The 71,124-nt window shown below is 45.2% G+C and overlaps 2 protein-coding genes and 1 pseudogene across 3 annotated transcripts; 2 read left to right on the forward strand and 1 right to left on the reverse strand.

The window, feature by feature from the left end:
• Nucleotides 1-9,741: 9,741 nt before the first annotated feature.
• FBXO28 (F-box protein 28) lies at nt 9,742-35,740 on the forward strand. The gene is made up of 5 exons (XM_080823798.1): nt 9,742-10,032; nt 20,121-20,230; nt 23,674-23,812; nt 31,585-31,780; nt 33,538-35,740. The coding sequence occupies exons 1-5, from the start codon at nt 9,766-9,768 to the stop codon at nt 33,930-33,932; spliced, it is 1,107 nt and encodes a 368-aa protein (XP_080679924.1). The 5' UTR covers nt 9,742-9,765; the 3' UTR covers nt 33,933-35,740.
• A 17,672-nt stretch (nt 35,741-53,412) lies between these two features.
• Nucleotides 53,413-55,328, reverse strand: LOC308356088 (F-box only protein 27-like; annotated as a pseudogene). Its single transcript has one exon. The product of its transcript is annotated as an F-box only protein 27-like (transcript).
• A 241-nt stretch (nt 55,329-55,569) lies between these two features.
• On the forward strand, nt 55,570-64,708 carry DEGS1 (delta 4-desaturase, sphingolipid 1). Its single transcript, XM_080824034.1, has 3 exons — nt 55,570-55,741; nt 60,323-61,065; nt 64,203-64,708. Exons 1-3 carry the CDS (start codon nt 55,660-55,662, stop codon nt 64,347-64,349), a joined length of 972 nt encoding a protein of 323 aa, XP_080680160.1. The 5' UTR covers nt 55,570-55,659; the 3' UTR covers nt 64,350-64,708.
• Nucleotides 64,709-71,124: the final 6,416 nt, after the last annotated feature.

The following is a 71,124-nucleotide window of genomic DNA, read 5'->3' on the forward strand; positions in this document are numbered from 1 at the left end:
GTGACCTTCCTCTGGGAACTCAACTACCTTGACTAATACTTGGCAAAGGCCAAGAAGTAATCTTAGCCCAACTCCCCATCCCACCCCACCCCCACCCAGGATCCTGTAAGTCTACTTTAACGTATAAAAATTCCTTTGGAAACGTCCTTTATCTCGACCCCCCCAAGATACATGTTGGCAATCATCCTCCAAGCATATGGCCCACCCTATGTGTCTCATGAGTAGGGTTTTAACAGGCAGTAATAAATGACCTTTTCCTAACAACAGCTAGCCCCACAAGATCCTGGAAACCTTGCTTTCAAATTCCTTAGAGACGTGCAGTCTCCCTAACCCTCTCCCAGCTTGAAAATATAGAATCACCCACAAGGTAGAACCATAGACCAGCTCTTTCTGCCCACCAGTCCCATCCTATGCTTTAATTTAATAAAAAGACCTTTTTGCACCAAAAACATCTCAAGAATTATTTCTTGGCTGATGGCTCTGGACTCCAACATTTTCCTACAACAATCCTATTGCTGAATTTGTAGGACAGTGTTTTCTTTAACTTCTCCAGCACCATATTTCTAGCACCCGGTCATTAAGTACTGTTACAAACCTATCAATTTTAACAATTTTTAACTCTACGTGCATTTCTTTTCCACTCTTAAAGTCACTGCTCTGATTCAAATCCAAAGTCTTCTTTGTCCTTGACCATCCTCCTAACTGGCTTCCCTCCACACCAACTTTCCGCCCTCCAGTCCAGTCTCCTTATCACCAGAATTACTCCCCCAAACACACAACCGACCCCATCACTCCTCTATCTCCACACGGCTTCCAACTGCTCACAGCAAAGGCTGTTAAATGTTTGCAGACTGTTTTAGAGAAGCTGCCTCAGGGAACAAGAGGGAGATCAAACAGGCGAGTCTCTACCGTCCCCCTGGCTTTACCAGAAAAGGTCCGTATTAGGGTTCTTAAAAGATTTTCCATGGTAAAAACAGACTTCACTGCTATTATCAGCCAGAGTCCAATAAAGAGAGAATCCAGACAGTAATTAAACAGGGAGAATTTAATATCATTTGGTGGAAGGGAGTGTACGTGGGAAACGACCTCCAGCGGCCAAAGGAGCTATAAGACAGAAACCAAAGGCCGACAAGTCCAGCTTGACCAGAAATGGCTTATTAAGGGGCCTTAGGGAAGAAGTGAGTCTTGGGCAGCCACCAGTAAAGGTCTCCAAACCCCAGCTCCCTCAGGACCTGCTTTCACAGCCCTAGAAGCTGGGACACCCAGGACAGACCCTTAACAATCAGTGTGTGTCACAGTCAGACCTCCCAGCAGGTCAGGGATTGTGCCTCAAGGGCACAGGGACGGGTGCGGTTAAACAAAGGGGAAGAGTGCGTGGGGGCTGCCCTTTGTAAGGTTTCTGGTCAGAGGGGCCACTATGGGGGATTTCTTCAAGATGGCGGCAGTTCGGTTCACACCCAAGCTTTCATAACTCTAGCAGGGGATGAGAACGAGACACTGGCTAGTAAGCTGGAAGGAGGACTCCAATGCAGGCACGGCAAACAGGGGAGCAGCCACAGCCTCTTTGGAGGTGAGACACAGCCTCCACGGTAGAGGCTCCCTCAGCGTGAGACCCAGCCTTGTTTGGAGAGCACCGCAGGCGCTCGAAGGAGGAGGGCGGAGCATCGCTGTGGGGCGGTGCTGATAGGACAGGCTGGGAATCTGCCCTCGGGAACTCCCCCGAACAAAGCCTGGTCTCCAGGATGCCAGGGGAGGTGTCCCACAAGAGGCACTGAATTATAGCCACCAAAGGGAGCAGCAGGTGCGGGGGAAGAGGGGGCGCCGGTGGCCACTGGGTGCCGCTGACCACCGAGCACCACGGGAGTTGGTGCCCCGAGGAACCCGCGAGCAACTCCTTACTGTTGCAGGGTCCACACTACTTGCTATTACTGTTCCTTTTCTTTGAGATGCCCTCTCATCCTCCTCGTCTTGTTCATGAAGAAAGCCTCCGGAAGGACCCTAACATGACCATCCTTCTAGGCCAGGCTGACCTGTAACCTCTCCTGTGACGTGTTCCCTGACACTTCCACTTGGAAGTAATGACTCCTACTTAGATGTTCGCTTCAGTTTGGTTTGCAGACTTTGCAAACGATGGGAGGGCACAGCTTGCTGAATCACTTGGTCTGAAGATCAGTCCAGGAAATTCAGTTTACCTTCCCGAATGCGCACCTCTAGGAAGTGTGTGTACAGGAAATCCGGAGGCACCCGGCCAGCCTGCCGGGTCAGTGGGGTCAGATCAGCGGGTCCCTGGGACGACCAATACTGTGGCCAGATCCCCATCCTCTTGAGAGTGGGAAACACTGTTATCTTGGTGTCTTCCCAGCACCCTATCTGGTTAGCAACCAATCAACGTTTGCTGAGTTAAAGGTTAGTGGGCTATCTTTCCATAGAGTCAAAGCTTTAAACTAAAAAGAACACATCTAATGATAGCATTTCAAGCATTGGCCATGACAGGGAATGTCTCATCTGGTCACAGGGATGGGTCTTTAAAAAGATACTTAAAGAAGAATGAAGTTGGAGGCCTCATGCCTCTCGATTTCAAAATGTATTACAAAACTATACTAATCAAAACATTGTGGACTGTGGTCCTAGTGCAAGAACAGACCATACAGGTGCCTGGGTGGCTCAGTCGGTTAAGTCTCTGCCTTTGGCTCAGGTCATGATATCTGGGTCCTGGAATGGAGTCCCTCGTTGGGCTCCCCGCTCAGCAGGAAGTAAGTCTGCTTCTCTCTCTCCTTCTGCCCCTTGCCCTGCTCACATGCTCTCTAGTAAAAATTTTTTTTAATTTTAATCTTAAAAAAAAAAAAAAAAAAGGACAGACAGACAGACCAAAGAAATGGAGTAGAGTGCCCAGAAATTAACTCTCAACTACATGGTCAAATGATTTCTGCCAAGGTCACCAAGACCAATCAATAGGGAAAGGTGCCTGCCCTCCAACAAACGGCGCTGGGAAAACTGGGCAAACGCATGTGGACAACTAAAGTAGGACCCCCATCTCACTTCATATACAAAAATTAACTCACAATGGATCAAAAACCTAAATGAAAGACCTAAAACTGTAACTTTCCTTAGAAAAAAAAAAATCATACAGAAAAGCTTTCATGACACTGGATTTGGCAACAATTTCTTGCATATGAGACCAGAGTACAGGAGACAAAATAGACAAATGGGACATCTGTGATGAAAACTTTAAAACTTCTATTTTCAAGATCTTCTGTGCATCTAAGGACACAATCAGTAGAACGCAAAGGCAACCTATAGAATGGGAGAAACTACTTGCAAATCATGTATCTGATAAGGGGTTAACATCCAGAATATATAAAGAAGTCAGACGACTCAGCAACAACAAAACAAATACCCCAGTTAAAAACTGGGCAGGGGCGCCTGGGTGGCTCAGTCGATTAAACGTCAGACTCTTGGTTTCGGCTCAGGCTGTGACATGGTTATTGAAGGATCGAGTCCCACCTTGGGCTCTGTGCTCAGCAGGAAGTCTGCTTGAGATTCTCTCTCCCTCTCAAATAAATGAATAAAATTATTTTTAAAAGCTGGGCAAAGGACTTGAACAGATGTTTTTAAAGAGAAGACAGAGATGAACAACAAACACATGAGAAAATGCTCAACATCACTAACAATCTGGAAAATGCAAATCAAAACTGATGTGGAGAACAAAGGTAAAAGTAATATAGGAAAAAAATTAAATCTTGCAACTTACAAGCCACTGACAAATCCTTGAGACGGGCAGAGTGACCTTCCTCTGGGAGCTCAGCAGCCTCGATGTTGATACTTGGCTAAGGGCAAGAGGCAATCTTAGCCTGACCCCCAGGATCCTAGGAGTCTACTTTAACGTATAAAAATTCATTTGGAGACTCCATTTATCTCTGCCCCACAAAGTACATGTTAGTATTCATCCCCAAGCATATGATCCACCGATACATATCTGTGAAGGGTCTCATGACTGAGGTTTTACTAAACAGTAATAAATGACTTTTTTCCTAACACCTAGCCCGTCAAGGTCCTGGAAACCTTGCTTCCAGATTCTTTAGAGACTTTCCCTATCTCTAACCCTCTCCCAACCTGAAAGTATATAATCAGTCACTCTTCATAACCACAGAGCAGCTCTTTCTACCCATGGGTCCTGTCTCTGTGCTTTTTTTTTTTTTTAAAGATTTTATTTATTTGACAGAGAGATCACAAGTAGGCGGAGAGGCAAAGAGAGAGAGGGGGGAAAGCAGGCTCCCCGGTGAGCAGAGAACCCGATGCGGGGCTCGATCCAAGGACCCTGGGACCACGACCCGAGCCGAAGGCAGAGGCTTAACCCACTGAGCCACCCAGGCGCCCCCTGTCTCTGTGCTTTAATAAAACCACCTTTCTGCACCAAAGATGTCTTGAGAATTTTTTTTTAAGATTTTATTTATTTATTTGACAGACAGAGATCACAAGTAGGCAGAGAGGCAGGCAGAGAGGGGGAAGCAGGCTCCCCCGCTGAGCAGAGAGCCCGATGTGGGGCTTGATCCCAGGACCCTACGACCATGACCTGAGCCGAAGGCAGAGGCTTTAACACAGAGCCACCCAGACACCACTTGAGAATTCTTTCTTGACCATTTGCTCTGAACCCCAACATTTTCACATTAACAACCACAGGCTACTATCCAAAAACCAGAAAATTACAAGCATCGTCAAGGATGGACAGAAATTGGAACTCCCACGCAGTTGGTGGGAGTATAAAACTAGTGTAGCTGCTCTGGGAAACAGTATGGCAGTTCCTCAAAAAATTAAAAATAGTACTACCATATGATCCAGGAATCCCACTGCTGTATATGGCTCCAGCGGAATATTATACAGCCCTTAAAAGGAAGGAGAGGCTGACACACACTACAACACAGATGAATGTGGAGGACATTATGCTCAGTGTAAGCCAGTCACCAAACCCCCCCCCAAATATAGTAAGATTTAGTTGAGGTATCTAGAGTAGTCGAATTTGTAGCAACAGAAAGTAGAAACGTGGCTGCCAAGGGTGGAGGGGGCAGCAGACAATGGGGGGGGTGGGTTTAATGGGTGTAGAGTTTCAGTTTTGCAAGAAGAAAGGCTTCTGAACTGGTTGCACAACAGTGTGAATATACTTAATACTACCGAGCTGAATGCTTAGAAATGGTTAAGATGGTAATTTTTTTTCTAAGATGGTAAATTTTGTTGTTTATTTTACTATCATTAAAAAGAAAAACATAGCTAATTACAATCTGTAGAAACACTCTAATTTTTTTTTAAGATTTTATTTATTTGAGAGAGAGAATAAGCAGGGAGGAGGGGCAGGGAAAGCTGACTCCCCACTGAGCAGGGAGCCTCATTCAGGGTTTGATCCCAGGACCCAGAGATCATGACCTGAGCAGAAGGCAGACGCTTAACCATTGAGCCACCCAGGTGCCCCCAAACTTCTTTTTAGTATATGAGCTCATCCTTCTTTCTCTGTATGTTATAAGCCTGCTAACAAATAGGAAAACCAATGTCTGGTTTGGGTTTCCTCTTTTTCATATACAAAGCCCTTCTTCCTGTAGAGGTGCCATAGCTCAGATCACCCTTCCCCACACCTGACTGCACCCAAGCCAACATACCCTGACCGGGAAGGTTGATGGATAAGGCAGACCAAAATAACATACATGAGATACAGTGTCTGCATGGTAGTAAATTAATCAGAGGAATTCAAAACTCCACTCATTTGCTCAATCAGCTCATCCTCATATTTGGGAGATTTAAGAAGGAAGGTAATGTTTTTCTCTCATGTAAATATGAAACTAGAAATACAGAGTTCCTGAGATGCATACTTCCATCCTATATTAGAGATCACTGTCTTGCAAAGGTCTTACAGTACTTGACTGGCATGCAGCCTCATTTAGAACCCAAAACTCCTGAAAGTTCAAATATTCGTTTTGGTTACAACTATTTGTTTTGATGGAAAGCATCTTCAAAGCAAGCATTGATTTCAGTAATTGAAACAAATATGTGCTTTGAAATTTTCTCTATTAAAAAAATGTATAGGGAACATAAGGACACCAGGTCCAATATTCATAAACAGAGGATTGTCTGAATGAGCTTACTGGCAGGAAATGGCTTAAGTCATTTCCAAAGTTGTATTCTGTTGTGCAGATCTGTGGTCAGTCTGCCCTAGGTTAACTAGTTGAACACGGAGAGAGAACGGAGTAGGAAGGCTTTTCACACACCCATTTCAAGAAAGACAAAACTGGATGTAATTAGTGGATTTATAGAACAGACAAATTAAGTTAGGGAGTGATGATTCACTTTTTCAAAGATTTTCATTGGCTTTCCTTTATAATGAGTGTTGCCGGGATGCCTGGGAGGCTCAGTCAGTTAAGTGACAGCCTTCAGCTCAGATCATGATCCTGGAGTCCCAGGATCGAGTCCCACTTCGGGCTCCTTGCTCAGTGGGGAGTCTGCTTCTCCCTCTGACCCTCCTTCCTCTCATGCTCTCTCTCCCCTTCTCATTCTGTGTCTCAAATAAATAAATCTTAAAAAAAAAAAAAGAGTTGCCATAATGTATTAAAACATAATTCCTTTTATAGACGTCCGATTTCAATTTTGACTATTAAGAAAGTATCAAACTTGGGGGCACCTGGGTGGTTCAGTCGGTTGAGCGTTGGACTCTCGGTTTTGGCCCAGGTCATGATCTCAGGGTGGTGGGATCAACCCCTATTATGGGCTCCATGTTCAGTGGGGAGTCTGCTTGAAGATTCTTTCCCTCTGCCCCACTCCCCCCAGCTTGCATGCAAGCACACGGTCTCTCAAATAAACAAATAAATCTTTAAAAAAAAAAAAGCATCAAATGAATAAAATGAAGTTTCACTTCAGATCAAACTGTAATTGGTTTTATAGAGAGCAGTATCTTAAGTAAAAAAGTGAACTTACAATCTACTAGTATCAATGAAACATACATTTCATAAATTTGCAAGTGTATCAGAAACATTTAGACATAAAGCATTTATGGAATGCTAGACATGGGAGGGGGGAACTAAAGAAGAAACTTCAAAGGGTTTCACAGGTGCAACAAGGTAGATGAAATGACCAGTTGTTTAAGAGCCTGTGAATTGGTAAAGTGTGACAATCCTTTTTAAAAAATTTTTTATTTAAACTCAGTTAGTTAAGGTATAGTGTACTATTCTTTTCAAGGTCAGAATTTAGTGATTCAGCAGTTGCATGTAACACCCAGTGCTCATTACACCCCATGCCCTCCTTAATGCCCATCACCAGAAAATGTGCCCATTCTGGCCAGTGCACCACTACCCCCAGTTAATCTCCTGTTCGTTGCCCCCTTGACCATAGCCCTTACGCATAGCTTTTCCTGTGGTTTCTGCATCTACATTGCAACCCTCAGATTCCAAACCAGAGCTGCAAAAGAAGGGACACACTGGAGACTGAGATTAAGACTCAGGACTAAGAAGAAAAAGCGTCAAAATTTAGTCACCTAAATTTTGGTGCATCCTCACCTTTGTTATAGGAGATTATGAGAATACAAAAATATGGAAATATTAACTATTAACCTTAAAAATAAAAGTTGTTACTTTCCCCATGGAAGTGGATTCGGGAATAGCAGAGAATTGCAGTTTGGGACACGTAAGCTATGGCAAGACCACAGGCAAGTCCAACACACGATGGAGAGGAACGTGGTTTTGTGGACAAGGAGAAAGGTGGGAGGGTTGTTCTGAAGCAAAATCCACTGGAGAAACACAGGAGTTCAGGGTGACGGTGGTTTGTCCCCGGCCGCACTGCCAGGGAACTCACTTCCTGTAGGAGATGCGATGTCCACCTTTCCCTGTGGGGGCCTGCAATTTGGGATCCTTCCCTGGGGAGGGTTCTTCTGTTGGGTCTGTGATTGACCTTGAGCAGCGCGGCTCCCCCTCCTCTTCTGCACCCAGAATCCACTCTGGTGGGGTTTCCCTTTACTGATTTTAACAAGCACGACCTTTAAAAAATTTTTATTTTGAAATAATTGCAAGACAGTACAAGGAACTCTTGTATACTCTTCATCCAGATTCACAATTTGTTAACATTTATATTTGCTTTATTAATCTCATTCTCCAATGAACCATTTGAGATCAAATTGAGATCTGCCCCTTGACCTCTAAATACTTCAATGTCTATTTCCTAAGAATAAGGACATTCTCTTCCAAGAGCACAATAAAATTAACCAAATCAAAAAAATGTAATGATTACAATACTAATATATAACCCATATTCAAATTTTGCCTATTGTCACAATGTTCTTTTTAGCTATTTTTCCTAATCCAGGATCCAATTCAAGATCACCTACGAATATAGTTGTCTTACCCCCTTAGTCTCTTTTAATTTGACACAAATCTTTAGTCTTTGTTTTTCATGACAGTAATGTTTTTGACGAGCATGGAACAATTAATCAGATTTGCCTGCCTCAAATAAAGGTTATGCTTGCTTTTTTCTTTTTTTCAGGAGTACTATCTTGTGTCACGTTCTTTTCAGGATATCCTATCAGAAGGTACATGATGTTCATTCCTCTCAAAACGCCTGATACTAGTGTCAATGACTTGATCATGGCAGTTGTCCACCAAACTTCTCTACTGCAAACTTATTTACCTTTGTAATTAACATGTAATTTGTGGGGAGTTATTTTGAGACTACCTAAATTTTACGTTCCACGTGATACCTTTATTTTCTCCTTATAGCATTTTTTTATGACTCTTGCCTAAATCAACGTTTACATTGAGATACAATTTACGTGGTGTAACAACCACTTTAACATACTGGTTTAAGTGTACTCACAAGGTTGTGCACCCACGCTATCTAACCCCAAAGCATCTTCACCCCAGCAGGATGCCTCTCCCTCCACTCTGCAGGTGCCTCCGCCCCAACCACTCCTCCCGCCCTCCGCTTCACCACCCCAGGAGGACCCCAGCCCCAGAACAGGACACCACTCCCTCTTTCCACCCCGCAGCAGGACTCCTCTCCCTCCCCTCCATCCCCAGCGGGACTCCTCTCCTTGCCCCACCTCCCTCCCCCAGCAGGACCCGGGCCGCCCAGCAGGGCTCCCCTCCCTCCTCTCCATCCCCAGCAGGACCCCGGCCCCCCGGCAGGATGCCTCTCCCTCCTTCCGTCCCTCAGCAGGACCCCGGGGCCGCAGCAGGACGCCCCTCCCTCCCTCCAACCCCGGAGTCCGAAAACCGCCCCTCCGCCCTCCGCTCACTTGGCGGCTGGCAACGTTCCCAGACCAATGTTGTCCTCTGGGTCTGGCTTCTTTCTTTTAACATGAAGTTTTCAAGGTCCCTGCACGCGGTGGCTTTAGTCAGTACTTCACTCCTCGTCATTCGCCTAAAGGGACCATTACCTCATTCTCCACAAACGACGACGCGTCCACAACCGCGAGGCAACACTACTCTCCCCGCCCCGTGTCAGGAGGCGCGCCAAGAAAATCGCGCCGGTGGACTGCACTCTAACCGACAGGGCTCCCTCGCCCTCCGGTCCCTGCCGGCCTCGGGTCAGAGGGCCTCCAAAGGTCGCCTTCCCGGGAAAGACACCCCCGGTCTGCACCGCCACGGCAACCAACCACACCTCCAGCGGATCCCGCCGCGGGCCACCGCGCAGATTCCACCCCTCCGGGGCCCCGCCCCGCGGCCCGAGGCGGAAGTGACGTACCGGAAGCGCCCTAGTCCCCTTGCAGCGGGGGGAAGGAATCAAACCCCCAAGATGGCGGCGGCGTCGGAGGAGCGGATGGCTGAGGAAGGAGGCGGCGGCCACGGCGACGGCGGCCCCTCTTCGGCCATCGGCTCTACCCAGCGACTGCCCCCCCCGCCCCCGCCCCCGGCCCCGCAGCCGGGCTCCCAGGCGCCCCCAGCCCAGGCGCTGGCTCCCGACCAGCTGCCTCAAAACAACACGCTGGTGGCGCTGCCCATCGTAGCCATCGAGAACATCCTCAGCTTTATGTCCTACGACGAAATTAGCCAGCTCCGCCTGGTGAGGCCCCCGCGGGACCCCCGCCGCCCCCTCCGCCGGCCGAGGTCTGGGGAGGGGCGGTGAGGGGAGCGCGTCCCCCGGGGAGGGAGCCGCAGCCGGCTCCAGGACGCGGAGTCCCGGCGCCGGGCGGCGGGGTCATCCCCTCCTCCCCTTCCTGCCGCGGAGCTAGGGGGCTCGCTGCCCCGGCCCGGAAGCGGGGCGGCGGCGGGAGTTGGGCGTCCCAGCGCCGCCCGGCCTGAGCGCCGGCCCCGCGGCTCGGGTCGCCGCCTTTTGTGCACCGGCGTCCAGCCCCCGGCCGGGCCCAGCCAGGTTTGGTGGGTCCGCAGGAATCACGCACTGTGTCCCCCACCCCTCTTCCGTTTCCCCCCCAACCCCGACCCAGGTTTCCCGGTTGGAGAAGATGAAGTAGGGTCGGGGAGGCCTCCCCAAACCCGGTGGGGGCTCCGAGGGGCGTGAACGCCATTTGGTGGCCCCAGCTCCCCAGGTGACCAGTAAAGTAGAGCCCACCGAGAGCGCGTCCGGCTCGGCCTCGCCCCGACACTTCCCACCCTCGGGGAGCACCTCGCCCCTGGACAGGGTTGGTTTCTCTTGCAGTTCATTTTCTAACTAGTGACTTACGCCCACCCGCCAGCTTCAAATCACAGTAGTTCAGTGATTTATAGAAAGGAATTTACCTCTCTCCACAGCGTGGACTGAAGGTTTGATGAATGTCTTAGTTCAGTAAGATCTTTGGCTTCCTGTCGGGGAATTTATCTTTAAGTGGGAAGGAAATTGAAGGAGGTGGACATTTTGAAGGGACTCTGTGCCGACTCTGTGTAGGAGCTCAATCTGTGCTTGGGATTGTTTTTAAGAGGACAAAGACGTATTTCTGAATGTAGTGTGTACAGCATTTTCTCGTTCGTGTGCCACATTTTAGGTTTACACCTCCACTTTAAATTTGATTCTCATTGCGTTTTGGAAAGGAAATCATACTTTTTAAAGAAAGTTTATTAATTTTGATTCAAACTGATGACCAGGTTTTTCTTTTCTAGTCAGCCCAGCAGTTCTACCACGCCAGTCTGCAGAATGGAAGATTCTTCAGTAGAAAAATCATTTATCAAAATGGATTGTCCCTGGATTCCCCAAACATGTCATCCTAGAATTCCGTATAGAATCTTAAATAATCCTTCCGATTTTTATGAAGGGTGGTGTTTGCTCAAGATTCATGCTGTTTGTTCACAGTGTCTGGAAATTGGGCATAACATTTGATTGAATTGAGCCTCTCAGCCAGACAATGGCTTTGTAAAGCTTGGAATATTCACAGTTCTGTTTTGTAAGTGTTGGGGAACACTGGTTTTTTGTTCGTTTGTCAGTCGTTTACCTTTTTAAAAATTAAAAGCATTTTTTGGGGGGGGGGACCAGAAGCTAGAACATCCCACTGTTTATTAATGAATGACATCTCTTTCAAGTGAAATAGTTGCATTCTTAATTTTAAAGCAGTCATCTCTTCTAGCCTTTTAGGGTACAGATTTGTGGTTTCAAACAGATTTTTCATAAGGAGCCCCTTACCATCCCCTGTGCCACCCCCCCCCAAAAGATTCTGCAGTCAATTTTATGTCTCAGAGAGGGTCTTTCCCCTCAGGTTTGGTAATGAGGAACTATTTTCTTATCCTTTTATTTGCTTAAGGTTAATAGATAATTTGTAGATTAAGTGGATAATCTTTTGTGGGTGTTTGGAAATGTCTTTGGTTTCAGATTGATCGGTTTGGGGTCATAAGGTACAATTCAGGTAGCATTGTAAAAGAAAGATTTTTTTCTTGCCACTAGATGTCAGCATTAATTTAATTGTGGTCTCTTAATGACATTGTCAGGGTAGAAACAGTGCCTGGTTCGTGCTTTCCTTGTATCTAAAAGGCTATTTGCCAGAAAAAATCAAGGAACATTAGTACGTATGCTGCTATCTGGAGTACACATTACTCCAGCTCCTTTCATTTTAAGTATTTTTTTTTTTTTAGTGGGATTAGGCTGGATATGCTTGGAAGAGAGTGATATTAATTAAGAATAGAATTAGCTTCCATAAAGCTAAATGTCAGCAGCTCAGTGGTTGATGAACTAGTGTATGTATTGTTCGGATGTTTGGGTTTTTTTTTTTTTTCTCTCCAGTTTACTTGACTTATTATGATCTCAGTTGTAACTGTGGTTAGCACCTAAATTAGAAGACAGACACATAAGCCATGTACTCATTACTCTGTATTTTCTTTAAAAGATGTGCTCTTGGTTGAGATTGCTAAAATAACATTTTTCAGTTCTTTGTGCAGTTAGTTGATGATAGTCTTTGCTTCCTGTTGCCATGAATAATTGAAATTTGACTCTCCAGTTCTTTCCAAGGGATTATCCAAATGCCTTATTGAATAGGTTTGTTTGTTCATTTTTCCTGCCATTGATGCTCCAAAAATGTATCCAGAGCCTAGAAATCTTGATTACACAGCAATAGTGCTTTATATACTTAACTCTTCCAGTGTATTTAAAATTATTTGATGGAACACAGCTTTTGAAGTGACAAACTTGTACTTTGAGTTGTTTTTTCAGTAAATCAGACAAATTTGTGCTGATACAGCGTTAGACTGTCACCTGGGCCCTCTTGATGGGGTGAGAGTTTTTGAAACAAGTGGCAAAGGTTAAGAAGTGAGGTCCTACCCCCAGTTCAGTAGTGTATCTAAGCCAGGTTTGAGCGTTTGACTTTGATTTGTGAGCATAGTGTTCTCACTCACTGAAAAATGAATATGGAAGGCTTTTTAAAAGCTGTTTTAGAGAGATCCTATGAAATTTTTTCCTGTATGGTTTGAGCTCCTATAAATTTAATGGAATCCTATTAGTGGTTCAGGACGTAAATATGACTGAAGGTTAAATTCAGAAGTCTTGCTCATTATGGGGAATGAAATTTTCTGGTAGGTAACAAAATACATACATATTTTTATCCTGAGATACTTCTCTAGAGCACTGTAGCCAGTTAAATCTATTGCCCATTTATAGTTCCTTTTATATCTTTTGTTCAAACATGTTAGAAACTTTTAGAGAAGGTTGGTTGGTAGGAAAATGAGAAACCATTACTCTTTTTTTAATAGGCACACTGTCTTCCTTACATCTCTTGCTGTGTGCCAGTAGTTTTCTTTCTTTCTTTCTTTTTTTTTTTTTTTTACCTCGGGACATCTTTACACTCTTAAGTTACTGAAGACCCTAAGAGCTTACCTTAGAAAATTCTAGAAGACACAGGAAGAGACAGTATATTCTTCATTAGTTGCCAGAAAAATGTTGTCATGTGTTGTGTTGCCACTGGAAAAGTCCATTGTATATTATGGAGGAATGAGAGTAGAAATGGCAAATAACATCTTCATATTATGAAACTAGTTTGGCCCCACAGACTCTCAAAAGGATCTTGGGAATCCCAGGGGTCCCTAGACCACACTTTGAGAACCACAGCTCTTTGCTGCATTGTTATGGAAAATATAGTCTGCATTGATGATTTGTGGTTTTCCCCCCACCATCTCCTCATTGGGTTATTTTTACTAACAGGTACTTGAGTAGTTTGGAGAGTATAATATTTAGGAGACAGTTCATTTTTCCTACAGATTCTATCCAAAAATGAAGGGCTTCAACCAGTAACCCTGCCCAGAATATCAGGAGGACAGAATGGACACACCTTCCTTGAGCACACTTAGAAAGCACCAGGATAACAAATGCAAAGATAAGAAATACAGGACGGTTGAGGTTGAGGTTAATCAGGAGCATTTAATCAGAGAGGCTTCCTCAAGATAATGAGTTTTTATCCAGTTTATCTTTAGTAAAGGTGAGAGAACATTCCCAGCAGAAAAGAAATGAAGGATATGTAGTGAAGTGATTGGAGCAGGGTGACTGTGATTAGAGCCGTGAGGTGATTGCCTGAAGTGTCAGATGTCCTAGATTGGTGCTCAACTCCCCCCTTTCCACCTTTTTTTTTTAGTGCTCAGACTAGCCAGGTTTAAGAAACTTTTGAGGACCTACAGCTTTGACACCTTTTGCTGTGGGAAGCAAGTAAGGACGTTAGAAAACAACTTCCATGTCTTAACACCATCATCATCTCCTAACAAGCCAGATGCACTTGCATACCCTGGTCAGCAGAGCAGTGGGATGGCCTGTGCTCATGATGTTTGAGACTAGGAGCTAAAGATAGCCCCTAACCGAGGTTTCTCCCAACCACCTAGCATCTTGGACTTAAGCTTGCTGGAAACAGGCATCATCAAGCTGTTGTGTTTCCACACATGCTAGGCCTCTCACAGCTGGGGCTGCCCCTGCCTGCAGTCTCTCCTTGGTCTCCCTTTCTAGTGCCTATCTGTACCTGCAGAATACACCTGAATTGTCAGGGCCTCAGTAAAGCCTCTGTGACTCTTCCGTGAACCTCACGGGGTAGTACTTCTGAGTTCCCAGGCAACGTGGTTATACTTACGGATTCTACTGGAATTGTCTTTGGAGGGGCCGGTTCGGCACTGAATTTAGGCTCCTCATTCCCTTTTATCAGGAATCCCAATGACCTTCCATAGTCTATGATTCAATGTGAGTACTCAGCGATTGTTGAGTAAATGAAGTAGTTCTTAAAAACACTGCACTACCCCAAGTAAAGGATAGAAAATAAATGTCATTGTGAAATAAATGTGTTTTCTGTATACGGAAAATGCGCTGCTTCGTATTTACCTCAAACAGAGGAGAGTAGAATTTTTTTAAATTTAAGACCATTTTAAGAAGCTGGGGTCACTAGAAAAATTCTCTTAATGAGAATGAAAATTGATAAAGTGATAAAGTCCTGTGGAATTAGTAAGTAACCATTTGCATTAACGCGTCAGGCTGCATTGTTGTGTTTTGTTTTAATTTTTATTTACTTATTTGACAGAGAAAGAGATCACAAGTAGAGAGGCAGGCAGAGAGAGAGGGAGAAGCAGGCTCCCCACTGAGCAGAGAGCCCGATGCAGGGCTCCAGGGCTCAATCCCAGGACTTTGAATTCATGACCTGCCGAAGGCAGAGGTTTAACCCAGTGATCCACCCAGGCGCCCCGCATCAGGCTGCATTGTAAGCAACACTCCATTCCTGTATTAATGAGGAGAATGATGCTACAGATAATCAAAACCAGAATAATCAGAAAAGCGGTTCTACTTGGCGTCAGGCTGTATTGTAGAAATCCTGGAAACAGGCTTTTCTTCCTAATTGTTTTGCTCAGGCTAATATTAAAATAAATTTTTAGGGATACCTGGGTGGCTCAGTCAGTTAAGTGTCTGCTTTTGGGTCGGGTCCTGATCTCAGGGTCCTGGGATCAAGCATCAGGCTGTCTGCTAAGTGGCAAGTCTGCTTCTCCCTCTCCCTCTGTGATCTCTCTCACTCTGCCTCTCTCTCAAATAAATAATTAAAAACCTTTAAAAATAAAATAAATTGGGAACCTGGGTGGCTCAGTGGGTTAAAGCCTCTGCTTTCGGCTCGGGTCATGATCCCAGGGTCCTGGGATCGAGTCCCACATCGGGCTCTCTGCTCAGCAGGGAGCTTGCTTCCTCTGCTCTCTCTGCCTGCCTCTCTGCCTACTTGTGATCTCTGTCTGTCAAATAAATAAATAAAATCTTTAAAAAAAAAAAAATAAAAATAAAAATAAAAATAAAATAAATTTACATTTTCTTTCCAAATGAACATCTAGGGAGGATACCCAGATAATTTAAAATTTGTTTTATTTTTTTTTAATTTTTAAATTTAAATTCTATTGAGTTAACATATACTATATTATTAGTTTTCAGGAGTAGAATTTAGTGATTCGTCAGTTTGCATATAACACCCACTGCTCATTCCATAACATGCCCTCCTTAGGGGCGCCTGGGTGTCTCAGTGGGTTAAAGCCTCTGCTTTCGGCTCGGGTCATGATCTCAGGGTCCTGGGATTGAGCCCCGCATCGCATCGCATCGGGCTCTCTGCTCAGCGGGGAGCCTGCTTCTCTCTCTCTCTCTGCCTGCCTCTCTGTCTACTTGTGATCTCTGCAGACAGAAAAATGTCATTAATTATAGTTTAAAAAAAAAAGTGCCCTCCTTAATTCCATCACCCAGTTACCCCATCCCCCCCACATCCCCTCCAGCAACTCTTGGTTTGTTTCCTATAGTTCAGAGTCTTAAAATTTGTTGTAATTCTACCTACAGATAATTAATTCTGTGTCTCTCTGTATATGGTATTATATATTAGACAATTCATACCACATAGACAGAATTTTAAGTGATTTTATCACTCATCATTAACTTTTTGCCACATCTGCTCTGTTTCACTTATATGCTCATTCTTTCCCTCTCTAAATGTGTGTGTTGTATGCCCTTCACACAGATTATTTCATTAAACCATTTGAAAATAAAATGCAAATATAATGACATTTTATCCCTTGTGTAATCATGGTATTATCACTTCCCAGGGATTTAACATTACATTTTACATTCTGATTTCTCAGTTATCCCCAAAATGTCCTTATAGCTCTTTTTTTGGTGGGGGATAAGGCTTTTGAATCTAGTAACACTTTTGTCTCTTTACTCTAGAACATTCTCCCTATTTTTTTCATTCTTCGTGTAGTTGGCTTTTTGAAGAATCAGGGCAGATGGCTTATAAAATATTCTACAGTGCAGATTTGTCTCATTGTTTCCTCATAATTCTGATTTTTGAACTTTGAAAGAATTCTAGAAAGATAGAGACTAGTGCCATCTCTCTAAACTTTAGCAGTGTGGTGAGAACACCCCCTAATGTCCTTAAAATCTCATATTGCCTCAGGAAGTCCTACTTGAGACTCGTGCCAACATTTTCTGTAGCAGCAGAGTGTTGAGACTAATCAGCTGAGAATTGTTAGGATAATTGTTTCACTCTGTAGAGCTGCAGATCACTAAATTTAAAAAGATACTAATTAGAAGCCTGAATTCTTAATTTCGTTTTTGCCACTGCGTAGTTTGACTTTGTACACATTACATAATTTCTTAAGGCCTCCATGTTCTCACTGTAAAAAGAAAGGAAAGGTTCTGGTGTCTTAAGTTCTTTCCAGTTTGAGGGTTATTGGTAAGTGGCCTAATCTTTGATAATAGCTTCTGGATTAATTGGAGAAAAGCATCAAATATTCAATTCATTTGAGAACTGTAGAGCACTAAATAAGTACATGAAAAATCTGAATCCATTACAACATTTCCTGGATTCTCAGATACAGTTTCGTGTTAGGATTTTTGAAATCAGAATGCATCTTGATCAATTTGTATATATATTCTGGCAGTGCTTCCCCACCCCTTTCCAAAGAGCTTTTAATGAATTTGGTGACATCTTAAAGTCTGCAGCATCTTAAACAAAATCAAAGAAGTCCACCTTTTTATATTTCGTAGCCTGTGAGCCCTCTGAAAAAGAAATGCTGCCAATTATTCTAAGACCATTCCGATGTCAAATGTTAAAATGTCAAATGTTAAAATGATGTGCATCTTAGAATCAACTGAGATTTGACACTAAGATTAGGTTTCACAGGAAGATTACAGGTTTCACGAATTTATGGCATATGTGTCTTGCGTTGTTAAGTAGGACCATGGTGGCACAAGAAATCAAAAAAGATTCCTAGACAAAGTGAACAAAATTTTTCATTACTACTTATGTTAGAAAATGATGGAAGAGGATAAACATGGCAGTTTAACTCTTCAAATAATTAAAAAAAAACCACATCTCTTCTAACTAGAACAGCAGTAACGGAGGAGCCCAAACTGAATGTCTCTGCTGGAGACTGTAGTATTCTGTGAGCTCCCTGGTATGTTGATAAGTACCTATTTGTACTGATCTCTGAATGCCGTGATAATTTTTGACATAGTCATCATCTTGGTATATTAGACTCCAGAATTTTATTTTACTGTCTTGGGTAAATGACCAGATTGCTAGGATTTTTGTTGTATTTTAATAACTAGGAAAGTAAAATTTCTTCCCGTCAGTTTTGGGAAAACAGGAGGTCACAAAGACAGACAAATGAGAACAGCACCACAAAAGCTGAGGTCAAAAATATTTTAAGCATTAATCAATATTGTAAGAAAAGAGCAGCATTTACTTTGGTATTCTTTCTTTCCTGGATGTTCAGTAAGCAATGACCAACAGCACAAAAACAAAGATAAAGTAGATCATATATATATATACACATACATATATATATATGTGTGTGTATATATATGTATGTGTATATATATATATTTCACCTAAAGTCTCAGTACCAGTACTCGTGACAGTGTTTATTTAGGAGTGGGACAGTGGTTCTTAAAAGTTTAGTCTTGGGCTCCCAGAGTGGTCCCCAAGGCCCTTTCAGGGAGTCTGTAAGATCTGAAGTTTTTTCATTATAGTTTTAAGTTGTTATTTCTGCCTTTCACAAGTAGACAGTGGAGCTTTCCAGGAGCTCTGTGACATGTGATGATGTCAGCATACAGATAACTCATGAAATGTGTGCTTGTGTGCTTTCTAGAACTAAGGTAATACTTCAGTAGACTGGATACAGAAGCAGATAAGGCAGTTTATTTCTGTTCTATAAAACTACATATCAAAGAGATTTGCAAAAATGTAACTCTAAATACTTTTTTTCTGAAGAGTTATTTTTCCTTTAAAAGTTATTTATACTGGGGCACCTGGCTGGCTTAGGCAGAGGAGTGTGCAACTCTTGAGCTCAGGGTCATGGGTTCGAGCCCCGGGATGGGTGTGGAGATTACTAAAAAACATAAATAAACTTTAACAGGTATTTATGTTTATATGTATTGGTTTTATTAATGTTATTTTTAAAAAGATTTATTTATTTATTTGACAGAGATTACAAGTAGGCAGAGAGGCAGGCAGAGAGAGAGGAGGAAGCAGGCTCCCTGCTGAGCAGAGAGCCCGATGCGAGGCTCGATCCCAGGACCCCGAGATCATGACCTGAGCTGAAGGCAGAGGCTTTAACCCACTGAGCCACCCAGGCACCCCTTTTAATGTTATTTTTTAATGGACACTGACCATATGTTGACTGATGACAGTTGGTTTGGTTTAGTTAGAAATAGATCCCACCATATTCTAAAATATAACTAGGAATTACTCTTAGTTTCATTACTTAAAATTTGTGTTTTTATTTATTTTCAAATGGAAAAGAAGTGTTTTCCTTAATACCTTTCATTTAGCGTGCTCTGATTTTGGAACTACATAGTGTTTAATACTAGAGTATTACAGCTTTCGTTAGCTTCAATCCAGTTTGCCAGAATTTTTGTCTGTGTATTCTCAGAGAAAACCAACATTTCAATTTCAGCAAGTATTTGTCAAGCATGTGTGCCAGGTGCTATGAGAGAGAGAAGCATAGGACAGCCCCTGCCTAATCGCCTTGGCCTTGATCTAGATTTATTTCAATGTCTTGCACTTTAAATATCCATACCTATGGGGTGCCTGGGTGCAAATTGAAATTCAGGTGTTCGGATTTCCGATCCTGTGCTTTTACTGTATAAAAACATAGTTTTCCTTAAGGATTCAAAATAGTTGAGGTTCTGCTACATATGTTAAAATATTTGATATTATGGAAGACAGGACAGTATTTAGTAATTCTCTGTAGTTATTAACCCTGGCTTGTAGAAATAAGTAAGAATTCTCATTCTGGTTATAGCTCACATAAACTTTATGAGAGGTTGGGCTTAAGTTTGAATACACATTTTGAGCTACTGGGGAACTTTCTTTTTTCAAACCATTAAAAACTTTTTGAATATGTTGTTTTATTGATCTTCAGGACTACATTTTCTGACCATAGTAGTGGGGATACATTCAGAACATTCAACCAATACCTAAAATAAAAGTAAAGTTCCTTGTCTACACATAGTATTAATTTCTTAACATAATGCCATGAGAATTAGAAAGCAGGAGGGGTTCACCTCATATGTATACACCACACATATTACCATGTGTACTGATTTAGAGATTCAGACAGCAAACTGTGGAACAGTACTGGCACAGAGAAATTTCAGCTAACAGGAGTCTAAGTTAATTGTCTGTTATATATTTGGGTTTTATCTGTTAAAATTCTTCCTTTTCGTCTTTCTCCCCATAGGTTTGTAAAAGAATGGACTTGGTCTGCCAGAGAATGTTGAATCAGGGATTTCTAAAAGTGGAGAGATACCACAATCTATGTCAGAAACAAGTTAAAGCACAACTTCCAAGGTATGTTGTGCCTAGTACTGGCAATAATTTACAAGTGGGAATTTTCTTTCTGTTTCTTGGTTGGGGTTTTTTTGGATTTTCGTTTTTAAAGTAATGGCTATACCCCGCGTGGGGCACCCCTGTTGTTTTTGGGTTTGTTTTTTAATTTGGGCAAGTTTACAGATTAAATGGTTTCCAAGTTTTTATAGGGAAGGGTACCTAAGTCACAGTAAGTGATTTTGACTATGGTTTGCCCACTCTAACCATTTCTGTTGAACGTTATACTGGAGGTTCTAGCCAGGGAAGGTAGGCAAGAAAATGAAATAAAAGGCTTCCAGATTGGAAAGGAGGAAGTTGTTTTCTCTCTTCAGAGGTGACAAGATCTCCTGTATATGTGATCATATGCATAAGGAGTCCCGTAATAATTGTTAGAGCTCATAAAAACTCAGCAGGGATATAGGGTGCAAGATCAGTGCGTGAAAAGGAGTTGCGTGATTGTATGTATTAGCAACCGACGATCCAAAACCAAGTTAACTGCAGGATGCAGGGATGGGCAGGGTGGGTGAAGCGGAGTGGGATCTCCGCAGGCTTCCAGTGATGGAATGAAAAAGTCATGGGGATAAAAAGTACAACACAGGGAATATAGTCCGTGGCGGTATAATAGCATTGTCTGCTACCCTTGGGATGAGCATGGAATAAGTTAGAGAGATGCTGAAGCACTGTGTTGGACCCCTGAAACTAGTGTAGCACTGTGTGTCAACTAGACTCAGAAAAGGAGGGCAGGGGCCTGGCTGGCTCAGCCACAAGAACATGGGACTCTTGATCTCTGGGTTGTTGAGCATAGAGCTTACTTTAAAAAAAAAAAAAAAAAATTCCATTTACAGTACCATCAAGGAGACTAAGATACTTAGTAATGACTATAACAAAAGAAGACTGGTCTGCTGAAAACCACAAAACATTGGTAAAAGAAATGGAAAGAGACTTAAATGGTGTTGAATGGGAAGACTTTTTGTTCTGAAGGTGGCAGTTCTCCCCAAGTGGTTGTGTACATGCAGTGTAAGTCCTGTCAAAATCCTACCTGTGGTTTGTGTGGAAAATGACAGGCTCATCCTACAGTTCTATAGAAATACAGATGACTCAAAATAATCAAAACAGTCTTTAAAAAGATCAACAAAGGTGACAGAGTCCTGCGCCTTTCCAATATCAAAACTTACTGCAAAGCTGCCGTAATCAATTTTAGTATATGTGTTGCCGAAGCGAGCACCAAAGCTGCCGCAATCAAACCAGTGTGGTGCGGGCATAAAGACAGACGGGTGCACAGATGGAGTGGAACCAGGAAGATGCACAAGAAATCCTTACATATGTAGTGAGCTGATTTTCAAGTCAGATGCCAAGACAACTCAATGGGGAAAGAATAATGCGTTCCACAATGATGCTAGGACAGCTGGGTGTCTGTATGCAAAAGAATAGAGTTGGGCCCCTTCCTCATATGATCTACAAAAACTAACTCAAAGTAGACTATAGTCAAAGTGTGAATGTCAGGGCTCCACTGTAAACCCTCACATGGAAACAGTACTGACCGCCATGGACTTGGATTCGGGAGTGGTTTCTTTGCTGTGACACCAAAAGCACGAGTAACAAAAGAGTAGGCAGACTGGACTTCGTCAGAATTTAAACTTGTGCCGCAGAGGATGACATCAAGATGTTGAAGGGACGGCCCACACGACGGGAGAAAGTAGTTACAGCTCAGATACCCAGTGTGGGACCTCGATCCACATTGTATGCGGAACTCTTAGAGCTCAACAAAAAAGACACGGAACCCAGTTTAAAAGTGGGCAAAGGACTTGAAAAGACATTTCTCCAAAGAAGAGAAGCTGAAGGCTAATAAGCATATGCAGGGTGCTCAACATCAGAGGTCCCCAGCTGGTGGCACTGCGGATCAAAACACAGATAGCACACAACACCCACTAGGATGGCCAGAGTAAAGAAGACAAAAAAATCTTGGAAAGGATGTGACCAAATCAGAACCATCATAAATTACTGGTGGGATTGTAAAGTGGTTCCGCCACTTTAGAAAACACTTTATTCCTCGAAAGACTAAACACAGAATTACCAAATGACCCAGCGTATATTGTATATATGTAGAATGTATGTATTTCCATTTCCGTACGTATTTTCATTTCTTTTGCTATATACCTAGGAGTGTAGGTGGTCACAACAAAAACGTACATGAGTGTTCTGTGTCACATTATTCACATTATTCATAATAGCCAGAGAGTGGAAACAGCCCAGAAGTCATCACCTGATGATCAGGTCCTCAGAATGATGCCATGTCTGTATGACAGAACGTCAGCAGGCAGTGGAGAGGAATGGAGTCCTGGATACACGCTCCAACATGGATCAGCCCTGAGAGCTGTGCTACATGAACAAGGATGGACCCAAAATGCCACATATCCTACAACTCCAGTTACCTGCCATGTCCACAACAGAAGCACAAAGTACACCAGTGGTTGCCAAGGGCTAGGGAATGGGAGTGACTGGTAATAATTACGGGCTTTCATTTTGTGGTCATGAAACAATGAGAAATTAAACGGTGCACAACTCTGAATATACCAAAAATCATGAAGTTACACACCTCCAAAGTGAATTTTGTATGTGAAGTATTTTTCAGTAACACTTGAAAAGTGTAAGTGAGCTAGGGGCGCCTGTGTGGCTCAATCAGTAAAGCCACCAACTCTTGGTTTTGGCTCAGATCGTGATCTCAGGGTCGTGAGATCTAGTCACATGTTAGGCTCCCCGTTTAGCGCGGAGTCTGCTTAAAATTTCTCTCTGCCTCTACCCCCTTTCTCTGTCTTTCTTTCTCTCTCTAGAATAAACAAACAGTTTTTAAAAAAAATTTATATAGAAGTTTAAGTGAGCTGATTTTATGGGTAAAAACATATGTCCCTTGTCCACATGTCCCTGTGTAATTCTTCCATTTCTCTGATTTTTTTTTATTCCAGTGGCCATTAGGCTTGATACAACAAAACACAAAACAAAAAAAAAACAGATCCCCCCCCACCCTGATAATTTATCAGTGAGTACTAATCCTTGGCAGGGATTTCTGGACATAGCGATTCATTGATGATTTCGGTTAAATCATTACCCAACTGTAGGTATCAAATTCACAGGTAAATATTAGACTGTTAGAAATCCCAAGAAGGGAGTGCCTGGGTGACTCAGTGAGTTAAGCCTCTGCTTTCCGCTCAGAGTCCTGGGATCGAGCCCCACATCAGGCTCTCTACTCAGCGGGGAGCCTGTTTCCTCCTCTCTCTTTGCCTGCCTCTCTGCCTACTTGTGATCTCTGTCTGTCAAATAAATAAAATCTTTTAAAAAAGAAAAAAGAGGTCCCAGGAAGTCATTTTCACTGCTTACCATTTAGTTCACAGTATTTCTTTCATGCTTGCTTTGTTTTCTTATTCTAGGAGGGAGTCGGAAAGAAGAAACCACTCATTAGCTCGTCACGCAGACATCCTTGCTGCTGTGGAAACAAGGCTCTCACTGTTAAACATGACTTTCATGAAGTATGTGGATTCCAATCTCTGTTGCTTCATCCCAGGAAAGGTAAAATAGAACTGCTTTCCCAAAACAGCTGGAGTGCACTACTTAAAGTTATATTATTGTAAAGCGATTGTTTAAATGTCAGAATTGTACCCATCTCTCTGGAATGAGTTTCTGTGAATGGATTTGTTTAGTTTCTGTGCAATAACTAATAATAAGTCCATACCGTACATGACCATTATGTTTAAAAGTCTCATTGTGAAACACACAGTAGATGCTCTGCTGTTCTTTAGAAAAGCTTGTTAGGAATTCATCCTCAACTCCAGTTAACAAACTCTTTCCATAAATAGGAAGAGAAAACAGAGTTCCTGCTGAAAAACACATTTGTGGGCTTTAACTCTTTGTTTAAGATCGACAGCAAACAAGTCAGATACTGTCCCTGCCTTCAGGTTGTTCTAATTTGGGGGAGGTAGAGTAGGAGGGACAAGCTGGTTTTTGTTTTGTGTGAGAAGCGTTTCATGAAGACAATTTAAATACTTCCAGATTCAGCGAGAATAGATAGTTACTGGATAGCAGCACAGGAGTAGTGCTATTGAACCCAGAAGTCAGTCTGTCGTGGCGTATTTACCATCCCCAAGTTCACAACGTGCTACTCAAGATACTGCCTCAGTGCGTGTGGTATCTTGCTTCCTGAATGGAGAGTAAATTCAGATGAAGTCTATTCGTATCGTATGTGGAAGAGGCAGAGGTGGATTGAAAGGTCCTTTTGGTATTTAGTTGATGCTAGCAAAAGATTCCCTTATGGTCGGAACTAATCAGTTCCTAGAAAAACTGGAATGTTCTCTTTTGGTTATTTCCGTAGATACTTAAACGGCAATATTTTGTATTTCCTCCATTTTCAGTTTTCTGTGATGTTTATGGAGGGGGATCCTGTTTCTTATTTTATTGGAAATACTCTTCAGTATATCTCACTTTCCTCCTGTTAGCTACAAATTCTTCTGTGGAGTACTTAACTTTAAAAAGTGATTCTGATTCTTACTCCATATTGCATCCAGATCTCATGTACCGGCCTCATCTCTCAAGTGATCTGGGAAGTTCATGGAACTAGTGTAGGTTGTCCCCTGCTGCCTCGTGGTTTTTGTTGCATATCTGTTTGTTAGGAATGTCAATATTTGAGAAACATCTTAGAGTTTTCATAACCTCAGAAACACTTCAGCCAGTATTACAAACGAGAGTGGAGTAGTGTGTGCTCAGTCCACACGGGCCGCAGAGCTGAGATGCCTAGTACTTGACCTTTACAGAAGGGGCCAGTCTTTCTGGGTGATCAGGATCATGTGATTGGAATGCTGGTCTTGACTGTCTGAACAAATAAATCCAGTTGAGTCCTGCTTGTTTTTTGCAAGTTTCTGTTGACTCTTCACATTAATTTTAGGATCAAAATAACAAAACCATGGTGCCATGGAGAATATGTTAAGGTGTCAAGGCTCAGCAGGCCCCCCCGGGCATCAGCTCGGGCCATCTCCTCACTGCAGCCCTTCCCGGGCCCTCAGTGGCATAGCGGTCAGGAAGGAGTTTCATGCCCAGGCCCACCTTTAACCCAGACCCGTCCGTCTCCCTCTCCCTCGTCACTGCTCTCATCCTAGATGCGGGACACACTTCTGTCCTCAGAGCACATTCACGTGCATGGCCTCCTTTCCTTTCCACATGGCAGTGGAGGGTCTGTCCCTGTTCCCTTGGTAAGAACACCAGGGCTCAGCTGGTGGATGGGTTTGACAGAAGCTTCGCGCCAGCCTGCTGATTCTTTAATAGTAACTGTGTCTTCACAAAAATTCATCCAAAGTTTTCTCCTGTAAACCTGAAAAATACCCCCCCCCAAAAAACAAATTCATCTTGGAATTTGGATTCATCTTGAATAACTTTGTTTCTTAAAAGTGCCATCTTCATAGCTTGTATTTTGCCTAAAACAACAAACACTGTGTATCCTCAGAATATTACTTTTTTTCTTTTCTTTTTTTTTTTTTTGATTAAGTAATCTCTGAGCCCAACATGGGGCTCAGACTCATGACCCCAAGAGCAAGAGTTGTCTGCTTTACCTACCGACCAAGCCAGACAGGCACCACCCAGAATGTTACTTTTTAGTTTCATGTAGCTGGTACTTTTTAGCTTGCTTAGACAAAAACGAAACTGCCAACTTAACACACTTTGTAATTTGGGGTTGTTTTTTGATTTCTCCCCTTTTGTACTTTTCAGCCTAAAAGTGCTCACATTCTGTCTTCAGAACCAAAGGACGTGGCATTTAATCCTCACATGCCTAAATGAGTACATTCTATAAAATAATTCTCAGGGACACTTGGTGGCTCCCTTGGTTATGCATCTGCCTTCGGCTCAGGTCATGACCCCAGGGTCCTGGAATTGAACCTTGCATTCGGCTTCCTGCTGTGCGGGGAGTCTGCTTCACCCTCTCCCTCTGCCTGCTGCTCCCTCTCTCTCTGACAAATAAATAAGATCTTTAAAAAATAATAATTCTTTCTCAGTGTAACCTATAATCTTGATCTGGTACATGGTTTCTATATTAAGTTATTCTTGTGTTCCCCCAGATCCTGCTTCTGGATTTTACTTTTAAGTTCAGGAACTTTCGGGATGTCTGGGTGGCTCAATAGGTTAAGCCTCTGCCTTCAGCTCAGGTCATGGTCTTGGGGTGCTGGGATCGAGTCCTGCATCAGGCTCCCTGCTGGGTGGGAAGCCCCTGCATCAGGCTCCCTTCTCCCTCCGCCTGCTCCTCTCCCTGCTTGTGCTCTTTTTCTCTGACTCACTCTTTGACAAATGGGTAAATCTTTAAAACAAAACTTTTAAAAATTCAGGAATTTTCATACTTCATAAAAGAACTCATTTTTATGGTTTTGGTAGAATTCATGTCTATAGTAAATATTTCATTCACAGATTACTCTTTCACAAGCTACTTAAGTGAACCTGGGTAATATCAACATTATAGTTTAAATTAGAATGCCGATACATACAGAATTTTGGAATTTTAAACTAACACTTGGGCAAAAAGCATTTTTAAAGTTGTTCTCTGGGGTGCCTGGGTGGCTCAGTCGCTTAAGTGACCAACTCTTGATTTCAGCTCTGGTCATGATCTCAGGGTCATGGGATCGAGCCCCACTTCAGGCTCCATTCTCAGCCCAGAGCCTTCTTAAGATTCCCTCCGCCTCTCAAAATTAAATATTCTCTGAAAGAGCAATCAAATTTACTCTTAAAATCAAATGGTAGGTTAAAGATGGCAGATTAAATACATGTTTACCTCAAATTCCTCCTAAAGCTTGCTCTTACAGTAAAGGAGCTAGTTTTAAAAAGGAAAAAAAGACGGAGACCCACGAGAGTGAAGTCAGGAGAGCAGCAGTAACAAAATTCTGGAAGCTGGAAAGTACACGAGAAGTGGTAGCTGGTTTAGCAGAGCTGAGGAGGTTAAAGCCTAGACGGGCGGCGGGAGAGCTGGGAGGCAGAGTGGTCTGCACAGCTGGCCTCTAGAAAGCTCCAAGTGCGAATGGGACTAACAAGGGAGGGTAGGTCACGTCTCCGTATTTAAAAATGATTTAAACCTGCAGGTCCCCTCTCCAACTCCAAACAGCTAGGTCACTGCCCTCCTCCTGAGTGAAAAACCAGGTTTTACTCGCGGAAGGGGTTTAAAATGGGGTCTCTGGACAGGGAGACCGTACGGATCGCAAGGACATTAAGAGAGACTCAGACTGGTTGGTAGTTTACCACCGTCGATCATGGAACGGGATCAGGAAACTCCTTCTATAACAGGCCAGGTAGTAAGCATTTCTGGCTTTGCAGGCCACGTGGTCTCTCTCAGCTCTTCAGCTCCACGAAACAGCCATGGACAGCATGTAGGAAATACAGTGTGCCTGTATTCCAGTAAAACATTGGAACAGAAACAGCTGCAGGTCAGTAGGGCCCCAGCTGCCGACCCTGACCACTGTATTGGTATTTTTCAACTCTTCTGACAGAAGTCACACTTTGTACAAAAAATTCAGCGTCCGTGTTGGCATTTCACACATACTGAAGTACACAAGTGAACAGAGGCCAACTGACCGTTCTGGGAAATAGAATAGTGAAGAAAAACAGGGGTAAGACCCTGTTAATTAAGGCCTTACCAGTGGCTCTGATAACACTTCTGTGCTCACTGAAACCCAGTGGTTCCCAAAAGTCAGGATTTTCAGTGTGAATGATTATGCAAGGTCACAAGGCTGGATTTCCCTGAACAAACTGAAAATCCGAGAATTGGGTTTTGTTAGTTGGTTTTTCATGTTTGGGCCAGGGAGGTGGCGGGAGGAACAGCGGTGTGGCATTTTGCAGTCTCTTTTTTTTTCTGGTAACTTCTTGTCTTGATGCAATTTCACATTTGCACAGAAATTGCAAGAATAGTAGTACAAGGATCTCCCATATGTCTTTTATCCAGATCCCGCATTATTCATCTTCTGTCCCGTTTGCTTTTATTCTCTATGTTTTATTTCTTCTGAACCATTTCAAGATAGCGGAGATACCATGACCCTTTATTCTTAAATATTCCGATGTAGTTCCTGAGATAAGGGCATTCTCGAACTGAGCCGCAGGGCAGTTACCAAATCAGGAAATGCGAGTTTGCTATGATGGCCTCTCTCACTGACAGCCCACATCACATTTCACCACTGATAGTGATACTCATCCTAGAGGCTTTTTTCTCAGTCCACAACCCAGTCTGCAGTCATGCTAGACTCTGTAACCTCCTTAATGTGGGACAGTTCCTGGGCTTCCTTTGCTTTTGAAGAACATGGGTCCCTTATTTTGAGAAATATTCTTTGAGTTTATCAAATATTTCCAGAATGTTATATTTTTACCTCTTTTAAAATTGATTTTAATATGAAGACATTCTTAGAATCAGTACTATTTGGGCCCATTTCTTCTTTTTACTGTGCTGGCCCCAAAATAAATATATACAGTCCCTGAACCTTTAAAATGAAAGAAGAAAAATCATTCTGTTCTTGCGTTGACTTTTGCAGCCACCCCCCTTCCCAGTGTCCCCACCCCCTCTTGTCATCAGCTCCCCTGCTCCCCTCTTCCCCTCCCTGCTTTCTTGGCACCGCTCCCCTCCCCTCCTCTCCACCCCTCTCTTCTCCTCTACCCCCCATCCCACCTGCCCTCTGGGTTAAGCACAGGGATTCTGGTGAGCTGTGTTTTGGGGGGGGTTTTAAAGTGATTGATTGATTTGACAGAAAGAGAGAGACACACACACACACACACACACACACACACAGCAAGAGAGGGAACACAAGCGGGGGAGTGGAAGAGGGAGAAGCAACCTTCCTTCCGAGCAGGCTGAGCAGTAAACCTGATACGGGGCTTGATCCCAGGACCCTGAGATCATGACCTGAGCCGAAGGCAGATGCTTAACAACTGAGCCACCCAGGCACCCCATGTGTGCTGGGTTCTTAAATGTGAGCAGAGCACAGAGAATCATTAGAGATAGAGTCAAACACATGCCATATAGAAATAATCAGAAATTTTTTTAAGTGCACTTAAATTTTTTAAATATAGAAAAAGCATTTAATTAAATAAAAGGGGTAGAAGGGAAAATTAAGAAAATTTCAAGTAGAACAAAAAGATGGAATGTGAGAAAAAATTAGGACATCAAAGTTCTGTTTTCTAATAGGAACTTTGCTCAACATTAGATTACACAAGATAGAAATTCTCTTAATAGTCCACATACTTGGGCGCCTGGGTGGCTCAGTGGGTTAAAGCCGCTGCCTTCGGCTCAGGTCATGATCCCAGCGTCCTGGGATCGAGCCCCGCATCCGGCTCTCTGCTCAGCAGGGAGCCTGCTTCCTCCCTTCTCTCTCTGCCTGCCTCTCTGCCTACTTGTGATCTGTCAAATAAATAAATAAAATCTTAAAAAAAAAATAGTCCACATACTTCAGTCATGTTTGTAATATGTCATTTATTACAGTGCCGGTTTTTTGGGTTTTTTTAAGATTTTATTTATTTATTTGACAGAGATCACAAGTAGGCAGAGAGGCAGAGAAAGAGGGGGAAGCAGGCTCCCCACTGAGCAGAGAGCCCAATGCGGGGCTCGATCCCAGGACCCTGAGACCATGACCTGAGCCTAAGCTTAAGGCAGAGGCTTAACCCACTGAGCCACCCAGGCACCCCAGTGGTGCCAGTTTTTTTTTTGTTGTTGTTGTTTTTTTTTTTAAAGATTTTATTTATTTATTTGACAGAGAGATCACAAGTAGGGAGAGAAGCAGGCAGAGAGAGGAGAAAGCAGGCTTCCCGCTGAGCAGAGAGCCCGATGCGGGGCTCGATCCCAGGACCCTGGGATCATGACCTGAGCCGAAGGCAGAGGCTTCAACCCACTGAGCCCCCCGGGCGCCCCCCAGTGGTGCCAGTTTTAACATGAGCTTCGAGCATTAGAGAAGCATCATATTTGGTCGGTACCGTACTTTGTAAAATATTATCATCTCAGGTTCAGGAGGGGTTCAGCATGCAGCATATTTGAAAGCTATAAAAACTTTGAGTGACCAGGGGCTCCCAGCTGGCTCAGTCAGTGGAGTGTGCAATCCCTGGGTCCTGGGTTTGAGGCCCATGTTGGGTATAGACATTATTAAAAAGAATAAATAAACCTTTAAAAAAAATTTAAAAGATTGAAGGAATGATCTACTGAGAAGTAGAAAAATCACAAACTGTTAGAAATACTTTAAGTGACCAGCCTAAGGCCTGGGATCTCTCTAGTAGACCTCCAGACTCATCATGCCCTTACATTCTTGCTGCTAAAGTAATTTTCAAGAAGTAATTAAAACCACTTGGAGGGTGAAATAATTTTGAAAATTGGGTCGATACCATGTTTTCCTAACATGTGACATTGTGGCCACCAGTCCCTCTGAATGGTAGAAGCTGTGCGGGTCATCTCCTTCATCTTGTCCTTCGCACATAACTTTGGGACAGAATTAAGAAAATGGTTTTAATTTTATTGAAAACATGGATTATCCCACTTGACTAATGTAATCTCTCTGTAACATGTTACCTTTCCTAATGGAAGACTTGAGCAAATGGAGAGAGACCTTGCTTTCACACTATTACCTCAAAGACCAAAAACAGTAAAGATAAGGTACAAGTCAATTTACAGGAGCACTGTGTATCAGTTGTAGGGATTAGAGCTGAGGCAGGTTCAGCTACCATTCCAGCAAGAGGATTACGAACCAGGATGGTCAGAACTTTCTCTCCCCCACGTACGTTACACCTTTGTTTCCCATTGCAGTTACCCGTAAAGTGAAAAGGGGACTCTCACTACCCTTTGCTGATAGTGGGAGAGGGGAATCCGAGGAGACCTCATCCCAGTCCACAGCAGGTCTGAAGAGAAATGAAAACTCCGAGGACAGAGCGCCTGGTTCCAGAGCAGGAAGTCTGGCTGGGTTCCTGGGGCTTTGAGAAACCCTCAGGCTGGAGTGAAGTGGATTTGGGTCAATTCCTCTAGTGCTCTCTGCAGACAGGATTCAGCGTCATAGTTCAGTCCTCTGGTTTCTCTAGCGGCTTGTATGTCCCTTTTCCTACCACTTATTTCCGTGTCTGTTGCCCTCTGGTTTCCTTTGGAGCAAGAGCTGTATTTTATTCATCCTGATTCCTTAGGATGCTGAGGCACCTGATGCAGAAAATCTTAATAAATGTGCATATGAAACACATGAAGGCTTATGGCAAGCCCAAAGCCGTGCAGTACAGATGGCATCATCCCCTCTCTCCCTGTCGAGCCATTTTCTCTTAAAGACAAAATTGAAAGTGCTAATGAGACCTTCTTATTGTAGGTGATTGATGAGATTTATCGAGTGTTGAGATACGTCAATTCCACCAGAGCCCCTCAGCGAGCTCATGAAGTACTTCAAGAGCTAAGGGACATCTCCTCCATGGCGATGGAGTACTTTGATGAGAAGATCGTGCCCATTCTGAAGAGGAAGTTACCAGGATCAGACGTGTCTGGAAGGCTCATGGGCTCTCCTCCAGGTAGCTCGTGTGGATATGTTCAGTGTAAAGGAACATTCATATACAGTTCCCTAACTTGCTTCCCTGCACCCACACTTAGTCATATCTTGTGACCTTCCTGTGTCTGCAAATAGTGTCCACAACATGATTTTTAATGACATCATTCGTGTAACCGATCCATTGCTGTTGAGCACGTTTGTCTGTAGTTTTGCAGTATTTAAACTACACTTTGAAGAACAGTCTCGTGGCTGCATCTTTGTACATATCCGTGACTATTGATATACAATAACTTAGAATTTTGGATAAAAAGCTATGTATATGTTTGGGGGGGTTTGTGGGTTGTCTTTTGTTGTTGTTGTTTTGTTTTGATGTTTCTGACTAGTTAACATCCATGGTGCTAAAACAGAATGAAATATACCAGATAAAACCCCAAAATTCTTCATGGATTATTCACTTAATTATTTCATCCCCTAGAGTGGCCACTGCTTGAAAAGACAGGCCACATAAGGCTGCTTTGCGCCCTGCCACTGCTTCTTTAGCAGCTCTTTTGTAGAAGTAGATCCAACCCGAGAGATTTGTGCCCTTATCTACTGAAAGACAAAATTGTTCAGAATATCGTCAACTCTCACAAATAGTTTAAATCAGGAAAACCTTTTTTAGTAAGACGTCACGTTCTGTTCAGATGAGTTATCTCCCTGGAGTGCTCAGTGGGGTGACCGAGTGGCTGGCTGTAATTGAATCATAAGGCCTGCGGCATCTCAGCGTTAATCAGTCATTTATTGAGTACCTGTTATGCGCACAGCACTGTACTGTGTCCTGTGGAGACTAAAAGGAAGTGTAATACTTGGTGTCTGCTCTCAAGGATCTTACTATGTCAAAAGGTAAGACATATCCAGACTCAAAATTAAATTATCACTGGTAAGAGAAACATTTTAAAGAAGGGTCCGTTGAAATGCCAAATGAGTAGCAGAGACAGGATCTTAAGGAAGCTAGAACCATTGTTGACTGAGAGTTCACAAGAGGTAGGAATTGATCTAAGCCTTGCTGTGTTTGTGGAAGTTAGATAAAGGGAAGCAGAGAGAGAAGGAACAATGCATCCGTCCAGGAAGATATTGTTTATATGTATGTCGTGGCGGGTTTAGGGTAGGAATGGATCCATCCAGTCCTTTTAGAAAACCTTTAAGAGATAACATTTTTTTAAAGGGAGGTTATTTATGATAGTGGTTTTTATGCCGATGTTACCTTTGTAGTATTCCTAAAACAGAAGGATTCCAAAGCCATCTTCCTACATCACATCGGAAATTCTTCATGATCATCATGTGGGATGAAACCCACTCTTCGGTGGTATTCCTGTTTGGCTAACGTGGAAGGTCTTGCATAGAACTAAGTGCAGAGAGAACTTCAAAACATGATAGGCCTGTACTTCTAACTCAGATGTTCAAATTTGCTCGTGTGAGAGAAGATAGAAAATAGTCCTATTCTAATTTTACTGTTTGTGTTTTCTTAGTAGGTCTTAAAAATATTTTCTACTATGTTAGTACCAGTTTATGCCGTTAAATGCCCTTGTCCATTTCCCAGCAATCCATACTTTGCCACGTGAACCCATCCATCAGAATTCAAATTCATTTACTGTTAAGACGGGTATAGATTGCCAAGAGGAAATGATCAGAAGTGATACTATAAGGCTGTTCCATTTCAAAAGAAGTTTAATGAAGTATTACCAGTAGTGGGAGACATTTTAAGTGATTAATTGGCCATTTAAAACCATTTCTCCGCAGTTCCGGGACCTTCTGCAGCCCTCACAACCATGCAGCTCTTCTCCAAGCAAAACCCTTCAAGACAAGAGGTTACCAAACTCCAGCAGCAGGTTAAGACAAACGGTGCCGGCGTGACTGTTCTCAGGCGTGAAATTTCCGAGCTTCGCACCAAAGTGCAGGAACAGCAGAAGCAGCTTCAGGACCAGGACCAGAAGCTGCTAGAGCAGACCCAGATCATAGGCGAACAGAACGCACGCTTGGCGGAGCTGGAGCGCAAACTGCGGGAGGTCATGGAGAGCGCGGTGGGGAACTCCTCAGGGGCTGGGCAGAACGAGGAGTCCCCTCGGAAACGGAAGAAGGCACCAGAAGCCATAGACTCCCTTAGGAAATCGAAGCGTCTTCGGAATAGAAAGTAAAGTTGCCGGGGTGGGGGGCTTTCAAGCTCCAAAGGAAGACGCAGTTGAGCAGCCGAAGCAGTGACGCCCATCAGGACGCCCCGGAGGCTTCTGGGCTTTCAGACAGAACACAACTTCAACTTGAACTCTTACGGTTGGGACAGTCTTCTCCCGCTTCTCCTGGTTGAACTGATGCACAGAGTCTTTTTACTTTGCAATAGATTTGTACTAACCAGACCTGTCCTATCATGTTTTGAGGAGTTAACTTTTTTCTGTGCAGATAACGTTTAAAAGTAAGTTTATTTGTTCCTGCATATATGCACATTACAGAAGGATCTGAAACAAACCAGTCTGGACAGACTAGAAGTTAAGTTGAATACAGAAAGTGTCCTGTTTCACTTGAAAGAAAAGACCTACTTTTTAAATGGACAGTATCTTGTTTTAAAAAAAAAAAAAAAAGTTGACTTTTTGTTATAAGTGACCTTTGTCTGGAATGTCTGAAAAGTAGTAAATGCTTTTTGGTATCGAAGTAATGGGTAACTAAAACAGACTTCCATAGTGTTGACTGTAAGAGGGGCCTCTACAGGATTGACTATATATTTTTATAAACTACTGGCAAGGGACTTATCCAGTTGTTCTACACATGTTTTCAGTTCTCTTCTGGGGCCACGCCCTGCATTTGCATGGGTGCATGCACGCATCGCCTAGTCAGCTCACGTAAAAAGCTCTTGGCACTGGCATTGACCTTGAACTTCTCTACTTCTCCACCTTCTAGAGCAGCGTTAGCTTATTTGAGCGCCTAACACCTTCCACTGCCACAGCATCTTGCCTCCAGGGAGGAATTAGTCCATTTGTCCTCCAGTTTTAGGGGAACGAGGGAACATTAAAGCCCATTGCTTTCTCTGTTCTCTGTAGGGTTCAGGTACAGTGGCCAAGGCAAGAACCCCAAACTCCAGGCTCTGTCAGTGTCGGACCTCTGGGGACTGGTCGTGGCCCTTCCTCACCACCGTGTGTTCATGGATCAGTGTGTGATCACCACGAGTGTGAGCAGGGGACCCAACTTGTAGTGCAGTTTTACCACTGAAAGAAAACTCACTGGAGAAAATACAACTATGAAAAAGCATTTCGATCATTTCATTTCTGGAGGATGACCTGAGGGAAGCTTTTAAATACTAATTTCAAGCTTTCCTTTTCCTACAACTTTAAACAAAAGCTTTAATTTCGTTTGCACTCCTGTTCTGAGCGTGTAACTGGAAAAGCATGTCTTGCACTGTTCACCCTTCTAAGCGGTCACTTTAACAGCCTCCAAATTTTGTACAGTGGTTACTTTCCCCAGTTGTATATTTTTGAGACCTTCAGCTATTACTGTCCTCGTTTTATTTTATGTACTAAATTATGTAGTTATTATTTGACTGATAAGTTCTTTTATCAACTCGTAACAGCTGTTGCCGTGGGCTTCAGTTATTTAAAATAGGTTTAGGTGTAATATAGAAAATTACCCTTGTCCAGGTGGGAGTTGGACACCTGCAAAAAACCTAAGGTTTGGTAAGTACCTTAGTTGAATAAAAGCACAAGGTTACCACCCTTTCTGCCCGTCCACCATGACACGGTTATGCATCCTTTAATCTCACCAAACGAAGCTTTTTCTTACCCATTTTTAATATTGTCCTTCCATAATACTGTCCTTAGATTTTGATCAATTTTCTGTCTGACTTGGAAACTCCATTTACAATGTAGTATGTTTTCAATGAAGAAAAAAAAAAAAAACATCTAACATCCAAGTGTTTTCATGGTTTGTTGGGAAGGTAATTTTAAAATAAACAATTTCCAAAAAACATTTGTCAGCCAAGGTCATCCATAAAAGTCCCCGTCTGGAACTTGTTTTCTCGGCAGGTGTCATTTTTGTACTCCTAGGATTTAGCCATATTGTTCTAACTCTGAAGCAGGCCTGCTGGGATACTCATGGCCATGAATAGTCTGCCTTCCCAGTAAAAGGAAGACTCTTTCGAGTAACCAGGTTACATGTTTACAGGTTTACAAAGTAGGATCCTTACGCATCAAAGGGATACAACCTCAGATGATTAGCAGTTGTTCTTGAATTATTTCAAGTTTTCTGGGTTTCTTTTTAAACTGCACATAGATACCCTAAATGTATGTAGAGCCTTCTGTTAGTTAGCATGAGCATTTGGCTTTCGTAGGAAGCGTCCACACTATCAGAAGGTATTTTCTGTCTCAAAGTCCAAATTTCTACAAGATTCACTTGTAACTGTCTGTCCGTAAGGCCCATGAGTTGTACCTGTGAATGCACGAATGTTCTTAAGAGTAGGAGAAGAAAGCACTACGGTTCAGTTATCTGTTTAAGTCTTCGATCTTAGCAAAGACATCTTGCTAAAAAAAATGTCAGGCGATGGCTTTGACCGATTTGATAGCTGTTACGCTTGCTTTTCGATAGCAGAGTGGCACTGAGGGTTCGACAGATCGCAAAGGATTTTCATCAGCTAAAACCGACAGGCCCCAGCAGCGCTGCAGACGAGGCTCCCAGATGGGAAACGTCTTGCCCGGGGTCAGACACCCGTGGCTTCGGTGGCGTCTGTGAGTGTCATGTCCTGGAGCAAGATGCCATGAGTTACTCGGGTCCTCGTCCTTGGCTGTTTCTCAGAGGAGACTTCTCTGTGTTAGCGGGTCACTTGCGCTTGTCAGTCGATGATGGCGCAGCGCCCACGACACAGACCCAGGGGAACAGGCATCAGTTCCGTGGGGACTTGCCCCCACCTCACCCACCCAGGGCCCTCTGCGTCTCCTGCAAGGACTTGGCTCGGTTTTCCCCTAGTCCCAAATACAAAGTCTTTCACGACCTGAGGTTACTCAGCCTCCTGCTTTTTCAGCTCCTTTCTGGCTCTTCAGAGTCTGGAAATAATGGGGCAGACGCAAACCCAGTCCCTGTAACAAATCACACTGTTTTAAAAAACCGTTGGGGTGCCATCTGGTCTAAAGCCACTGGTCTTAGAAGCAGCTTTTTGGGTTGGTTTGGTTTTTTTGTTTTTGGGGTTTTGGGTTTTTTTTTTTCTTTTGGTAAAACATGTTTTCTGGAGTACTGAACTTTACAGGGGCTTGCCTTAATCGCTATTTAGTAGTTTCAAGGTGTATGCACTATTATTCTACTTGTTAAAATGTTGCAATATTCTATGTAGCCCAGAAGGTGGGTAAAACAGTATGAGTCATGCCTAAATAAATAAGCTAAAGGTGTCACGATAGCTGGATTTTTTTGTTTGTTTGTTTTTTAAGAAAAGATGGACATAGGAACAGAGGCTGTGTGTAAGAAGCAGACACCACGGCACCTTGAGATTGCACTATTTTATGCATTGTTTTCTATGCCATTTCGTAGCCTGCACTTTAATCTCCAAAGAAACGATGTGTGATGTCCCACTTCCTGATCAGTAGTGAACTGTTTCCTAAGACAGGGCACTTAATTCTGTTTTAAGTTTCTTGGAGGTGGATCCCTTCCCTGAGTTCTCTATTTCCTTAGCCATAATATTTTCTAGGATCTAGGAACTCCTGGTCTTGTCTGTTCCCAACAGTAGAGAATTTTAATTTAATGTAACATAAAATCTCATCCTTGGTGATCAGCACATTCTTACCTCCCGCCCTAGCTGTGAGTACCCATTTGTTAGCACTTATCCAACCCTCTCAAAATATCATGGAAGTACGATCTGAAGCCAGGAATAGAGGCATTCTGAAAAGTAATCAGCCCGTATGATGCAGTCTCTCTCAGAACCGGCTATTTCTAATACGTAATGCATAAAGTCCGATCTGATAATGCCATCAATTTCTTGAGACCTGAGACTCTGTAACTAGTAGTCCAGGAAGGTTATGAAGTTAAAACTCGGAAATAACAAGTTTCTATAGCCCGCCATCTGAGGTCAATTCTTTTCAAAAAATACTAAAGCAATCTAAAAAAATTAAACTAGCAATCGGTTGACTGCTGCCCACCATTTTCTTTCTAATAGCACTAATTTGTATTCACGGTAAGTAGAGGCTTAAGTAATGTTGGCCTTTTCCAGCTTCCTGAGAATCTCTGATCCTCAAGATTCCAAAGTTAAGTCCAAATTTCTCCTGTTGTGTCTGAAAGAACCGTGGGATTTCGAAGCATATTGGAAATCTATTAGGTCCACTGCCAAAGTATACCGGTCCATATTCAAAGCTATACCAAAAGTTTAGAAGTGTTTAAAATTCCTTTATGTGGTACCATGTCTGTTTACTTATGCTCATGAGCACCAATAAATTACTAGTTTGGCTTCTGGAATTTTAACTGTTACAACGTAATTCAATTACTGGGAGTGAGAAGCACCTCCCCATCACACAACAGGGTACATGAATAAATGTGTTGTAACCAGTGCTACTTGTTTTCTTTGTATTTCCTGCACAAAAGATGGCAGAGTCCGCTTCTAACGGGCGCTGTGTTGCTAGTGCCCACCTGGGAAGCACAGCTCTGTGTGTGTTTTCCATGTGTTCTTTCGGTCTTCGCAGCCGCCTGGTGAAGCAGGTGCACCCCACTTAGCGAACTTAACCACAGGCTGAGCAGCGTATCTCTAATATTAGACACAAGTGCCTCAGTGGGATTTGAACACAGACCTGCACACCTCCAACTCGGGTGCTTCCTGCTACGCTGTTCCACGTTCTAAAACAGCTGGGAGCTTTGAGACTCTAGACGGCATTCATTCTAAGCTGAGCAATAACTATACAGATGAACATTCCATCCATTTAGAAGCAGCCAATGACATGTAGAACTTAATGGCACAGAAGCGCTTGGAGAAGGCAACTTTTGTCCTCAAGTTTTTTGGCCATGGATTCACCCTAAGCAGGCAGGTAAAACATTTTTAAGGCTTCTAGGACATGTAATCCCATACGAGGCAGGCCTCACAGTAGACGGGGTCTGAGGCCACTAACCCAAGTCCATAACCGCCTTACTATAATATATGTTTCCAATCAATTCAGAGGAGTGATCACCGCTGGTTCTTTCGCCCTGTCAGGGATGAAAACCAGTTCATTTTCCCAAATACCCTCCAGCTTGAAAACTAGAGGTTGAGAATTTCAGTGAAATTTAAACACCAGTCATGCTCACAAATTGGACTTCATGAAAGTTAAAAAATCTTGTGCCTTGGAAGACATGATCACACAGTTAAAAGACACCCCACAACAGGGAGTGATTGCAACTCCCGCATCTGATAAGTGCTTAATAGCCACAATGTAGAGATCTCCTAAATCTCAGCCATGAAAACAAAAAACCCAATTTAAAACTGTGTGAGAACTTAGACATTTCTCCAAAGTGTACAATCAAATGGCCAGGAAGCACGTGTAAGATGTTTACCGGCACCCATCAGGGAAATGCAAATCAAAGCTACAACAAGCTACCAGCTCATGTCCATTGTGATGGCTACTATATTTAAAAAACAAAACAAAAAACCTGAAACTAACAGTATTGGCAAGGACGTAGAGATATCAGAACTATCCTGCCCTGTTGGCGGTCAGCTAAAGTGGTACAGCTGCTGTGGAAAAGAGAGTCCTCAAAAAATTAAAAATTGGAGCTTCTGGGTTGGTGAACCTGTGTCACGCGCATGAAGGGGACACGAAGTTCCAAACTCTTCTCCTCTATCTCACCCCGTGCATCAGTTCCATCTGGCTGTTGATTCCCATCCTTCATCATATCCTTTCATAACACTAAAAAAATGATAGAATTACCACATGATCCTGCAGTTCCAATTCTGGGTATGTAAAAGGACTGGGAAGCAGGGTCTTGAAGAGAGAAGTGAACGCCATGTTCCCAGAAGCTATTCACCATGGCCAAAATGCGGAAACAACCCGTGTCCACTGACATGAGTGCAGAAGCAAAACGCGGTGTGTTTTGCCTACCACAGAATATACTCAGCCTTCGAAAGCAAGGAGACTCCAAAACCCGCTTCAACATGGATGAACCTCAAGGGCAGCCTACTCAGGAAAAATAAGTCCGTCACATAAAGAAAAGTACCGCGACTTCACTTACATGACATTCTTGGATTAGTCATAATCGCAGGCGCAGAAGGGAGAATGATGGCTGCCAAGGGCCGGGGTTAGAGGGATGAAGGGTAGAGAGTTTCAGTTTTGCAAGGCGAAAACAGTTCAGAAAATGGCTGGTGGTGATGGCGGACGGCTACAGATTTCCCTCTAAGTACTGATTGGCTGTGTCCCACCACTTTTGGTGTAGTGTGTCTTCATTTCCATTCATCTCAAAGTATTTTCTGACTTTCTTTGTGACTTAATCTTTTTTTAAAATTTTTTTAATTTTTATTTTAATAAACATATAATGTATTTTTATCCCCAGGGGTATAGGTCTGTGAATCGCCAGGTTTACACATTTCACAGCACTCATCATAGCACATACCCTCCCCAATGTCCATTTCCCCCCACCACCCTCTCCCGTTCCCCCTCCCCCAGCAACCCTCAGTCTGTTTTTTGAGATTGAGTCTTTTATGGTTTGTCTCCCTCCCAATCCCATCTTTTCATTTTTTCTTTTCCTACCTCCCCCCAACCCCCCCGCCTTGCATCTCCACTTCCTCATATCAAAGAGATCATATGATAGTTCTTTCTCCGATTGACTTATTTTGCTAAGCATGATACCCTCTAGTTCCATCCACGTCGTTGCAAATGGCAAGAATTCATGTCTTTTGATTGTTGCATAGTATTCCATTGTGTATATATACCACTTCTTCTTTATCCATTCATCTGTTGATGGACATCTAGGCTCTTTCCACAGTTTGGCTATTGTGGACATTGCTGCTATAAACATTCGGGTGCACGTGCCCCTTCGGAGCACCACATTTGTATCTTTAGGATATATACCCAGTAGTGCAATTGCTGGGTCATAGGGTAGCTCTATTTTCAGTTTTTTGAGGAACCTCCACACTGTTTTCCAGAGTGGTTGCACCAGCTTGCATTCCCACCAGCAGTGTAGGAGGGTTCCCCTCTCTCCGCATCCTCGCCAGCATCTGTCATTTCTTGACTTGTTCATTTTAGCCATTCTGACTGGTGTGAGGTGGTATCTCATTGTGGTTTTGATTTGTATTTCCCTGATGCCGAGTGATGTGCAGCATTTTTTCATGTGTCTGTTGGCCATCTGGATGTCTTCTTTGCAGAAGTGTCTGTTCATGTCCTCTGCCCATTTCTTGACTGGATTATTTGTTCTTTGGGTATTGAGTTTGATAAGCTCTTTATAGATTTTGGATATTAGCCCTTTATCTGATATGTCGTTTGCAAATATCTTCTCCCATTCTGTCAGTTGTCTTTTGGTTTTGTTAACTGTTTCCTTTGCTGTGCAAAAGCTTTTGATCTTGATGAAATCCCAATAGTTCATTTTTGCCCTTGTTTCTGTTGCCTTTGGCGATGTTCCTAGGAAGAAGTTGCTGCGGTTGAGGTCAAAGAGGTTGCTGCCTGCATTCTCCTCAAGGATTTTGACAGATTCCTTTCTCACATTGAGGTCCTTCATCCATTTTGAGTCTATTTTCGTGTGTGGTGTAAGGAAATGGTCCAATTTCATTTTTCTGCATGTGGCTGCCCAATTTTCCCAGCACCATTTGTTGAAGAGGCTGTCTTTTTTCCATTGGATATTCTTTCCTGCTTTGTCGAAGATTAGTTGACCATAGAGTTGAGGGTCTATTTCTGGGCTCTCTATTCTGTTCCATTGGTCTATATGTCTGTTTTTGTGCCAGTACCATACTGTCTTGATGATGACAGCTTTGTAATAGAGCTTGAAGTCTGGAATTGTGATGCCACCGACTTTGGCTTTCTTTTTCAATATTCCTTTGGCTATTCGAGGTCTTTTCTGGTTCCATATGAATTTTAGGATTATTTGTTCTATTTCTTTAAAAAAAATGGATGGGATTTTGATAGGGATTGCATTAAATGTGTAGATTGCTTTAGGTAGAATAGACATTTTCACAATATTTGTTCTTCCAATCCATGAGCATGGAATATTTTTCCATTTCTTTGTGTCTTCCTCAATTTCTTTCATGAGGACTTTATAGTTTTCTGAGTATAGATTCTTTGCCTCTTTGGTTAGATTTATTCCTAGGTATCTTATGGTTTTGGGTGCGATTGTAAATGGGACTGACTCCTCAATTTCTCTTTCTTCTGTCTTGTTGTTAGTGTAAAGAAATGTGACTGATTTCTGTGCATTGACTTTATATCCTGACACTTTACTGAATTCCTGTATAAGTTCTAGCAGTTTTGGAGTGGAGCCTTTTGGGTTTTCCACATGTAGTATCATATCATCTGCAAAGAGTGATAGTTTGACTTCTTCTTTGCCAATTTGGATGCCTTTAATTTCTTTTTGTTGTCTGATTGCTGAGGCTAGGACTTCTAGTACTATGTTGAACAGCAGTGGTGATAACGGACATCCCTGCCGTGTTCCTGACCTTAGCGGAAAAGCTTTCAGTTTTTCTCCATTGAGAATGATATTTGCGGTGGGTTTTTCATAGATGGCTTTGATAATATGGAGGTGTGTGCCTTCTATCCCTACACTTTGAAGAGTTTTAATCAGGAAGGGATGCTGCACTTTGTCAAATGCTTTTTCGGCATCTATTGAGAGTATCATATGGTTCTTACTCTTTCTTTTATTAATGTATTGTATCACATTGATGGATTTGTGGATGTTGAACCAACCTTGCAGCCCTGGAATAAATCCCACTTGGTCGTGGTGAATACTCCTTTTAATGTACTGTTGGATCCTATTGGCCAGTATTTTGGTGAGAATTTTCACATCTGTGTTCATCAGGGATATGGGTCTGTAATTCTCTTTTTTGGTGGGATCCTTGTCTGGTTTTGGGATCAAGGTGATGCTGGCCTCATAGAATGAGTTTGGAAGTTTTCCTTCCATTTCTATTTTTTGGAACAGTTTCAGGAGAATAGGAATTAATTCTTCTTTAAATGTTTGGTAGAATTCCCCTGGGAAGCTGTCTGGTCCTGGACTTTTGTTTGTTTGGAGATTTTTGATGACTGTTTCAATCTCCTTTCTGGTAATGGGTCTGTTCAGGTTATCTATTTCTTCCTGGTTCAGTTGTGGTAGTTTATATGTCTCTAGAAATGTATCCATTTCTTCCAGATTGTCAAGTTTGTTGGCGTAGAGTTGCTCGTAGTATGTTCTTATAATTGTTTGTATTTCTTTGGTGTTGGTTGTGATCTCTCCTCTTTCATTCATGATTTTATTTATTTGCGTCCTTTCTCTTTTCTTTTTGATAAGTCTGGCCAGGGGTTTGTCAATCTTATTAATTCTTTCAAAGAACCAGCTCCTAGTTTCGTTGATTTGTTCTATTGTTTTTTTAGTTTCTATTTCATTGATTTCTGCTCTGATCTTTATGATTTCTCTTCTCCTGCTGGGTTTAGGCTTTCTTTGTTGTTCTCTCTCCAGCTCCTTTAGGTGTAGGGTTAGGTTGTGTATTTGAGACCTTTCTTGTTTCTTGAGAAAAGCTTGCACCGCTATATATTTTCCTCTCAGGACTGCCTTTGCTGTGTCCCACAGATTTTGAACCGTTGTGTTTTCATTATCATTTGTTTCCATGAATTTTTTCAATTCTTCTTTCATTTCCTGGTTGACCCATTCATTTTTTAGAAGGATGCTGTTTAGTCTCCATGTATTTGCGTTCTTTCCAAATTTCCTCTTGTGATTGAGTTCTAGCTTCAGAGCATTGTGGTCTGAAAATATGCAGGGAATGATCTCAATCTTTTGGTACCGATTTAGACCTGATTTATGACCCAGGATGTGGTCTATTCTGGAGAATGTTCCATGTGCACTAGAGAAGAATGTATATTCTGTTGCTTTGGGATGGAATGTTCTGAAGATATCTGTGATGTCCATCTGGTCCAGTGTGTCATTTAAGGCCTTTATTTCCTTGTTGATCTTTTGCTTAGATGATCTGTCCATTTCCGTGAGGGGAGAGTTAAAGTCCCCTGCTATTATTGTATTACTGTCGATGTATTTCTTTGATTTTGTTATTAATTGGTTTATATAGTTGGCTGCTCCCATGTTAGGGGCATAGATATTTAAGATTGTTAGGTCTTCTTGTTGGACAGACCCTTTGAGTATGATATAGTGTCCTTCCTCATCTCTTATTATAGTCTTTGGTTTAAAATCTAATTGATCTGATATAAGGATTGCCACCCCAGCTTTCTTCTGATGTCCATTAGCATGGTACATTGTTTTCCACCCCCTCACTTTAAATCTGGAGGTGTCTTCGGGTCTAAAATGAGTTTCTTGTAGGCAGCATATTGATGGGTTTTGTTTTTTTATCCATTCTGATACCCTGTATCTTTTGATTGGGGCATTTAGCCCATTAACATTCAGGGTAACTATTGAGAGATATGAATTTAGTGCCATTGTATTGCCTGTAAGGTGACTGTTACTGTATATTGTCTCTGTTTCTTTCTGATCTACTACTTTTAGGGTCTCTCTTGGCTTAGAGGACCCCTTTCAATATCTCCTGTAGAGCTGGTTTGGTGTTTGCAAATTCTTTCAGCTTTTGTTTGTCCTGGAAGCTCTTTATCTCTCCTCCTATTTTCAATGATAGCCTAGCTGGATATAGTATTCTTGGCTGCATGTTTTTCTCATTTAGTGCTCTGAATATATCATGCCAGTTCTTTCTGGCCTGCCAGGTCTCTGTGGATAGGTCCGCTGCCAATCTAATGTTTTTACCCTTGTATGTTACAGACTTCTTTTCCCGGGCTGCTTTCAGGATTTTCTCTTTGTCACTAAGACTTGTAAATTTTACTATCAGGTGACGAGGTGTGGACCTATTTTTATTGATTTTGAGGGGCGTTCTTAGCATCTCCTGGATTTTGATGTTTGTTCCCTTTGCCATATTAGGGAAATTCTCTCCAATAATTGTCTCCAATATACCTTCTGCTCCGCTCTCTCTTTCTTCTTCTGGAATCCCAATTATTCCAATGTTGTGTCGTCTTATGGTGTCGCTTATCTCTCGAATTCTCTCCTAGTGGTCCAGTATTTGTTTGTCTCTCTTTTGCTCAGCTTCTTTATTCTCTGTCATTTGGTCTTCTATGTCACTAATTCTTTCTTCTGCCTCATTTATCGTAGCAGGGAGAGCTTCCATTTTTGATTGCACCTCATTAATAGCTTTTTTGATTTCAACTTGGTTAGATTTTAGTTCTTTTATTTCTCCAGAAAGGGCTTTTATCTCTCCGGAGAGGGTTTCTCTAATATCTTCTATGCCTTTTTCGAGCCCAGCTAGAACCTTGAGAATTGTCATTCTGAACTCTAGATCTGTCATGTTACCAATGTCCGTATTGATTAGGTCTCCAGCCTTCGGTACGGCCTCTTGTTCTTGTTTTTGAGGTGAGTTTTTCCGCCTTGTCATTTTGTCCAGGTAAGATTTGCTTTCTCCTACTGTGGAATTCCGCTGTTCTTGGTGAGCGAAGTTGGTTCTGGCTGGGTTTCTTGTTGATCTTCTGGGGGAGGGCCCTGTTGTAGTGATTCTCAAGTGTCTTTGCCGCAGGCGAAATTGCACCGCCCTTGCCAGGGGCCGGGCTAAGTAATCCGTTTGGGTTTGCTTTCGGGAGCTTTTGTTCCCTGAGCGCTTTCCGTAGAGTTCCGGAGGACGGGAATGAGGATGGCGGCCTCCCAATCTCTCAGCCCGGCGGAGCTGAGAGCTTGGGGTTCCGCGCCTCAGTGTGCCCTCAGAGTAAAGCGCCCAACCGCCCCGCGTCCCTGGCCTGCGGTCGCACCTTGAGGAAAGCAGTCAATTGCTGGAACCTGGAGAAAAGCGCCATGTCGCTTCCGTCTCCGTGGCCTCCGGCCGCGCTCCGAGCCCACCCAGCCTGCGACCGGCACAAGGTAACCCCGGGCTTAGAGCTCACTCCTCGGCTTTGTCGCTGTAGCCAGCTTCCCCGCTCTAATACCTGCGAGCTCTGCGGCTCTCAGACACCCCCGGTCCTTCTGTGACCCCGCGGGACCTGGGGTTACGCTGACCCCGCCTGGGTTTCCCCCCGGTTTAGCCTCTGGAGCGATGTCTCCCAGTGGAGCCGACTTTTAAAAGTCCCGATTTTGTGCTCCGTCGCTCCGCCGCTTGCCGGGAGCCGGCCCCTCCCCCCGGGGTCTATCTTCCCGTCGCTTTGGATTCACTTCTCCGCAGGTCCTACCTTTGAGAAAGTGATCGATTTTCTGTTTCTAGAATTGTTGCTCTTCTTCTCTTCGATTTCCCGTTGGATTTGTAGGTGTTCACAATGGTTAGATAAGCCGTCTAGCTGATCTCCTGCTACGCGATGTCCTCTCAGCCTGCTACTTCTCCACCATCTTGCCTCCTCCCCCTGTGACTTTATCTTTGACCCTTTGGTTATTCAGGACTGTGTTGGTCAATTCCCACATATATGTGAGTTTCCCAAATTGCTTTCCATTTTTTACTTCAATTCTCATCCCACTGTGATCAGGAAACATACCTTGTATCATTGCAATCCTTTTTACTTTTCAAAGCTAAGTTTCCATCTGAAAGGATGTTCCATGGGCACCTGAGAAGAATATGTCTTCTGCTGTTTCCATGTAGAGTGTTCTATACATAGTCTTTAGGTCCAAGGGGTTCACAGTGTTTCCAAGTCTTCTATTCTCGGTGAATCACGTCCAATTGTTCTCTCCATTATTGGAAGTGGGATATTCAAGTCTCCAGCTATGACAGTTGAAATGTCTACTTGTCCCCGCAGTTCGATCAGTTTTGCTATCATCATAAAACGAACCTCTTATTGCTATGTTTCAAGTCTCTTGTGTCCAATACTTGCAAAACCACTCCAGCTTTCTTATCGTCGCTGTTTGCATCACATATCTTTTCCCGTTATTTTATTTTCAAGTTATTTGCATCTCTGAATATGAAGTGTCTTGCCTGTAGTCCCTATATACAGACAGTCCCCAACTTTACAATGGTTCAACTAACAATTTTTCAACATTACGATGCTGTGAAAGCAGTATGCATTCAGTAGAAACCGTACTTTGAATGATTATTTTTTTCCTGTGTGAGACAACACTGTCCTGTGCTGCTGGGTGGCAGCAAGTCACAGCATCCTGTCAGCCATGTGATCACGGGGGTAAACAACTGATACAACCATTCTACTTTTCACTTTCAGTACAGTATAGTCAATAAACTACATGACATATTCAACACTTTATAATAAAATAGGCCTTGTGTTAGGTGGTTTTGCCCAACTATAGGTCAATGTAAGTGTTTTGAGAACATTTAAAGGACGCATGGCTGAGCTACAATGGTCTGTAGGTTTGGTGTGTTAAATGTATTTTTTTAAGATTTTTTTTTAGTCATCTCTACATGCAATGGGGGACTCGAACTTACAACCCTGAGATCAAGAGTTGCACGCTCCACCAACTGAGCCAGCCAGATGTCCCTAAATGTATTTTGACTTATGGTTCATATTTTTAACTTACCAGGGTTTATCAGGACATAACCCTGTCCAAAGTTAAGGAAGATCTGTATTTGGAGCTTATATATATATATATATATATATATATATATATATATATATATATTTTTAAGATTTATTTATTTATTTGACAGACAGGGATCACAAGTAGGCAGAGAGGCAGGCAGAGAGAAAGGAAGGGAAGCAGGCTCCCCACTGAGCAGAGAGCCCGATGCGGGGCTAGATCCCAGGACCCTGGAATCATGACCTGAGCCAAAGGCAGAGGCTTTAACCCACTGAGCCACCCAGGTGCCCCTGGAGCTTATATTTTTATCTAGTCTGTCAATCTCTGCCTTTGATTGGATTCCTTAATCCATTCATATTTAATATTATGATAAAGTTGGATTTATCTTTGCTATTTTACTTGTTTCTTATATGTCTCAAGTCTCGTTTCCCTTCTATTCCTCTGTGCTGATTTCTTTTGTATTTAGTGAATATTTTCTTTCATAAAATTTTAATTCCTTTAATGATTTTTTGCACTATGTGTTTTTGTTATGTTCATAGTGGTTGTTCTATGTGCTTACCATATACATCTTAACTTATTGGGATATTTCAAGTTTATTTTAACCTAATTCCAGTGACATACAGAAATGTTACACCTAGGGGTGCCTGAGTGGCTCAGTGGATTAAGCCTCTGCCTTTGGTTCAGGTCATGATCTCGGGGTCCTAAGATCATTCTCTCTCCTCAGTGGGGAGCCTGCTTCCCCCCTCTCTCTGCCTGCCTCTCTGCCTACTTGTGATCTCTGTCTGTCAAATAAATCAATTAAAAAATCTTAAAAAAAAAAAAGAAATGTTACACCTATATAGTTTCATTTCCTTTTCCTCCGCTTTGTGCTATTACATCATTAAACATATTATATCTGTGTATGGTACAAGTCCCAAATACACTGTTATAATTGTTACTTTATATAATCTTGTGCTTCAGAAAGAAACTGAGAGGAGAGAGACTATATATGGAGTTTGTTATACTCACCTTATTTACCATTTTCATTTCTCGTAATTTGTTTCTGTGGATTTGAGTTACCATCTGGTGTCATTTCCTTGATCCAAGGCAGATTTGTTCCCATCACATGTGCCATTATTGTTATTTATATTTGAATATGCTATCAGGCCAGTGATACAATTATATACATATTGCTTTCTACAGTTGCTTTTTAAATAAGTAGAAGAAACAAGTGTTTATTCTAGCTGTTATAATTACTTACCTTTTTGGGAGCTCTTTATTTTTTCATGTGGACTGAGTTACATTCTGGGGTCACTTGCTCTCAGCCTGAAGAACTTCCTGTAGTATTTCTTATCAAATGGCTGCTTGAGCAACACATTTTCTCAGTTATGTTTATTTGGAAATGCTTACCTTCATATTTGAAAGATAGTTTCTTATGGGGAACCTAGGTGGCTCAGTTGGTTAAGTGTCTGCCTTCAGCTCAGGTCATGATCTCCAGGTTCTGGGATCAAGCCTCGTGCTGGGCTCCCTGATCAGCACAGAGTCTGGTTCTCCCTCTCCCTCTGCCTTTCCCCCTGCTTGTGCACTCTCCATCTCTCTCTCAGATAAATAAATAAAATCTTAAAAAAAAAAAAGATAGTTTTGCTAGATATAAGATTCTTAGTTGCCAGGGTGTTTTCCCCCCCAGCATTTGGACTATGCCATCCCACTGCCTTCTGGTCTCCACTGCTTCCAATGAGGAGTTATTGGAAGTTGATGCTGTGGGGTTTCCTTGTATGTGATGAGTCATATTTCTCTTGCTCTTTTAAGATTTTCTCCTTGTGTTTCAGCATTTTGCAATGATGTGCCTGGGCATTGATCTCTTGTTTTGTCTATTGAGTCCATGAGCTTGGAGTCCATTGAGCTTCTTGGATGTATAGGAAAATGTTCTTTAACAAATGTGGGTAGTTTTCAACTATTTTTTTTCTTTGAAAAATTTGCCTACATTCCCATTATACATATACTGATAATCTTAATGGTGTCTCACATTACTCTGAACTCTCTATTGTTCATATATGTATACGTGTGATAAAATATACATAAGATAGCTTGCCATTTTAACCGTCTTTAAGTGTACAATTAAGTGGCATTCAGTGTATTCACAATGTGGTACAGCCACTATCCAGTTCCAGAACTTTTTCATCATCCCAAACAGAAACTCTATACCCATTAAACAATAGCTTCTTTCCATTCTCCACTTCCTCCAGCCTCTAATGTCTGTAGTTTTTTGTCTATGTCTGGCCAACTTTTATACTTTAACCATAGCAACTTCCTTTTTATCAAGCTTTCATGGGAGGGAGGCAATTCTTTGGCTTAAAGGTATAAGTTGAAGAAAATTACTATCTGAGGAAAAATAAAAAATATAACCCAGATGGGGATGGGAATGGTGGTGAATTTCATTTGAAAGAATTTTTTTTTAATACAGAGAGAGAGAACACATGTGCACGAGTAGGGGAGGGGCAGGGGGTGAAGGAGAGAGAATCCCAAACAGGGTCCACACTCTGCATGGAGCCTGATGCAGGGCTCGATCTTACGACCCTGAGATCATGACCATGCTGAAATCAAGAATCAGATGACTAACTTACTTAGCCACCCAGGTGCTCCCATTTGAAAGGATTTTTTGAGTAACTCTGGGGTCAGAAATTGTCCAATATGAAGTTGATATTCAGAGCCTGATAGATAGGAAAAAGGAAACACACATAATGGCCAAAAGACACATGAAAAGATGCTCAGTATCACTAACCATCAAAGAAAGGCAGTTGAATTCACAATGAGATATCACCTTATACCTGTCAGAATGGCAATTATTAAAAAGCAATCTTGTTGTTTAACTCTGATACTATCGCAAAAGTGTTTCTGCAAAATGCTTCATCTTCAAAGAGATTCATGGAGGGGTGCCTGGGTGGCTCAGGTCATGATCCCAGAGTCCTGGAATTGAGCCCCACATCAGACTCTGCTCAGCAGGGAGCCTGCTTCCTTCTCTCTCTCTGCCTGCCTCTCTGCCTACTTGTGATCTCTATCAAATGAATAAATAAAATCTTTTTAAAAAAATTTTTAAATTTAAAAAAGAGATTCATGGAAAGGACTTTACAAGTACAAATTTTTTGATAACTTTAAAATAATAAAATTAAATGGGGTACAAATTTCCAGAATTAATAGAAAAACTGGATTCAAGTAGAACAAATACTAAGTATATGCAACTGAATGAAATCACAATGATGATTATGACTTTTTATGACTTCTTGTTTGAATTACTGCTGATTCCCTAATGTTTTGTTTTTCCAGACATAAGGCAATGTCTTTTTTTTTAAGATTTTATTTATTCATTTTACAGACAGAGATCACAAGTAGGCAGAGAGAGAGAGGAAGGGAAGCAGGCTCCCTGCTGAGCAGAGAGCCTGTCGTGGGGCTTGATCCCAGGACCCTGGGATCATGCCCCGAGCCGAAGGCAGAAGCCCTAACCCACTGAGCCACCCAGGTGCCCCAATGCCTTCTCTTAAACTATCTATGACTTACAGCAATTTTATGACTTTTTGTTTGAATTACTGCTGGTTCCCTAAAGTTTTAATTTTCCAGACCTAAGGCAATGCCTTCTCTTCAACTATCTATGACTTATAGCAACTTGGTAAATGATAGTTTTGTAAACAAAGATGAAATATTTACCTTTCCTCAGTAATTACTCCCTCCAGAATTCAGAAACTCACGAGTATTTTCATAAGTTCAAAAAGAATCTGTTTTCTTCATAATGGGACACAACTGGAAACACTGCCCATATGACCAAGGGTTTGATTGGAATGTCATATTTGAGAGAGACCAGCATAGACTCAGATATGACCACACAGCTTTCAGAAACTGCTTGGATAAATCAGTCTGTAATCTTGCTCATGGGTAAGTAAGGAAGGTCACTTCCTTTTGCTATTTGGGCCAACCTTTCAGATGGCTGGATCTGTTGTCAAAACCCCCTACCCATCCATCCTCTGGTCCTCCCTGTGACCCATCTCTCTTCTATTTCCAACTACTCCCCGCTCCGCCTTCGAAGTCACCTAAGGGAATCTGCCTTTCAGGGCCAGAGCATCCGTGCCTCATGTTTACCTTTCTCCAATTATAACTGTACCTGTCCAATCAGACACAAATGTCCATGCAAATCATGGCACGTTCACACCTCTGTGCTCTTATGATTACAAATTAGATGTGCCCACAATTGCCGTCTCACCAGTGGCAGCCATCCTTGCAAAGCCAAAGTTGTTCCTGGTCATAGAATCACCCTTGATCATCTTGTAGCCGGACAAGGTGTCCACACTGTGGCCAACACCACATGCCCCACATTTCCGGGGAAGCTGAAACTCGGTGACATAAAGTCACCGAAGAGGCCACTTGGCTTACAAAAGAAATTCCTTCAACAGGGTCTTTCTCTGACTTCATTTTGATCGGTATGGGTCTTGGGGACCATGGCTCCAAAGTGCACTCAGACGCTGGGAATTGTTCTGCTTGTAATAACCAGAGCTGGCTCCCTAGCATGCTGTATGCCCTCAAAAGCTTCAGATGCATGTTCATGGCCACTAAGAATCCAGCCCGAGCTCCCCAGGAATGGAGAGTCAGAAATGGGACTAAGATAATGACCCACTAAGCAGCTGTGAGCCTGAAGTCATGACCTGAAGTCATGTGCTTACCAGAGCATCAGCAAATACTGTGACCTTTGGGGACCAAGTGGGGAGGGGTGCCAGAGCCAAACATTTTTCTTTTAAAAAATATTTTATTTATTCATCTGACACAGAGAGAGAGAGCATGCAGGCAGGGAGAGCGGGAGAGGGAGAAGCAGGCTCCCCGCTGAGCAGAGACCTGATGTGAGGCTGGATCCCAGGACCCTGGGATCATGACCTGAGCAGAAGGCAGACGCTTCACCTACTGAGTTATTTAGGCGGCGTCCCACCAGGACCTTAAATTTTGATCATGTCCTCAGGGGAGTGAAACATTGGATTAAAAGTGGGAGAATTGGGGCGCCTGAGTGGCTCAGTGGGTTAAAGCCTCTGCCTTCAGCTCAGGTCATGATCTCAGGGTCCTGGGATCGAGCCCCGCATCGGGCTCTCTGCTCGGCGGGGAGCCTGCTTCCCTCTCTCTCTCTCTGCCTGCCTCTCTGCCTACTTGTGATCTCTGTCTGTCAAATAAATTAAAAAAAAAAAAAAGTGGGAAAATTGTTTAAAAAAAAACTCACAAGGCCACAGACGGAATCAGTTGTGCTCTGTCCCAGTTAGCAAACTGAGACCTAACACGCAACCCAACTTCAGGCTTGGCCGCTCCCAGGTCACTGGACCTTCAGCCTCTGAGTCTGAACTGGTCTACACCAGCTGGGGGTACCCCTGACATGGGAAGAGATCATTCAGTCCCGGGGCCCCCACCAGCAGGGGGACCTCTTGACTCAGGAAAGGGACTTTCAGCCCGGGTCCCAACTTGCAGGGGACCCCTGATATGGGGAGGGGAACTTCAGCTCCGGGTCCCTCCAGCGAGGGACCCCTGATGTGGGGAGGGGTCCTTAAGCCCCAGGTCCCCACCAGGGATGGGAACTCTCTGATGCAGGAAGGGATCCTTCAGCCCTGGCTCCCCACCAGTGAGGGGACCCCTGATGTGGGGAGGGATCCTTCAGCCCCAGGTCCCTACCAGGGATGGGACCCCTGACATGAAGAAGGGATCTTCAGCCCTAGGCCCCTACCAAGGAGGGAACCCCTGATGCAGGGAGGGATCCTTCAGCTCCATCTCCCCACCAGCACGGGACCGCCTGATTTGGGGAGGGGACCGGCATCCCCTGGTCCCCACCAGCAAGGGGGACTACTTGACCCAGGAAGGGGAGCTGACTGGATCCTGCCCAGTTCTCACTAGAAGCCCACACACCTCCCCCCAGGCTCCAAGGCCACAGTTTGTGCCGCTTGGGGCTCCCCTGTCTGCTAGATGGGATGCTGGAAGAAATTGTGGGTTTTGTTTCTTTTTTGGCAAAATAATAAATTATGTGAGACTGGCAGATAGTTGTTGCTGATATATTTTTCTCTCAATGTTTACAGAAATTTTCAAACTAAAAAGAGTTTATTTGAGAAAGAGAGCACGTGAGCGGGGTGAGGGAGAGGAATAGAGAGAGGCAGAGGGAGAAGCAGACTCCCCGTCAAGCAGGAAGCCCGATGCGGGACTTGATCCCAGGGCCCTGAGATCATGACCTGAGCTGAAGGCAGACGATTAACCTGAGCCACCCAGGCTAAAAAAATAATTTTACATGCCACACAATCATTGGGGTTCTTGAGGATATGCACACATTATTTTGAGCTAGTTGGCTTTCAGCTTCGAGACTTGGTCCCCGCCTTAAAGCTGGCCAACATTATGTCTGCCACCCGAGGCGGCTGGAATTTTCCCAGCCGTAAGGACGAGATTCAACTTCAGAGAAGGCAGGCCCTCTCTAAAGGGATGGATAAAGCCCCTGAAGCAGAAAGGACAGGAGGCAAGGGTAGAGGGGACTGGGGCTGAGCAGAGGGCCCCAACGGGGAGGATCAAGAGCCCCTCCAGGTCCAGCATTCCTCTGTGCTCACCAAGGGGAGGACTGCCCTGTAACAGCGGTACATAGCTCTGAAGGAAGAACTCTCTTCTAGTAGTTTGCAGAACCTGAAGAGGCGGCCCAGCAGGATCCTCGAGTACCCAGGATGCCAGGGAGGCAATGTCCTTCCTTGGTTAATGAGAAGTCCTGGCCAGCGGTCCCAGGTCCCAGAAGGCACCACTAAGGTTGTTTTTCAAGGATAGCTCTGGACTAAGACAGCCGAGCCCGCACGACCACACTGGAGTTGGTGACACGGGCTCCATAGTGACGAGCCCAGAACTGCGTGTCCTGGCCCCAGTGTTTGAAAGACACAAAGCGCAAGCGGGTCCTGATGTTGGAGAACAGGTGGGTGACCTGAAAGCAGACGTGGTTGTTCCACTGCTGGATGGGATCCGGGGAAGAAGAGAATTCATCCAGGACGTTCAGCTGGCATCTAGAAGCTGAACAAGGAGTCGGTACACACAACCACAGTCGTCTCGGGCTCCCCACCAGTCAGAGACATAGATCTCAATCTTGCCGCTATCTAGAAGCTCTGGCCACAAACCCTCCTCCACCAGGTCCAAGACTTGTTTTTTGCAACACCGCCTGCAGGAAGACACGAAGCAGGTCTGCGAGGGGGTCCCGGGCACCGGTGTCAGGTTTACCTCCACCACCCAGCCGTCCCCACCGTGCCGCACCGTCCAACCCTGGAGGCCTTCCTGGCCGCAGGGGTTGCGGATGAGGTTGTGTCGGTCCGAACGGTCGGAGCCTGCAGAGGCGGCTCAAGAGGCCCGGCCTGACGTCGAAGCGCGCGGGCAGGCAGCTGCGGACGAGCGGCAGCAGGGCGCCCGCTCCCGGGCCAGGATGCGCATCCACAGGGCCTGGCTGTCCACCAGGGCACGCCAGTCCCGGCACACCCGGCGGCAGGTCAGCAGCGTGCGCGGGGGCACGTGGCTCAGCACCAGCAAGAGCAGCTCCAGGGACAGCCGGCTCAGGTCCAGCACCTCCTCGGGTTCCGGCTCCCGCGCGGAGACCCGAGCGCGCCGGCGTCGGGAGGCCCCGGCGTCCATGGTCCACTCCAAGAGCAGGGGCGGCGGTGACCTGGATCAGAGCCCGGGCTCCTCGCCGGTGGCTCTCTCCTGTCCTAGCAGTATCTTCCTCTTTGTAGTTTCAGCCCAAGTCTCTTTTGTAAAGAAGAAGTGGTGACTAATTTTGGAACAGAAAGCCCTCGCAGAAGAGGCTGTGGCCGCGATTGTCACCGGAGCGGCCGCGCGCCCGCACCCTCCCAAGGTTCCGCTTCCCGCAGCAGCCGAGAAGCGCCGCCAGTGATGGGCGAGCCCGTCCCGCTCAGGGGCGGCAGCCCCGCCGCGCTTACAGCCCGTGGCGGGGCAGCCTGCCCAGTCTAGCGCCCGTCGCTGACGTCACGGGGCGGGGCCCGTGGGGGCGGGGTCAGAACGCGGATAGAACCAATGGGACGGAGGGGCGGGGGCCGGAGGGGCGGGACCGTGGCGGCAGGACCAATGGGCCGGCGGGCTGGGGGCGGAGCGGGAGAGGTGGGACCGCGGGGGAGGACCAATGGGCTGGCGGGGCGGGGTGGGGCGGGGCCGCGGGGCTCCGCCCCGGCCTCGGTCTTCACCCGGAGCTGCCGCAGCCGCTGCCTCGGAGGGAGAGGGCCGGAAGCTAGAGCCGGTGCGGGTCCGCCAGCTGCCGCCATGGGAAACCGCGTCGCGCGAGAAGACTTCGAGTGGGTCTACACGGACCAGCCCCACGCCAGCCGGCGCCAGGAGATCCTGGGTGAGGCCGGGCTTGCGCCCCGTTATGTGCGCGCGGCCTCCCGCCGCCGGGGCGCGCTCTCCGCGTCGGCCTGGCGCCCCAGCGCCCGCGGCCCGTTAAAGAGCCGGTGGGGGCTCGCGGCGGGCGGGGCCCCGGCGGGGAGGTCCGGGTGTTCCCAGCAGAGAGGGGGCGCTCGGGGGGGCGGGGTTCCCGGCGGAGGCGTTTAGTGGGCTTCCGGCGGGCGCGGGGCTTCCCGGCGCGCCCGGGCAGTCCTTGGCCCGGAGAGCCTCCGGCGCGGGCCCCGGGAGTGCGGGCGCCGGTGGGTGCGGGGCAGGGCGTGGTCCTGGGGCTGCGGGCCCCGGGCCGCCGCGGTCCCGGGGGCTGACGCCGGCGAGCGGGCCTGGCCTGGGGCGGGGGCGGGGGACTGCGAGCGGGGGCGCGCCTGGAGGCCGCGAGGACCCGCGCATGGAAGATCGGCGGAGCTTAGCCGGCTGCTCCCCCACTGGGCATCCAGGGCCCCACGACCCTGGCTCGCTAGGCCTCGGCGGGCCCTGCAGGTGGAGGGCGCGCTCAGCTGCCGGGAGCTGCTTCCAGGCCGCTCCTGACGCCGGGGTCCGGCACTGTGGTGAGTGGGTTACAGACAAGACCCCGCTCGGCACTCGCAGGAACTAGTCCCTGGTACCCCCACTCTAACGACGAGTAGGTAGAGTGAGGAGGGGTACAGGGGTTCCAATCGAGGCAGATGCTCTCCACCTCTTCGAGAAAATCGGGAAACCAGCGGGTGCCAAGTCGAATAGGAGGAATAATTTCCCACAAAGCCTCTACCTACCTTTTCTTCTCAACATCCATTTGCCCAGTGAGCAGAGAAAACCAGCCCGAATTTTGCTGGGGTGTCTAGAGTTAGGAATTTCATGTTTAGAAATTGGAGTTAGTAGGCCCAGTTAAAATGGATTTTAAAAAATGGAATCAGTAAATTGGTAGCTTGAATCTTTACAGTTGCTATTCAGGATAGCCTTTTAAGAGACTTCGGTTATTGGGTGTGTGCTTTCTTTTTATTTTTAATTAAAACGTATAGTTTGCATGATTACACAGGAGAGACAGCGTCTGATACATCTGATCTATGCCTTAGACAATCAACATGCCGGGTAAGAACAGTGCAGTGTCCACCTTGTAAAAGACCCAATGCCTCAGTACTGGAACTTAGCCGTGGATTTAATACTCAGATAATCAAGGAAGTGAAAAGGTGCCTATTGATGCTTATCTTGACAATGAGCCTTTTCCCACATACTTAACATCACCGAACCATTTCACTGGGAAAGGAAAAGGATGACAGATTCCTCAATAAAAATATAGCCCTTTTCCCTGCAGGTGCAAATACTGCTCAGTATCCCATTTCAGGAGTGGAGATGGAATAACCCCGTGAAAGATGAGAATACTTAAATGATTAAAAGATAGTTCTGGAATTGGCTGGGTTTGGGCAGGGGAGAGAGAGCCATGAGAGAACATGGGTGTTTTTTAACAACTGACATCTGTATGCTAAATGTGTGTTTGGAGTCATATTTAAAGTTCATTTGAAAGGTGGCTCAGTCGGTTGAGCATCTGGCTCTTGATTTCAGGTCAGGTTCAGGATCATAAGACCGACCCCCCCCCCCCCCCCCGCCAAGCCGGGTTCCAGGCTGGTGTGAAGTCTGCTTAAGATTCTATGTCTCCCTCTCCCCGCCCCCCCAAATGAAAAAATAAATCAAAAAATAAAAGAAAAAACAATGACCTCCTTAATGAAGGCTAGGAACGAGACCGTTATTAGTGGATCAAGTAATGCAGCACAAGAAATACTCTTTTTACTGCCCATCCACAGGGAAACCGTGTTTTTTAACAGCTTCATTAAGAGACAATGCACGAACTATAAAATTCATCCATTTAAAGCATACAATTCAGTGTTCTTTAGTGTGTTCACACAGTTGTGTAACTACCAGTACAGTCTAAGTTTTAGAACATTTTTTTCTTCCCAGAAAGAAACCCCATACTCAAAAGCAGTTCTTATGTTCCCCAGTCACACTCCTCAGCCCTAGGCCACCACTTTCTGTCTCTGGAGAGTTTACCTATTCTGGACTTTTTTTTTTTTTTAAGATTTTATTTTATTTGAGAGAGAGAGCATGAGCAGGGGGACTGGCAGAGACACAACCAGACACCTTGCTGAGTAGGGAGCACAGCGTAGGGTTCGATCCCAAGACCCTGGGACCATGACCTGAGCAGAAGGCAGATGCTTAACTGACTGAGCCACCCAGGGGCCCCTATTCTGGGCATTTCTTATAAATGAAGTTATACAGTCCTTGGTCTTTTGTGACTGGCTTCTTTCCCTTTCCATTATGTTTTCAAGGTTCATCTATGTTGTACTAGGTCGGTATTTTATTCCTTTTATCCACCAAGGAAAAGTCCACTGTATGGCTATTTCACATTTCATTTATTCATTCTTCAGTCGGTAGACTGTGGGATTGTTTTCACCTTACGACTACTACGAATAATGCTGCTGTGACCCCTCACGAGGAAGTTATTAGATGGATATGTTTTCATTCCCCTTGGATAGCTGCCGAGCAGTGGCATTGCTGGGTCCTTGGTAGCTCTGTGTTTAGCATTTTGAGGAACAGCCAGATTCTTCCAAACCAGCTGACCGTTTTACACTGTCACCAGCAACTTGTGTGGGTTCCGGTTTCTTCATATCCTGATTACTGCCTGTCTTTGTCATTGTAACCATTCTAGCATGTGTGAACCAGCATCTCATTTTGGTTTCAGTTTGCATCTTCCTAACAACTGATAATGTCGAGCATCTCTCATGTGCTCATTGGTCACTTGTGATTTTGGTATAGTATCTAAGAAATCACAAAGGTTATGGAGATTTACTTCTGTTTTCTTACGAGAGTGTTACAGTTTTCTTGTATTGAGGTCTGTGATCTGTCTTGAGTTACTTTTTGTGTATGGTGTGAGGAAGGGGTCCATCTTCATCCTTTTGGATGTTGATAACCAGCACCATTTGTTGCAAAAACTCTTCTTTCCCTATTTAATTATAGCGGTACCCTTGTAGTATTGATTTTTATGTACTAAAATAAGCTTTGCCAACATTTGGTACAGAATTACTTGGAGCAACTTGATTTGTCTGAGAACGAGGCATGTGAATTTTGTCATTTTAGACTATCTAAAATGTGTATTGCCTTCTATCCTTTGTCGGATGTGTCAGTTTAACCAAGTTTTAAATAAGGTAAAGATGCTGGAGCTCTGTCAAAACAGAAACACATAATACTACTTACTGAATGAATTCTTCAAGAAATTCTTTCTTATCCACCAATTAACTGAACCGTTGTTATTCTGTTGTTGGAGAATTGCTCCCCAAATGCTCATATTTTACTGAATGACATGATAGGAAAATTAGTTTTAGACAAATTCACTTCTAGGCCTGTAGGGTTACTTTTTTCTTTTGTCTCTTGCCTCCAAAATTATTCATAGTTGATAAAATGAACTAAACCAATGAAGATTAGAGTTTAGGGAGCAGAGAGAGAAAATGGGGAGTTATCCACTTGGGTTAGTTCTACCCTCATGTCGTATATATAAAACCGGACTTCAGTAGTCTTCCTTGCAGTATAAGCTCTCGTTGAATTCTTCGTTTCACATGTAGAGGAATGAGGATGAAGCTTCTCTTTTCCCTTCTTTATCTGAATGGCCGAGCTCAAGAAGAAGGTCCTTTCCCTTCATGCTGTCCTGGGTCATACCTACTCAGCAACACATAAAACCAAAGATCCTGGGGCTCCCTCTTGTTGTGGGAGGAGGGGGTGGGTAAGATCCAGAGAAGAGTGTGTATTTGCCCTTAGAGGACACTTGCCTAAAATGCAGAGATTCTGTTATTGGCCTTTTTGGTCATACTTGGATATTTGCATGTAGATTCAACAGTGCAAATAAGAATCTGAAAAATTAGCACCGTGCAGTTCTCACACATTATCCTGATTTCCTGATGCCTGTCAGGAGGCCACACAGGCAAAAATCTTAGCTATCTGAATGTCTAAAAATAGGGAAGTGGGTAGAAGTTACAACTGGCAACTAGAAGTGATTCCATCGTTATAAAGGAAATTATAAGATCTAAGTATGTGTCTTTTACAACAAATATATATCGTATGTAAGTACATTGCATATACATGATATGTAAGTACATACATATGTTGTACCTTCTGTCAGACACTGGAATAGATTTATCAGACTGTGATCACAACTTTGCAAAACTTACCAATTTTATATACAAAGAACTGTTAGGGGTGAAAAGGGAATTGGGCGCCATGAAATCTTTACTCATTTGTGATTTTCTTTCTGTTCCGTGTGGAGTCTAGATTTTGAGGCTAATTTTTCCTGCACAGATTTGTTGTGACGTGGTATTTGGTAACTTTACTATTGGAATATACTCCTCCCTGTAGTGGATAAAGCCTCTAGTAGAGGGCATATCATGATTGGGAAGAAGAAAAAAATTAATTAATGTGTTAATTTAATGGGTGTTGATTTAATCATAATTGCAGAACGAGTGTGTGCTCTTCTCAGTTCCTGGTTGTTTGTTTCTCTTTACAGCAAAGTATCCAGAGATAAAGTCCCTGATGAAACCTGATCCCAACTTGATCTGGATTATAACCATGATGGTTCTCACCCAGCTGGTTGCATTCTACTTAGTGAAGGACCTGGACTGGAAGTGGGTCATATTTTGGGCGTACGCCTTCGGCAGCTGCATTAACCACTCTGTGACTCTGGCTATTCATGAGGTCTCCCACAATAGTGCCTTTGGCCACTACAGAGCTATGTGGAATCGCTGGTTTGGCATATTTGCCAATCTTCCCATTGGCGTTCCCTATTCAATCTCCTTTAAGAGGTATCACATGGACCATCATCGTTACCTTGGGGGTGATGGCATCGATGTGGATATTCCCACCGATTTTGAAGGCTGGTTTTTCTGCACCACTTTCAGAAAGTTTATATGGGTGGTCCTTCAGCCTCTCTTTTATGCTTTTCGACCTCTGTTCATCAACCCCAAACCCATTTCTTACCTGGAAATTATTAATACTGTGATCCAGGTCACTTTTGACATTATAATTTACTACGTTTTGGGAGTTAAATCTTTGGTCTACATGTTGGCAGCATCCTTACTGGGGCTAGGTTTGCACCCGATTTCTGGACATTTCATAGCCGAACATTACATGTTCCTCAAGGGACATGAAACCTACTCGTACTACGGGCCTCTGAATCTGCTCACCTTCAATGTGGGTTACCATAACGAGCACCATGACTTTCCCAACATTCCTGGAAAAAGCCTTCCACTGGTAAGTAAAGAGATTTGACACAAACTCTAATTTCTGGGGGTTTTATGGCCAAAATCAGTCTCAGCTTTCCCATTTTAAAAGGAATCTAGTAGAGACACGTGGATGGCTCAGTCAGTTACATGTCTGCCTTTGGCTCAGGCCATGATCCCCGGGGTCCTGGAATCGAGCCCCACCCCACCCCCCTCAGGCTCCCTGCCCAGCAAGGAGCCTGCTTCTCCCTCACTCTCAAATAAATCAAACCTTAAAAAATAATAAAACAAAAGGGTTCTGGTGTATTTTGCCCATCTAAACTTATCAAAGCAAACGACAGGTGTGCGTCCTCTGTGTGCCCCCTTAGAGTCATCCACATTCCCTCTGAGTCCCAAAGCCTAGCAGTGGCCCTCGGGTCCGGAGTGCTGGAGGATCTGCCGACTTATAAACTATGTCAGAGATTGAGAAAGGAGTTCCTGTGCAAAGTGAGCTCAAGTTCACCTTGCTTTCATCGCTGTTAACATTGATGGGCTAAGATTTAGGTACTGGCTTGTTGGGAAATGCAGACGTCCCACGCAGTTGGCCCATGCATTAAAAAACAGTTTCCAGGGTGGCAAACTTTCTGCAGGCAAGGCCTGCCTGTTCCCCACGTGGCAGTGTGTTGTTTGTGGAGGACGTGAAAGAACACAGTTTGACCCCCCATCCCTCCGTCCTCTGCAAAGGCCCACCTTCCCACCTTCATAACTTCATTTATCTTTTTGGTGAATTCTTTTATTAGAGTTCCCTTCCTCAAAATCGGTGGCTTTTACTGTTTATTACCAAAAAGTGTTCCCATAATTCTAAAAAGGGGAATATGTATGAAATGTAATACTAGTTTTTCTCAATTTTTTAAGCTCTGATATAAGGGAGCTAACTTTTTTTTTTTTTTTAGATTTTACTTATTTATTTGACAGCGCAAATGAGCACAAGCGGGGGTGGGTGGAGGGAGGGACAAAGGGAGAGAGAAGCAGACTCCCCGCTGAGCATGGAACCCAATGTGGGACTTGATCTGACCTGGGATCATGACCCAAGCTGAAGGCAGATGGTTAACGACCGAGCCATCCCAGGTGCCCCATGGGAGCTATTGCCAAATATTTTATGCCGTCATATCTACTCAATTGAATTTAATGGATTTCCTCATAAGATTTTAACTATTGACGTGATTACAAACACATGAGAACTAAGTATGACATCTGATTACGAGTGGATTCCCACTCAAGGAAAAGAAAGGTCTAGAGAGGACATTGGGTCAGTGGGGAAGCTTTAAATCTATAGTGTATCACAGAGAATATTGTGTTGCTGTTAACTTTCTTGGGTGTGAAAATAGCATGGTGGCTTTGTAGGAGAACGTCTTTGTTCTTAGGAGGTCCGTGGCGAGTATTGGGCTGGCATGTTAGGGGTGAGTTGTCACATGTCTGTGGCTTGCTCTCCAAAGGCTCAGCAAAGAGCATATTAGGTGGTGTATGTCCATGCAGAGACAGGTAGCGACTCACAGTGGTGGTGGGCCTGGGTAAAGGGCATAGAGGTGTCTGTTCTGCTCTTTCAACTTTTCTGTAGGTGTCACATTTTTCAAAATAAAATGTTTGGGGGAAAACCATGCAACGGGAGCCAAGTTTGAAAGCAGGTGTAATGTGTCTTGTGTCACTCAACCTGTGCACATGCCTGATGGCAGGGGAGGCCTTGTTTGCCTCTTCCCTAAAGAAGTGAATTTCCCCTTACTTTTCAAAGAGGGTACAAAGCTGGTTGCCCTTTAAACAAAATCAACATTAACCACAGAGTTGATCCTTGAACAACACAAGGAGCAGGGGCACCAAGTCCCCACAGGGTTGAAAATCCACATGTGACTTTTGATGCCCCCAGAACGTAACTACTAGCCCACTGTTGACTGCAAGCTGAACCCTGATGTAAGCAGTCGGTTAGCACGTATTTTGTACATTGTATGTATCATATACGGTGTTCTTGCAGTGAGGTAAGCTCGAGAAAAGAAAGTGTTAAGAAAATCGCAAAGAAGAGAAGACGCATTTACAGGACTGCACTGTGTTTAGTGAAAAAATGTCTGTGTATACGTGGACCCATGTGGCTCAGACTGTGTGGTTCAAGGGTCAACTGTACCTTAACATATGGGTTTCTTTCTTTCTTTTTTTATTCTTTTAATCTTCTTTTAAAAGATTTTATTTATTTATTTGAAAGAGAGACCGCACGGGCAGGGGGAGGGGCGGGGGGAGAAGCAGACTCCCCGCTGAGTAGGGGGAGCCCAGTGCAGGGCTCGATCTCAGGACCCCGGGATCACGACCTGAGCTGATGGCAGACGCTTCATGGACTGAACCACCCAGGTGCCCCCATCTTACTGGGTTTCTTGAACATTCCCCAACCTGAGAATTTGCTTGCTTCAGACATCACTTGCCGCAAGGCCCATGGTGAGCAGTGTCTGTTCCCTTCCCGCCCACTGCCTGCTGTCACAGTCCTGAGCTGCCGTGACAGGTGTCCTCAGAGCTCTGGTCTTCCCTTAGCCCCTCTTCCTGTCAGGTGTGCATCAGGGAGCATTCTGTCCTGTGTCCTCAGCAAAACCCTGCTATTTATTGGATCCTTACATTACGGTGGTTACAGTGCATGATGTTAACAGGTGTGTGTGACAAGGTTTCTTGTAACAGCTTTAGTAAGATATAACTTACATCTGTAGCTCAGCTACTTAAAATGCACCATTCGGAGCCACGCGGGCAGCTTAGTCAGTGAAGTGTCTACCTTCAGCCCAGGTCGTGATCTCAGGGTCCTGGGATCGAGCCCCACGTCGGGCTCCCTGCTCAGCGGGGAGCCTGCTTCTCCCTCTGCCTCTGCTGCTCACTTTTGCTCTCAAATAAATAAATAAATAAAATCTTTTTAAAAAATAATAAAATCAGACGCGCCATTCAGAGCTTGATGGGACAGTCTGTGATCCTAGAGGGTTGAGTATATGTCACCGTCGAACTGCTCTGTGCTGGAGTCCGGCCGCGGCTATTACATATGAGTGTTTGGGGAGGGAGGCGGCCAGAGGGTGGTTCCTCTTCTTGGTGCTTGTGTCTGGCGTTGGCCGTCACGTCCAGTCCAGCCGGACTCCGCCAGCACTCACTTTTGCATATTTGCCCTCGTAGGTGAGGAAGATCGCCGCTGAGTACTACGACAACCTGCCCCACTACAACTCGTGGATTAAAGTACTGTATGACTTCGTGACGGATGACACCATAAGTCCCTACTCGAGAATGAAGCGGCATCAGAAAGGCAAGGTGGTCCTGGAGTGAAGGTCCTTTGTACTCAAGGAATTCTCTGTGGAGCTTCACGAGGGCTGCAAAGTGGGCTTTCTGCGCTATTAATCGAAGCCCAGAGAGGCAGAGAGGCTCCTCGTGTGGGTCCCAAGTGTGAGCCCCGCGGTCCCCGGAGCTTCCCCGGTTTCCCACCGTCAGCCTGTCCAGCCCGCGCTCAGCTTTGCTCCCACGGAGCGTGTGTGTTGCATCATCGTTGTTGAGGATGGTTTCCCTGATGCCTGACATTTTGTAAGCGTATCGTAAAGAAGCTTTAAAAAAAGCCATTTCTAGTACATTATTTTCACTATAAAGTTGTACTTTATTAAAACAGCTAATAAACTGAGCTATTAATCACAGTAGTATTTATCACATTTTCATACTTTACTGTCTTTATCTAATACAGTACTGGGGTGAGTTTACTTTAAAATGCCACCCCCCCCTAAAATCTGGAAAGATCTTTCCCTGTAAGCTGAATTTTTAACTTTTACTATTATAAGTGGAACTGAGATGACACACTCCTGAATCCTGCAGAGCCTCATAAATAAATGAAGGGCTTATTGTGATCGATCACATCCAACACTGAACTTCCTTTTCCAGATGCAGCGACTCTCAGATTAGAAGCTGCTCCCCCTGTATTGCAGCAGGATGGGGGTGCGGTCTGACAGCAGACAGCTGGTTTCACGGGGCCAGTACCCCGGGCCGAACTTTGTCACTGGGATAAACGGAGTGTGACGTGGTGAAGTATTTTATTTTTTCATCTTCATTTTTCTTTTTTTTCTTTTTTATTAGAGGGAGAGAGAATGTCAAGCAAGCTCCACACCCAGCAGGGAACTTGACTAGGGGTGAGCTCTTGTGACCCTAAGGTCATGACCTGAGCCAAAATCGAGTCAGTTGCCCTAACCGACTGAGTCACCCAGGCACCCCATGGTGAAGTATTTTAAAAATAATAACGTGGTATTCATCAGGCTCTCTGCTTCTCAGGGAGCCTGCTTCTCCCTCTCCCTCTGCTGCTCCCCCTGCTTGTGCTCTCTGTCAAATAAATAAATAAAATATTTTAAAAAATAATATGTGGTATCAGAAAAATCAAGTAGTCTGCAATTTGTACACAACAGCAATCCTCAAGCACCCTTTTTTTAAAATAAAGATTTTATTTATTTATTTGCCAGCAAGCAAGAAAGAGAAGGAGCAGGAGAGCACCAGGGAGAGGGAGAAGCCAACTGCCTGCTGAGCAGGGAGCCCGATGTGGGACTTGATCCCAGGACCCTGGTATGTGACCTGAGCCAAAGGCAGATGCTTGACTGACTGAGCCACCCAGGCGTCCTTATGAGATGTTTCAAAGTCTGATTCCTGTAATCACCAGCTGGACTGCATCCTCGTTCTCAGAAGGCTAGGCAAACCTGCTCTACAGACCTCATTTCATCCCCAGAGTACTTTGCTTTTCCTTCCTGGCCCTCTCACCTGGGAAAATTCCTAGGACCAGAACTATTGCTTCAAGAACCATTGAGTTCACAGTTGAGAGTGATAATAGCACCGACTCTACAATTCAAACACCCTCGCTCAGTGAAACAGCGTCTGGGAAACGCACCCATGGATGTGATGCATTAAGTCGACTATGTTCTCTGGCAGGCAGGCCTCCCACTCTCCCTGCCTGCAGAACTCGAGCCACTGGTTTCACTCGGCTCCCCATCCAGCTCGGCCTTCTATGAGCCCAGTTACCGTGAGACCACAGTGCGCACACTGTCCTCCCTCCCCAGACCTGCTGTTGGCTGTCACGTTACCAGTTCTCATTCGGGTGGCAGGTCTCCTGACCAGTCCAGTGCCCAGCTGCCAATTCAGACCATCGTTTCTGTCCCTGGCAGTGACTTTTCCAAAGAGAGATCTAGGACTCTCAGGGGGCAGTAGGAAGGCTGGGCCTAGCGCCTCTAGAGCACCAGGGTTGGGCATGAGAAATCCTTCTGTGGCTTTGCACAACTCTCCTCTGCCTACATCTTTTCCTCCTGGTCTGCTTCGATCATCTTCAGAGCTCACGCCAGGCCTCTGCAGCCCTTCCCCACTCCCTGGCAGGTCAGCCGCCACTCTTTTGGACTCTCCAGAAGATTCTGTGGCCCCACATACTGTTTAGAAGTGTGCAGTTTGTTTCCCCATGAGGCAGTCACTCCTGAAGGGCAGGAAGATCTTTACTTCCGTTTGCCAGACCTCGCAGGGTCAACAAGCGGGGAATAAAAGGAGAGCCACGTGCAGAACAGAGCAGAAGCTGGAGGGCAGGTGGCTGACCTTGTAGGGGGGTGTACTGCGAGCAGCGGACATTTGCCGAGATTCCCTGCCCTCTGCTGGCCTGCACTAGCTTACCGATCCTTCCCGTTGGATAGAGCATTGTTCCTATCCTCATCGTGGACAGGAGAAGACAGGCTCAGCGGGACGGAGTCAAGGGGCCCAAGGCCACGCTGAGTGAGCTGCAGCTCAGACCATGGGGCTCAAGAGCCAGAAGCGTCGGAGCCCAGCGCGGACAGGTGTGGGAAAGAACGTGTTCCCTCTGCTGCCAGCCACCCTCCTGTGAGCCTGCGGGTCAGGCTGCATCTCGGGGGGTCTGACTTCTAACAAACTCAAAGTTTTGTTTTTTTTTTTTAAGAGTTTGGCTTTTTACAGAACACATTACAAAAGAGGTTTAGTGAAAAGGACTGAAGTCCACAGCCTCCTCGACCTCCTGAGATTCTTCCTTCTGTGTGCCCGCATCCTCTTCTGGGGGCACCAGTGTGGAGGGGGCAGGGCCGAAGGTGAGGATCCTGATGTTGACACCGGCCGGTGCCTTTGCCGACAAGCCCGGCCAGGAAGGCTCAATATTTACGCCGGCCGCCTTCATGAGGGCATTGCTGTCACCTACGTGACTGTGCCCAGCCCATCACGGTGTGCAGCACGAGGCCCCAGCCCCTGAGCAGAAGCTGAGCAGAAGGCCCGTCTAAACTTTGCTATGGGACATTAACAGGTAAATTCATAGCAAAAGCGCATTTCCTATTCACTCCGCGGGCACGTGGCCAGCGTTGCATCAGACAGTGAGGATGTGGACAAAACAGGGCCCCAAAGAAAGAGCCAATGCTCCAGCCCAGGGATCGCGTGTGGAATCTGAAATCAGTGCCTGAAACAGCCGCGTGGCCATGGCTGGGGCGAGGGGACTCAGGGCAGCCACCGATGCCACACCTGCCCTGTAGGTCACCGTCGCATGTACCCTGTGCGGGGCTGGCCAGGGAGGGACCCCGAGCGCCGGCTCAGGAAGAAACAGCCAGAGAGACACGTGCCCGCCCCTCCACCTGCCCGGCTGACTTGGAGACTCCCATGTTCAGACAAGAAAATGTGTCGCTTCTTGTCTGGCTGGGAAAGTCTTCCAGGAGCTAAGCTGAGTCATGTGGAATGAAGCAAGGAAGCAAGGACAGGCCGGCAAGCCCTGAACACCCCTCAGAAACCCCAGGGCAGGAGAAACAAAGACCCTCTGGGAGGCTAGTGGGGCGGAGGCGGGGGGAGGGCAGTGCGCCCCGCAGGGCCGAGGCTGCGGTTGAGGAGGGCACAGTGCCTGGGGGGGTGCCCCAAGGGGGACAAGGGGCAGGATGTGCGGGGCAGGGCAGGCTGGCATGCTTCCTGGGAAGTTAATGACAGCGCTGAGGGAAGAGGAGAATGGGCGCGGCGTCAGACAAAAGTGGGCTCCGAGCCTGCCAAGCCTGCTCTGGAGGAGCCGATGACCCAGTGGAAGGAAGCTTCCCTACGCCCACATGTAAAAGCACCAGTGCTGTTGGGCAGGTGGCCACGAGCACAGGCTGGGGTGATTCGGCGCACAAGACCCAGAGCAAGGGGTGGAGCCCCGGCCTGAGCTGCTGTCCGGCACAGGGCCCCTTCCTGGATCTGGGGCACACGCCTGGCCTTTTCTCCTCAAGGTAGGACCTGCACAAACACCAACGATGTGTTCACAGTTTCCTTATATCGGAAACCCTCTGTGGGAAAGGCCTAGAAGAACTGTGTGGCCCTCGGTGCTAGGTTCTAAATCCCCAGAGATCGGCAGTATGCAAATCCAGGGAGGGCTCTGCAATCTCCCTCCCACGGTGGCTGGAACAGGCCGTCAGGAAGGCCTGAAGGAGACCCAGGGGAACCAATCATCTGTCACAGAGGGAACAGGACAGTCCTGTGTCGGGTTAGTGGCTGAGGCCCCACATTTCCCTCCCAGGTAGCAGCCGAGAGATTTGGGCACAAGGGGGTGTCTCCCCCTCCCAGCCTGACAGGTGCTATGTGTTTCTATGGGATGTGCCCGAGCAAAACCCAAATATCCATGGTCCCTTGGATCCGGGGGTACTGGGCAGCCTCACGTATCCCTCTGTTGACGGAGCAGAGAAGCAGGATCACGCACTAGGAAAATCTCTGCCCTCTTGGAATGCAGCCATCATTGTCCTTTTAGCTCAATGTCAAGTACGTGATCTTTTATCCTCGGTCAATGGAGGAGGATGAGAGCCAAAGTTCGGCACCCTGCATCAGGTTGGCCGGCCAGCGTACTCTCCGAGGCATGTTCCCAGCTCCTTTCCTCCTGCCCCTACCCTGCCTGAGGAGCCTCTCCCTGTTCCCGGGCAGATGGAGGGTGCTGGGCCATCCAGCCTGGAACCCTGGGTCTGGCCAGGAGGATGTTCTTCCTGGGCAGAGGGCCGAGGGCCGAGGGCCAGGTCCCACCCTCTCGCCAGGCTTCCCGCCTCCTTCCAGGGAGACAGCTCAGACTCCTGGCTGCGCTTCTCCAGGAAGTCAGTGGCATTGCTCCAGACCCTGGGGGGCCTGGCTCTGTGCAAGCTGGCTGAGCACATGAACGTGAGCAGGTGTAGGGCGGTCTTCACCACCTCACAGAACCACACGTTTCGAGACAAACTACTTTTCTGAGTAAAGGCCACTGGGGGCGCAGGTGCTGCTAATTCCCAGGGAATCCTGCTTGGGGATGGGGGTGGGGGGCCAGGCACGGGCTGCACCCCCCACGTGCTGTCAGCCCTCACGCTGGTATAGTTCTCATTTTCCAATCAACAAAACAAATTCAAAGTCCGTGACATTTTCCTTGAATTTGGAGCCCTCTCCCTAATAGTCTGACACCTGCAGTTTCCAAGGACAGAATAGGCGGGCCACTCTCGGGAGCCCATGGGCCGGGCGGGAGTGGCCTGAGAAGTCCCCCACGCCTTCTCCGCGGAGTGTTCCTGAGGCCAGCAGGGCACATCTCATCAGTTTTCAGAGCAGGCTCCAAAGCACATGGCTTTGGAGGGGACACCGCTCTGTAGGGGACATCACACAGCCAATCTGGGAAAAGCCGGCAGGACCTGGGCCCAGATTGCAAAACAAGAAAGGTGGGCAGACATGGGGATGCAGGGACACCCGACGCCCAGTCCCCTTGACCAGGTTTATAAACCTTGGCTGCAGACCCAGCTCCAGAGCCCAGGGCAGAGGCCTGAGAAGGGACCCCGGCTAGGTCACCGGTGTCTGGGGGCACTGTGAGGACACTGTGTCACCTCAACACATCTCAGAGAGCAACGGGGAAGAAAAACAGGCCCTCAGAGGCTGTGTGGTTATAACTCCTCTGAGCAGCTTCCCCATCCTCAGTCCACCTCCCAGCGCTGCTGGGATGGTTTGTGGGATCGTCGGGTAAAGGCACGGTCACTGCACGGGTTCTGCTGGGATGGCTCCTGCAGACACTGGGAACACCAAGGTGTTGAAACCGGTAGTCATGATTGTTCCAAACCACAGTGGTTACTGCGTTGGAACATTTTTTTTTTTTTAAGAATTTAAAAGAATTGTGGTAAAAACACATAACATAAAGCTTACCCTCATACCCATTTCTAAGTGGGCAGGTTGTGCAGGTCAGTGGTGTTAAGAATGTTCGCATTGCTATTCAGCCCAGCCCAGAACAGCCCCAGCCCCAAAACGGAGCACACACACCCGACAAATAGCTCCCCACCTGCCCCGTCCTGCCACCCCAGCACCCCCACTCCACTTTCTGTGAACGTGGCTGGGTGTTTCCTCTCTAAAGCAAGCCCGGCTCTTCACGGCCCATCGATACCCACAATAGACACCCCATGGGAGGCCTGGTTTTGGCGGGAGTGGCCAGGCACTGGTCAGGGGTCAGAGGAGAGACAAGGGGGACAGTCCTGGCTGCACCGTGTCTGCTGGTCTGTCCGCCACCAGGGCTCCGGGGCCTGGGCTGTGCACTGAGGCTATGCATCCATGACTGGCCACCTCCCGGTGGAGGATCCTGGAGCGAGATCCTCGGAGCGAGATCCTGGTAATTCACAGGTTTTCAATGTACCCGATTTGAATAGACACTTGTCCTCGGACTGAAATGGCCCCATGAGACTGGGTTTTCCAGCCACGGCTGGCCACGAACATGTGTGGTAAGTGCAGACGTGCCGGTGGCCACGGGGTGGAATGGGTGGTGACATCGGAGGACCGGCCTTTCACCATGCCCTCACCGCCACACCACTCCCACACACGAGGGCAAGCATAGCCACACGTGCTCACACACACACACACACACACACACACACACAGACGTGCATGCACAGGCTCTTGAGGCCCCGTGGGAGGCGGCCTCAGGTCCCCCACGCACAGGCATGTTCTAGCCACAGTGGCTGCTTTCTGCCCCGCGCATGCTCAGGACTCTGAGGCTGCAGGATCTCTGGGTGCCGCTGCCAGGAGCCTGGATCTCGGCCAGGCCCCTTCCTTCCCTGCCCTCGGGGCTCGCACGACGCCTTTCCTCACCCACTGC

This window comes from Martes martes, assembly GCF_963455335.1.
Source record: "Martes martes genome assembly, chromosome: 15".
NCBI classification, from domain to species: Eukaryota; Metazoa; Chordata; class Mammalia; order Carnivora; family Mustelidae; genus Martes; species Martes martes.

Bases quoted from the DNA above. Each gene is read 5' to 3' on its own strand.
- FBXO28 (XM_080823798.1), top strand. From the start codon at position 9,766: ATGGCGGCGGCGTCGGAGGAGCGGATGGCTGAGGAAGGAGGCGGCGGC. The intron at 10,033-20,120 runs GTGAGGCCCCCG...TTCTCCCCATAG, and splicing joins AAATTAGCCAGCTCCGCCTG to GTTTGTAAAAGAATGGACTT. The intron at 20,231-23,673 runs GTATGTTGTGCC...TTCTTATTCTAG, and splicing joins GTTAAAGCACAACTTCCAAG to GAGGGAGTCGGAAAGAAGAA.
- DEGS1 (XM_080824034.1), top strand. From the start codon at position 55,660: ATGGGAAACCGCGTCGCGCGAGAAGACTTCGAGTGGGTCTACACGGAC. The intron at 55,742-60,322 runs GTGAGGCCGGGC...TTCTCTTTACAG, and splicing joins CCGGCGCCAGGAGATCCTGG to CAAAGTATCCAGAGATAAAG. The intron at 61,066-64,202 runs GTAAGTAAAGAG...TTGCCCTCGTAG, and splicing joins CTGGAAAAAGCCTTCCACTG to GTGAGGAAGATCGCCGCTGA.